Source organism: Tamandua tetradactyla, chromosome X (genome assembly GCF_023851605.1).
Source record: "Tamandua tetradactyla isolate mTamTet1 chromosome X, mTamTet1.pri, whole genome shotgun sequence".
Taxonomy (NCBI): domain Eukaryota; kingdom Metazoa; phylum Chordata; class Mammalia; order Pilosa; family Myrmecophagidae; genus Tamandua; species Tamandua tetradactyla.
In genome coordinates this window covers 110,088,740-110,160,828 of record NC_135353.1, presented here as the reverse complement: position 1 = coordinate 110,160,828, position 72,089 = coordinate 110,088,740, and the positions used below count along the sequence as shown (strand labels likewise).

The following is a 72,089-nucleotide window of genomic DNA, read 5'->3' as shown; positions in this document are numbered from 1 at the left end:
TGTCACAATGTGACTGTGTGATTGTGAAAACCTTGTGTCTGATGCTCCTTTTATCTACCTTGTCAGCAGACCAGTAGAACATATGGAATAAAAATAAATAATAGGGAGAACAAATGTTAAAATAAATTTAGTTTGAAATGCTAGTGATCAATGAATTCGAGGGGTAAGAGGTATGGTATGCATAATTTTTTTTCTGTTTTTGTTTTACTTTTCTGCTGTCTTTTTATTTCTTTTTCAGAATTGATGTTAATGTTCTAAGAGATGATCATGATGATGAATATGCAACTATGTGATGATATTGTGAATTAATGATTATATATGTAGAATGGAATGAACATATGTTAAGAATGTTTGTGTTTCTTTTTTGTAATTTTTTAAAAAAATTTATTAAAATTTTTAAAAATTGTTAATGAATGCAACTGAAAGTTTAAAGCCCCAAACTGTACAGTTTGATGAAAGTCAAACTCAGCAAAGTCACCAAAAGGGAAGTGGAACAAAAGAGTTTAGGCAAAGGTTTTATCTCAGGGAAAAACAAAACCAGCCAGGTAGCATTTCAAGAGAAAGAGAAAAATGGTTGCTCTGAGGTGGTGGGTGGAGTGGGTGGAGTGGGAATATGGTTTTGCTTTACAAGGTCTGAGGGCCTTATTTGTAGAATTGGCAAAAAATTTCAGGCATTGATATTACCCCATGAGATGGTTACAATATTGGTTTGGGGGATGGAAAGGGGTGGCACTGTCCATTCTAACTTCTTTCACCATTATAACTGGGGTACTCACAGAACTTAGGTGCTACATTATGCCACGTGTCTAAGGGTTACTTCAGAGACTCATTAAAAACCCCTTAAAGAGGAAGATCCCTGAATGTGAAAAGGCTTTTATCAGGTTTGAAGAATGACTAAAATGCGAAAACTAAAGAAGTTAAAAAAAAAAGAGGGGGGAATTTGTTAGAAAATTAAGTTTAGCTTTCACATAAGATGGGGCAGGAAAGGGCTTCAGAATAACTCAAATTGGTTTTGCAGGCAGGGAAGGAGAGCACCTCTGATGTAAGCCTAGAATTGGCACCAAACAGGTGGAAACAAGTTTAAATAAGTAACACCCTGTGTCATTGAAATATAAAGCATAATCAAAAGTGGGAACCTTCCGCCAGGAATTTGAATTAGTTAGACTATCTGGATAGGTTGTAACCTCTGGAGTATCCAGTCAGTGGAGAAAAGGGATAGTCTGTGATTTAGTCACAGGTATTACTATTCTGGCATTCTATTGTTTGGCGCACCAGTCACCATTTTGTGTTCAGTTAGGCTCCCGTTCTTGCAAGATCATGAATAAATTCTTTTCTTCTTCACAATCAGGTGAGCATTCATTCATTTTCAAGTACGGCATGTTTTTTTTTTAACAGTATCACGTCATCTGCAAATAAAGAAAATTTTAACTTCTTCCTTTCCAATTTGGATGTCTTTTATTTATTTTTCCAGGAAGATTGCTCTAGCTAAAACTTCTAGTACAATGTTGCTTAACTGGTGACAGAGGGCATCCTTGTCTTGTTCCTGATCTTAAGGGGAAAGATTTCAGTCTCTCACGATTGAGCACAATGCTGGTTATGGATTTTTCATATATGCCTTTTATCATATTGAGGAAGATATCTTTGATTCCTATTTTTTGTAGTGTTTTTATCAGAAAAGGATGTCGAATTTTGTCAAATACTTTTTCAGTGTCAATAGAGGTGATCATATGATCTTTCTCTTTTGATTTGTAAATGTGCTCTATTACATTAATTGATTTTCTTGTGTTGAACCATCATTGTATTCCACGCATAAATCCCACTTTGTTGTGGTGTATAAGTCTTTTAATGTGTTGTTGGATTCTATTTGCTAGGCTTTTGTTGAGAATTTTTGGATCTATTTTCATTAGAGAGATTGGCCTGTAGTTTTCCTTTCTTATAAGATGCTATAACATCTCTACCTGGTTTTGGTATTAAAGTGATATTAGCTTCACAAAATGAGTTAGGTAGTGTTCCTTTTTCCTCAATTTTTTAGAAAAGTTTGAGGAAGATTGGTGTTAGTTATTTTTGGAATGTTTGATAAAATTTGCCTCTGAAGCCATCTGGTCTTGGGCTTTTCTTTGTAGGAAGCTTTTTGATGACTGATTGATTCCCTTTACTTGTGATTGTTTTGTTGAGATTTTCTATTTCTTTTTGAGTCAGTGTAGCTTGTTCATGCTTTTCCAAGAATTTTTCCATGTCGTCTAAGTTGTCTAGTTTGTTGGCATATATTTGTTCATAGTATCTTCTTATGATATATTTTTTTATTTATTCAGGGTCTGTGGTCATGACCCCTCTCATTTATGATTTTTTTTTGCATACTCTCTTTTTTATCTTTGTCAGGCTTGCTAGTGGTCCATTGATTTTATTGATTTTCTCAAAGAGACAGCTTTTGACTATTGATTCTTTCTATTGTTCTTATGTTCTCTAATTCATTTACTTTGCTTTAATTCTTATTATTTATCTTCTCCTATTTGCTTTGAGGTTAGTTTACTGTTCTTTCTCAAGTTCCTCCAGGTGAGCAGTTAAGTCTTTGATTTTTACTTTTTTTTTAGGTGCATGATCCAGGAATTGAAACCAGGTCTCCTGCGTGGAAGGCAAGCATTCTACCACTGAACCATGCACACCCTTTTTTCTTTTTTAATATAGGCATTTAGAGCAATAAATTTTCCTCTCAGCACAACCTTTGCTATGTCCCATAAGTTCTAATATGTTGTATACATTTTTTTCATTCATCTCCAGATAGATACCGATTTTTCTAGCAATTTATTCTTTGACCCAGTGGATTTTTAAGAGTGTGTTGTTTAATCTCCATATATTTGTGAAAATTGTCATTCTTTGGTGGTTATTGATTTCTATGGTTTAGAAATATTTTCTTGAAGATTTTTGCTTCCACATTCATAAAAGTTATTGGTCTGTAATTTTCTTTTCTTGTTGTATCTTTCTCAGCCTTTGGTATGGAGTGATGTTGGCATCAGCAAATGAATTAGAGAGTTTTCCCTCCTCCTCAATTTTTTGAAGGGTTCGAGCAGGATTGTTATTAATTCTTTTTGGTATATTTGATAATATTCCCCCTGTGAAGCCATCTGGTCCTGGTATTTTTTGCTGGGAGATTTCCAATTGATGATTCCATATCATTAGCAGTTATTGATTTCTTGAAACTTCTATTTCTCTCTGTCAGTGTAGGAAATTTGTGTATTTCTAGGAATTTGTCTGTCATCTAATTATCCAATTGTTCATAGCACCCAGTTATGATACTTCTGATTTTAGTGATGTCAGTAGTAATTTTCTTCTTTTGATTTCCAATTTTAGTTATTTATGTCTACTTTTTATTTCTTCATCAGTCTATCCAAAGGTTTGACAGTTTTTAATATCATCAAAGAACCAACATTTGGTTTTGTTGATTCCCTGATGTTCTTTAAGTCCTCTAATTCATTTATCTCTGTTCTCATCTTTGCTATTTTCTTCCTTCTGCTGGCTTTGGATTTAGTTAGCTATTTTGTTCTGGTTCTTCCAGTTTGATGTTAAGTCTTGGATTTGAAATCTTTCTTCTTTTTATGGTAAGGATTTATTACTATAAATTTTCCTCTGAAGACTGCTTTTCTGCATCCCAAGGTTACTTGTATTGCATTTTAATTTTCACTCACCTCAAGACAATTCCCTTCTGATTCCTCTTTAACCCATTGATTATTTAAAAGTACATTGTTTATTTCTGCACCACATAGGGTGGCCCTGGTTGCAGAGACTGAGGAACTGAGAGGCAGAGGACTGGAAATTAACACAGGAACACAGAGACCACAGGAGTGCATGGGTGGTGAGATGAGCACTAGGAAGTAAGCTAAACCACATTCCTTGAATGTGATACCTTCATCAGTGCAGCCCCGTGACCAATTACATCCCACACACCCCACACACCTGAACCCCATCACCCACCCCTACTTCCCATACTACAAGTGCCTTCACCTCACTTATCCACAGCATGCACACCCATCCCACACCCCCATCCTACACCCCCACCTCAAGTGCAGTCCAACCAACCTTTCCTGCACCCCTCCTGAGCGCTACTTCCCCATCCCTGCACCCTGAAAGCTGTCACCAGTGCATAAAGGCTGTGGGCACATACATCAATACCCAGGCTACATCTGCCCCTCACCCATTGTGTCACACAGCTTCACCCCACCACCCCGAGTTCTGTGCATCAGTTTATGGAACTTCTTGACCCACACATGTGGGCATGGCACTCAATCATGCTTCCCAGCTCTGAGAAAGCACTGACCTGCACAGTCAGGTCACATCCACCCCCACCCATGAACACATAATGCTGACCCACTGTCATAGCTCTGCACAGGCTCACAAAGGGCCCCATGTCTTAGATCAGTGCACACCAAGGTTTATGCCCCCCAAACCTGTGCACTTGCACAGCTACATCTTCCCTGGCTGCTGGGTGTCCATGTTCACAAGCACCAGCATAAAACCCCAAACTGCACCTATATCTGTACTGCAATTCATCACCATACTGTTGTGCCTCACCCCATACCCTGCATCCTGCTACACATCCACCCCACAAGCACAAGGCTTAAGACTACTGAAGGAAATCATCTCCTTAAGTAAATCAATAAAAATATTTACAAGGGATGAAAACAACAGAAGACCACTAAACATATCACAATTTAGACAGATATAACCCAGTCTAATGACCAAATTAAAACACCAAAGGAGACACAGACATTGGAACAACTAATCAAAGATGTTCATATCACTCTACAAAATAAAATACGTGGGATGGCTAATGACATAAGGAGATCAAGAAGACTGATCTGGAAGTGGCAAGATAAAAAAAATGTACTACATACAAGCGTAACCACATAGGACTTAGTTCAGACTACTTAACTGGCACCATGGAGGTGAAAAGGTAGTGGTATGATATATTTAAGATCCTGAAAGAGAAAGATTTCCAGCCAAGAATTCTATATCCAGCCAAATTGTCCTTCAAAACTGAGGGAGAGATTAAACTTTTCACAGACAAACAAGTCCTGAAAGAATTGGTCAACAAGAGGCCAGTCATACAAGAAATACTAAAGGGAATTCTGCCAATAGAAAAAAAAAGACAAGAGGGGGAGATTTGGAGGAGGACACAGAATTTAAAAGTACCAGTAAGTGCAACTTAAAAGATCAAAAGAGAAAGGGGGGAAAGAATATATATTTCTGACAAATAAAATGAAAAGATAAGATGGTGGATTCAAGAAATGCCTTTTCAATAATAAATTTGTTAATGGACTAAACTTACCAGTTAAAAGATACAGATTTGCAGAATGTATTAAGATATATAATTCAGTGATATGCTTCTTACAAAACTCATCTCAGACAGAAGGGTACAAATAGATTGAAAGTGAAAGCATGGAAGAAGATTTCCCTCATGAATTGTAACCAAAAGAAAGCAGGAGTAGCTATACTAATATTGGACAAAATAGATGACAAATGTAAAGACATCATAAGAGACAAAGAAGGATACCATATATTAACTAAAAGGACAATTCATCAAAAAGATATGGCAATCACAAAGGTATATGATCCCGATCAAGGATCTCCAAAGTACACGAGACAGACACTGGTAAAACTGAAGTGAGTGATAAATGCTTCAACAACAATAATGTGAGACTTCAATACATGACTCTCTTCTATAGATAAAACAAACAGACAGGAGATCAACAAGGAAATGGAGAAGTTAAAACAACTTGATAGATGAATTAGACCTAACAGACATATATAGGTCATTGCACCCCAAAACAGAAGGATATATATTCTCCTCTAGCCCTCATGGAAAATTCTTCAGGGTAGATCATATTCTGGGGCACAAAATAGGTCTTCATAAATTTAAAAACATTGAAATTATTCAAAGAATTTTCTCTGATCACAGTGGAATGAAGCTGGATCTCAATGAACTACAAGGAATGAGAACATTCAAAAATACATGGAGATTAAGTAACACACTCATAAACAGCCAGGATTTCAAAGGAGAAATTGCTAGAGAAATCAGTAGCTATCTCGAGATGAATGAAAATGAGAATACAACTTATCAGAACTTATGGGATGTGGCAAAGGCTGTGCTGAGAGGGAAATTTATTGCCCTAAATGCCTATATTAAAAAACAAGAAAGAGCAAAAACTGAGGACTTAACTTCTTACCTGGAGGAGCTTGCAAAAGAACAGCAAACTAACCCCAAAGCAAATAGAAGAAGAGAAACAACAAAGATTAAAGCAGAGCTGAGTGAGTGAGAGAACAAAAGAATATTAGAAAGAATCAATACAACAAAAGTTGGTTCTTTGAGAAAATCAATAAAATTGATGGGCCACTAACAATACTGACAAAGAAAAAAAAGAGAGAGGATGCAAATAAACAATATCAGCAATGAGAAGGGGTGTGTTAAAACAGACCATGAAGAAATAAAAGAAATCATAAGAGGATACTATGAAAAACTATATACCATCAAACTAGACAAGCTAGATGAGTTGCACAAATATCTAGAGACATATAACAAGCCACACAGACTCAAGAAGAAATAGAGGATTTCAACAAACCAATCACATGTAAATAGATTCAATCAGTCATTAAATCTTCCTTCAAAGAAAAGCTCAGGGCCAGATGATTTCACAGAGGAATTTTATCAAACATTCCAAAAAGCACTAACAGCAATCCTGTGCAAACTTTTCCAAAAAGCTGAGGTAAAAGGAACTCTACCTAACTCACTTTATGAAGCTAATATCAGTTTAATAGCCAAACTGGGTAAAATGCTATGAGAAAAACTACATATCAATCTCCCTAATGAAAATAGATATAAAAATTCTCAAAAAAATTTAGCAAATAGAATCCAGCAAGGCATTAAAAGAATTAAACAGCACATCCAAATAAGGTTTATACCAGGAATGCAAGGATGGTTCAATACATGAAAATCAATTAATGTAATACAGCACATTAACGAATTGAAAAGGAAAACTCGCATGATCATCTCTATTGATGCTGAAAAAGCATTTGACAAAATTCAACATCTTTTTCTGTTAAAAACACTCCAAAAGATAAGAATCAAAGATAACTACCTCAATATGATAAAGGGAATATAAGAAAAACTGATAGCCAGCACTGTGCTCAATAGAGAGAGAGACTGAAAGCATTCCCCCCCTAAGATCAAGAACAAGGCAAGGATGATCACTGTCACCACTATTATTCATCATTGTGCAAGAAGTTCTACCTAGAGCACTCAGGCAAGACAAAGAAATAAAAGGCATCCAAATTGGAAAGGAAGAAGTAAAACTTTTATCATTTGCAGATGACATGATAGCATACTTGGAAGATTCTGAGAAATGTACAGCAAACTTACTTGAGCTAATAAACAAATTTAGCAAAGTGGCAAGATATAAAATTAATGGGCAACAATCAGTAATGTTTGTATATACAAGCAATGACCTAACTGAGGAGTCAGTTAAGGAAAAAATTTCATTCAAAATAGCAGCTAAGGGCAGGTGATGGTGGCTCAGCAGGTAGAGTTCTTGCCTGACATATTGGAGACCAGGGTTCACTTCCTGGTGCCTGCCCATGTATAAAAAAATAACAACTAAAATAATCAAGTACTTAGGAATGAACTTAACTAGGGATGTAAAGAACCTACACACAGAAAACTACATAACATTGCTAAAGGAAATCAAAAAGATCTAAATAGGTGAAAAAAACATTTCTTGCTCATAGATAGGAAGGCTAAATATAGTAAAGATGTCAATTCTACCCAAACTGATCTGGAATTCAACACAGTACCAATCAAAATTCCAACAACCCGCTTTGAAGGTTGGAAAAACTAGTTACCAAATTCATCTGGAAGGGAAAGAGACCCTGGATAGCTAAAAGCATCCTTAAAAAGGATGAATTGGGAGCATTAACACTTCCTGACTTTAAAACCTATTATAAAGCCACAGTGGTCAGGATAGCATGGTACTGGCATAAAGATAGAGGCATTGACCAATGGAATTGAATCGAGAGTGGAGAAATGGACCACCAAATCTATGGTCAATTGATTTTTGACAAGGCCCCCAAATCCTCTGAACTGGGACAGAATAATCTTCTCAATAATTGTAATGGGAGAACTGGATATCAATAGCCAAAGGAATAAAAGTGGACCCCTATCTTACACCCCATACAAAAATTAACTCAAAGTGGATCAGACACTTAAATATATGAACTAGCACCATAAAGCTTCTAGAAGAAAATGTAGAGAAAATCTTCAAGACCTAGTAATAAGAGGTAGCTTCCTAAACTTTACGTCCAAAGCACAAGCAACAAAAGAAAAAATAGATAAATGGGAACTCCTCAAAATCAAATACTTTTGTCCCTCAAAAGACTTTGTTAAAAAGCTGAAGAGGCAGCCAACTCAATGGGAGAAACTTTGGAAGTCATACATCAAACAAAGGTTTGATATCCTGTATACACAAATAATTTATACAACTCTATAACAAAAGAACAAACACCCTATTGCAAAATAGGGTAAAATATGAATAGGTATTTTTCTGAAGAGCAAATACAGATGGCTCAAAAGCACATGAAGAGATGTTCATTCTCATTGGCTATAAGGGAAATGCAGATCAAAACAACAATGAGATAATACCTCACACCTATAAGAATGGCTGCTACTAAAAAACAGGAAACTATAAACATTGGAGAGGATGTGGAGAAATTGGAACACTTAAGCACTCCTGGTGGGAATGTATATTGGTGCAACCGCTATGGAAAACAGTTTGGTGGTGACTTAGGAAAGTAAATATTGAATTCCCCTATGATCCAGCAATAACACTGTCCAGAACAGCTGAAAGCAATGAAAGAAACAGACATTTGCATACCAATGTTTCTGCAGCATTAGTCACAATTGCCAAAAGATGGAAACAAACCAAATGCCCATCAACAGATGAGTGGATTAACAAAATGCGTTATATACATATGATGGAATATTATGCAGTTGTAAGGTGAAATGACTTCCTGAAGCACATGGCAATATGGATGAGCCTTGAGGACATAATGCTGAGTGAAATAAGTCAGACACAAAAGGATAGATACTGTTTGATTCCACTTTTATGACCATGGTAAAGGTAAAATCAGAGGCTTATAATACAGAATATAGGGGACTTATAGGAGACATTGAAGCTAGAGATGTGTGAACGGTTAGCTAATGAGGTTGAATTCTGATGTAAGGGAGTAGATAGAAGTGAACGCAGCTCTCTATTGGTTCTGTAAGTAATATTACCATATTGAAGATGAACAAGATTGAAAAGGGTTGTATAGACCTACGAGTCCCACTGATTAACAATAGGAATATAAATTAGTTATTGCAAGAACTACTTCAAAGGTATAATTTGTGTACAAAGAGTGTTTAAGTCCAGGGTACGGGGGAAAACTGCTATTGCATGCTATGGGCTATGTTTAAAAGGAAAATATCAGCACTGGCAAAGCATCAGCAGAGGTATATATTGGGGGGGCAGTACAAGAGTTAAGAGGTTTAGATTTCCTATTTGGTGAGGGTATGTTTATTGGTTTTCTTTCTCTTGAGAACAATGAAATTATTTAAAATTGAGAGTGTTGATGGACTGTTGACTTTGGTAACTATACATGATCCCTGATGAATGCAGGTGGCTGAAGGATGCACTGATTGAGAAGTAGATTGGCAAATGATGGTGTATACTTAAGAACTAATGGTGTGCTGGTACAAAAAGGGACAAAGTCATGAGGCAAGCGATGATGTGAATGAACATGTGGGGCATTTAGTGAGGCAAAATAAGCCAGAAACAAAGAATAACAATGATATGGTCTCCTTTAGGAAATGCTTACAAGGAAACAGGGCCTAGATTGTGAGCTTTTATAACAGACAAGCTTAGTCCAAAGTTGTAATTATTATTTCTGGATTGCGAGAGGCTGCTATATATATTTATAACCTGATATTTAGAGATAAGAACGAAGAGTAATTCAGAACACAGGGTTAAGGAAGACAATGTCCCTATTTTAGAACCACACATACTCTTTGAGACCCAAGGAAGAAAGATTTATTTGGCTTGGAACCAAAATTTTCTGTAGCACATAGTCCAATTCAAGTTCTCTGTATAGCTCATTTGAACAATTGAAACACAGGGAACCCAGAATAAGAAATAGGTCCTTTAATTCTGTGTAGTCTAATGTAATGCCTGGATACATCTTAGTGTATATTAGGCAAATAATCAAAAAGTATTGGCAAAGTCCTTTGAGAGATGGGAGAAAAAATATGAAACTATTAAACTTCACCATCAGAAAATCCTTTGATACTGTGTTGAACTTTAGGTACACCCAAATAAATTAGGCCATGCCCTTGATCTTGAGGCTTACTCTTGTGAAGCTTATAGGTAGTGGAGAAGCTTAGTCTATCTATAGGTTTGCCTAAGCGTTACATCTGGAGGACCTTTTTTGTTGCTCAGATGTGGCCTCACTCTAAGCCCAGCTTTGCAGGTGAGGTCATTGCCCTCCACTCTACATGGGACATGACATCCAGGGGTGACAGTTTACCTGGAAACATGGAGATGGTTACCATGGACAAATCAGGCCCTGGAATTGTGGGATCAATAATTCCATCATGACCAAAAGGGGGAAAAGAAGTGTAACTAATAAAATATCAGTGGCAGAGAGAGTTCAAATGGAGGCAAGAAGCTACTCCGGAGGTTGCTCTTATACAAGCTACAGTCAAACATTGCTACCTATCGTTACCTGTCAAGCCCCAGCTGGTCCTAAATAACACCTAGGGCAATATATAAGATTTCCAAGTGTTCCATGCACTAGAGTAACTTCCCAGAAACTTACAACTTCTAGATGGGTCCCTGGATCAGAGAAGTCCTGAAACCTAGGGGGCCTAGCATCTTCAGAACATCAGATAGTTCCATCTCCGTAACGCATGTTAATGACAGACTCTTCCAACATGAAAAAGTTAGAATTGCCATAGGCCAAAAACTCCTAAGGGGAGGGATAGAAAGATAAAATGTGATGGTGGAGTTATACAGAGAAGATAGGATTTAACAAATGAATATGATTGCTGAATCATTAAATTGATATCTCTTTTAGTCTCCAGTATAGTATTTTAGAAAAGCTAGAAATAAACATCTAAAATGGTGGAATTGTAACCCATATCAAACTCTGAAATATGTTCTGCAACTAATTGTGGTGCTGTACTTTGAAATTCATTGCTTTTTGTGTGTGTTATTTTTCACACAAAAAAGAAAGAACAAGTCGATTGTGGTGATAAAAATATATTTAAGCCTTCTAGCCTCCTATATTCTGGAACAGCTAGAAGTAAAAATCTGAGGATCATGGTATTTCCATATGATCTGGGATCTGTCCTGTAAGTACTTGTTGAAGACTTCTTTGAAAACTATTGCTTTTTTATTTGCTTTGTATAGATGTTATACTATACAATAAAAAAGTTTTTTAAAAAACACAACTAAATGTGGGCAGAGAAGCTAAGCCAACCTATAGTTGTACCTAAGAGTTACTTCCAGAGGACCTCTTTGTTGCTCAGATGTGCCTTTCTCTCTCTAAGCCCAGTTCTGTAAGTAAAATCATTACCTTCCCCAATATGTGGGACATGACATCCAGGGGTGAATGTCTCCCTGGCAACATGCGATTTGACTCTGAGGGATAAGTCTTTCCCTGGATCATGGGAATGACAATGCCTTCCTGACAAAAAAAGGGGGAAGGAATTGTAACAAAATGAGGTATCAGTGGCTGAGAGAGTTCAAATAAATTTGAGAGTTTACTCCGGAGGCTATTCTTGTGCAAGCTTCAGGTAGATATTGCTTCCTATCATAGTTTATCAAACTTCAATCAAAACCATTCTTGCCAACCCTAAAGAACACCTAGGGCTCCATCTGAGATCCTAAAAAGGTTGCATGTGCTATGATTACTTTCCAGAATCCTATAACTTCCGATGGGTTCCTAGGCTAGATAATTCCTGAAACCCAGAAGGGCCAGCCTCTCCATAACATCAACTAGTTCCTTCTCCCATCCCATATTTTCAATAGCCCTTTCCAACATAAAAAGTTAGAATGGACATAGCCCAAAAACCTCTAAAGATTGAGGAAAAGATCAAAGGAGAAGGAGCAGTTATAACTGAGAAGATAGGATTTAACAAGTGAATATGACTGCTAAATCATTATTTTGATATTTCTTTTAGTCTGCACTGTTTTGGAACAGCTAGAAGGAAAAAACTAAAATTGTGCAACTGTAACCCATACCAAATGCTGAAATCTGTTCTTCAACTAATTTTTATGGTGTGTTTTGAAATTTATAGCTTTTTAATTATATGTTATTTTTCACAGTAAACAAACATAAAACTACATTGTTTAATTCCCACATACAAGTGAAGTTTCCATTTATCCTTCTGTTATTGATTTCAAACTCCATTCAGTGGTTGTCAGAGAAGATTAAGTGTATTTCAATATTTCAAAATATTTCAAATATTTTAAAATTTATTGACAATTGTTTTGTGTCCTAAGACATGGTCTACTCTGGAGAATTGTCCATGTGCATTTGAGATGAATGTGAATTTTGTTGTTGTTTGATGAAAAGTACTCTATATTTGTGTGTTATCTATTTGGTTTAGACTAATGTTCAAGCCTTGTTTTTCCTTATTGATCTGTCTAGATATCCCTTCCATTATTGAAAGTGGAATATTAAAATCTCCTACTATTAATGTAGATACATAGGTTTCTCCCTTTATCTGTCAGCATTTGCTTCATATATTTTGGGCTCTTCTCTTAAATGCATATGTGCTTATAATTATTACATCTTCTTGTTGAATTATCCCATTTATCAATACATTATCATCAAACTTGTCCCTCATAACTGCTTTTGACTTAAAGTCTATTATATCTGATATTAGTGTAGCTACCTCTGCTCTCTTTTGGGTACTAAATTGCATATTTTTTCCATCCTTACATTTTCACCTACTTGTAGCGTTCAATTTTAGGTCAGTTTCTTGCAGAAAGCATACAGTTAGGTCATGCTTTAATTTTTTTTAGCCATTATGCTAGTCTCTGCCTTTTGACTAGTGAGTTTAATCCATTTCCATTTAAAGTCACTATTGATAGTGCAGGACTTTCTTTTTCCATTTTTCATTTAGCCATTGCATGTCTTATGCCATTTTTGCCCCTCAATTCTTCCCTTAATGCTTAAGTTTATATTTAATTGATTTTTTTGTGTGTTGTACCAAGTTGAGTACCTTCTTTTTTGCACCTGGATATATTTCCTTTTTCCTTGTAGTTACCATGGTTCTAAAATTTAACATGCTAAATAGAAACATCATATTTATTTTGTCACCAACTTAACTTCAGTACCACACACATGTACTTTACTTATACTCTTCTGTTCCATACCTTTTCTGTACTTGTTACTACTTATATCTTTGTATATTGCATGTCCAAAACCATAGATTCACCATTACTTTTTATGCATTTGCATTTTAGCACCTGTAGGAAGTAAGAAGTAGAGTTACATAAGAAATAATAAACTACAAAAATACTGGCATTTATAGTGATCCAAATTATTATCTTTAGCACACAAATTAATTTCTTCATGCTTCTTTAAACCACTGTTTAGTGTTCTTTCCTTTCAGTCTGAAGAACTCCACTTAGTACTGCTTATAAGACAGGTCTAGTGGTCATGAAGTCTCTCACATTTTGATTATCTGGGAATGTCTTTGTCTTGCCCTCATTTTTGAAAAAAAATCTCACCAAATATAAAATCCTTGATTGGCAGTTAGAAAAGACCTTTAAGCATTTTAAGTATTTCAATGCACTGTCTTCTTGCCTCCTTGGTTTCTGATAAGAAATCAACACTTAATCTAATTGGGGCTCCCTGGTATGAAACACATTGCTTTTTCCCTTGCATCTTTCAGAATGTTCCCATTCTCCTTTGTATTCAATAGTGATTGATATACAAGGGGTGAGTTTTTCTTCATATTTATCCTGTTTGGTGTTCTCTTGGCTTCTTCAATGTACGTATTCATGTCCTCTGCTAATTTGGGAATTCTCTGTCATTATTTATTTGTGTATTCCTTCTGCCCCTTTCTCTCTTTCTTCTCCGGTGACTCCTATAACACATATTTTGGTATGTTTGATGGTGTCCCATGGAGTAGTTTCACTTTTAATATTTCTTTTTAGTTTCTGCTTCTCAGCAACAGTCATTTCAATTGTCTTGAATTTGAGTTCATTGATTCTTTCTTCTGCCTTCTTCAATCTGTTGTTGAAACATTCTTGGGAATTTTTCATTTCAGCTATTGTAGTCTTCAATTTCAGAAGTTCAATTTGGTTCTCTCTAAACATTCCTATCCTTTTATTGAAATTCTCTATTGCTCATCCATTTTTTCTTGGTATCTTTTTGTTCTTTCTCTTTATTTTCCTTCATATCCTTGGGGATTTTTATAATAATTTTTAAAGACTATGTTTGGTGTGTCTACATTCTGGTCTTCTTCACTGGTATTTTCTGGATTTTTATTCTCTTCTTTGGGTGGGCCATCATTTCCTGTTTCTTCATTTGTCTGGTACTCTTTTTTACACACTGTATATTTTAATAATTTTAAATTTTAACTCTTCCATTTATTCCCTGAGATGTCTGTTTCTTGGTTTTGTAACCAGTTTGGGATGAGACAGAGATTTTCTTGAGCCCTCCTATCAGAAAAGTCAGTCCAAGGTAAATGTAGTGTGTGGTGATTTCCCTGTATTTCTGGACCTCTGTCTTGCCCTGGAATTTTGCTTATTGTTTTGGCATTACCCTGTTTACAGGAGTTTGGTTGTTCCCTCTGTTTCTAAGAAGACAGACTTCTTCCTGCAGGTGTTTGAAGCTGGCAAGCCTTTGCCACAGATTGTCTGCCTCATCTTTCACTCCCTCATTATTTCAATATGATCTTGTCTAGAAGCCAAATTCTTGGAGGGGCAAGTCACACTTTCCCAGGCAAAACAGGGCCAGGCAATCATGAATTGGCACACACTGGCTCCAAAGTGCCCTGGTGAAGGGATCTGGATGGGCACCAAGATCTTCTTCCATATCTCACCAAAGGTGAGCTATTGTTTATTGCTCAGCAAATACAGCCTTTCAACTAACTGTACCTGACAGTCCTGAGTAAGCATAGCATTTGTATGTTTCCTCAACTGTAGCTTTTGTGCAAGGTAGTTTGAAATAATGTCAGAGCTGGGTTCTCGGTGATCTGAAGTCACTAATCAAATTCCATGATCAGCCATTGACTGTGCCCACCCCTGGTCTTGGGAAAGATATATTTTATATCATTTTTTTGTTGCCAGCAAGCTAGCCAGGGGCTAGATCCCATGGCTATCTGCCATGAGAGTAGGGGATGGAAGCTAGAACACCACACAAGAGAATAATTTACAGTATCTTACTATAATTTATCAGCTTCTTTCTCCTACTTTTATCTGTGTGCTGTATAGTGTCAGCCTGGCCTCCAGAGTTTCAAAATAGTTGTTTCATAATTTCCTGTCTGTTTCAGGATCATTCTGGTGGAAGCTCTGAATCCTGGAGCTCCTACTCCTTCATCACCTCAATCACCTGATAAACTCTCTGAGGTAAAGTGTATTTTATCTGGCAAATAGCTATTCCATTCTCTCCTTTGGTAACAACTTGCATGGTATATTTTTTCTATCATTTCACTTTCAATTTACTTATGTCTTAGAAATTAAGGTAAGTCTTTTTCAAGTAGCATATAGTTGGGGCATGTTTGGTGTGTGTGTGTGTGTTTTTTAGGTATTTTTAAAAAATATTTTTATTGCTAAAACAACATACAGACATATAAACATTCTGTATATGGTGTGCAATTATTGGCTCACAATATCATCACATAGTTGTGTATTCATCACCATGATCATTTTTTGGAGCATTTGCATCACTCCAGAAAAAGAAATAAAAAAGAAAAAAGAAAACACTCATACATACTTTCTTGGTCAGGTTTATGTGTCAACTTGGCTAAGTGGTCATGCCTGTTTGGTTGGGCAAGTGCTGGCCTACCTGTTGCAATGAGGACATTTCATAAAATTAAATCATGATCATGTCAACTGCATCCACAGCTGATTCATTTGTAATCAGCCAAAGGGGAGTGTCTTCTGCAATGAATGATGTTTACTCTAATCACTGGAAGCCTTTTAAGGAGGATTCAGAAGTGACAGGCTGTCTTCCTTTCTGTTTCAGCTGGAGAGCTTCTCCTGTGGAGTTCGTTGAGATCCTCCATCGGAATCGTCAGCTTCACAGCCAGGCCTGCAGATTTTGGATTCTGCATTCTCACGGTCATGTGAGGCACTTTTATAAATTTTATATTTGTGTGTGTTCCCTGTTGATTCTGTTTCTCTAGAGAACCCTAACTAATACATCTTGGTACCAGGAGTGGTTCTTAAGAAACAGAATCTTAAAAATGGGTTTTTATGAAAGGTTTTCTACTCTGACTGGACTCAAAGGAACTAAGGACTCTGATTCCCATAATCAGAATGACACTCCTAATCCATGGAGTGAGTTGACAAAAGAGATAGTCTAAATATCACCACTTGATTCTCCTAAAGCTTCGCTTGTATGAAGCCAGGCTCTGGGGGATAATGTTTTTGACACCTTTACAGAGTTTTGTGGAAACAAGAGGCATAGAGATGTTGGCTGGATGTTGTTAGATACATTACCTACATTAAAGAGTGAAAGTGATGGGCTTAAGCCTTCAAACGAGAATCTAAACTGCCATCTGAAAGATGTAGACGTTTCTATGAGTATCCTGAAGGAAAATCTTATTTCCTGTAGCTGTAGACTTGAGATCTCTAAAATTCAGACTCAGAATCTTATTGTTAGAGTAGCAACTTTGCAACATAAACTGAAATCTCAATGTTGCATGGTGTCTGCCATTAAAGTGAAGGCATTGATTGGAAAGGAGTGGGACCCTGAAGAATGGGATGGTGACATATGGATTGATAATGATGTCGGTGTGAGCTTGAAACCCTAGGTCATGCTGAGTTTTCCACAGATAATCCTGTAATAATTTGCTCTGAAGACATAGCTGCCCCATCTCCAGCCTGCCTTGAGGAGTTGTCCACCCAACCTCCTACTAAAGGGATTAGCCCTATCGCGATTAATCCTGTTTCACCAGATGAAACTGCAAATGAAGGTCCTGAAGCAAATGGCTTGTAAGCTATTTCTAATTCTTTTCATGACCCACCCCCAACACCCTTCATTTCTTCCAGACCGATAACTAGACTAAAGTCTGAACAGGCCCCTAAAGGTGAGGTAGAAATTATCACACATGAGGAGGCGCAGTATACTCCAAAAGAACTGCATGAGCTTTCCAATTTATATAGACAGAAATCAGAGGAATATGTGTGGCAATGGATTTTAAGTGTATGGGATAATGGTGGGAGGAATATAAGGCTGAATCAGGCTGAATTTATTGATATGGGCCCACTAAGCAGAGATTCTGCATTCAACGTTATAGCTCGAGGGGTTAGAAAAGGTATTAACAGTTTGTTTGAATGGTTGGCTGAAACATGGATAAAAGGTGGCCAACATTATGTGAGGTTGAAATGCCAGAACTGCCCTGGTATACTGTAAATGAGGGGATCCAGACCCTTACAGAGATTGGAATATTAGAGTGGATTTATCATGCAAAGCCAGCTCTTACACCCCAGGAATGTTCGGAGGATGCACCTTTTACCAGAACAGAGAGAAATAAATTTGTGAGACTAGCACCATCATTCCTGAAGAGCTCTGTAGTTGCACTTCTCTGTAGTGCAGATATTGCTGTAGGAACTGCTGTCACTGAGCTGGAACCATTAAACACAATGGGGATGATGGGATCGTGAGTTGACAGAAGCCAGGTGGCAACACTTACTCACCAAAGACAGGGTAGACGTGGCTATTATAATAGACAGCAAACTCAAAGCAACATCAAAATTAAATGACTCGAAAGACGCTCTGAAAGCAGCCGAAGGTCCGGACATCAAGGAGAGCCTCCAAGACCAGATCCGGCAGTGGTTCATCGAGTGCAGAACAGCTACTGGGGGAGTGGAGATAATACAGAGCAGCTCCCGGAGCCACGAGGGAGAGCAAAGGGACGGCGTACCCCATCCTGGAACGGCTGACTATCTGGGAGAACCAGCTCCGGTGAGATCACCAAGGGGCACGGGCTTTCCTGGGTGGGATGGCAAGCGACCGGAGTCCCTCCCTTCCACCTTCCCAGGTCAGCTGGTAGAATTGGACAGGTGGTCCCCTTAGGCCGCGGCGGCTGGTGCCCCCACCATACGAGGCCCCCTGGAACAACTGAGATAGTTGGGTCGGAAATTCCCAGACTGCGGAGAACAGTGACCGGGGGATCCCTTCCAAACACGTGACTCCCCTGTCAGCTGGGAATAGTGCACTCTCCCGGGCGGCGACAGCTGGCGCCCTCCCGCCACGCTTGGTGCCCCAGGCCGACTAGCTAATTCGGCCGGACGCTCTCCCGTGCTGCGGCGGCCAGCGACCCTCCCCGCATTCGGAACCCCAGGCCGGCTGGCATTCTTCCAAGACGCTTTGGCTGCTGAACCTCCCCTACGGCAAGAATTTTCCAGAGTTAAAGGACCCACAGCAACTTTCACTGGTGGAACCCGTGGACAAACGTGTGCCACGAGCGCCACCTACTGGGCAGGATAAGAAAAACAGAACCCAGAGATTGCACAGAAAAATCTTTCAACCTGTGGGGTCGAACACCCAGGGAAATCTGACTAAATGCCCAGACGCCAGCAGAAGATAACGGATCACGCTCAGAAAATTGAACATATGGCCCAGTCAAACGAAGAAACCAATAGTTCAAATGAGATACAGGAGATGAAACAACTAATGCTGAATATACGAACAGAAATGGAAAACCTCTTCAAAAACGAAATCGATAAATTGAGGGAGGACATGAAGAAGACATGGGCTGAACATAAAGAAGAAATAGAAAAACTGAAAAAAAAATCACAGAACTTATGGAAGTGAAAGATAAAGTAGAAAAGATGGAAAAAACAATGGATACCTACAACGACAGATTTAAAGAAACAGAAGATAGAATTAGTGATTTGGAGGATGAAACATCTGAATTCCAAAAAGAAACAGAAACTATCCGGAAAAGAATGGAAAAATTTGAACAAGGTATCAGGGAACTCAGGGACAATGTGAACTGTACAAATATACGTGTAGTGGGTATCCCAGAAGGAGAAGAGAAGGGAAAAGGAGGAGAAAAACTAATGGAAGAAATTATCACTGAAAATTTCCCAACTCTTATGAAAGACCTAAAATTACAGATCCAAGAAGTGCAGTGCACCCCAAAGAGATTAGACACAAATAGGCGTTCCCCAAGACACTTACTAGTTAGAATGTCAGAGGTCAAAGAGAAAGAGAGGATCTTGAAAGCAGCGAGAGAAAAACAATCCGTCACATACAAGGGAAACCCAATAAGACTATGTGTAGATTTCTCAGCAGAAACCATGGAAGCTAGAAGACAGTGGAATGATATATTTAAGTTACTAAAAGATAAAAACTGCCAGCCAAGACTCCTATATCCAGCAAAATTGTCCTTCAAAAATGAGGGAGAAATTAAAACATTCTCAGACAAAAAGTCACTAAGAGAATTTGTGACCAAGAGACCAGCTCTGCAAGAAATACTAAAGGAAGCACTAGAGTCAGAACCGAAAAGACAGAAGAGAGAGACATGGAGAAAAGTGTAGAAAGAAGGAAAGTCAGATATGATATATATAATACAAAAGGCAAAATGGTAGAGGAAAATATTATCCAAACAGTAATAACTCTAAATGTCAATGGACTGAATTCCCCAATTAAAAGACATAGACTGGCAGAATGGATTAAAAAAACAGGATCCTTCTATATGCTGTCTACAGGAAACACATCTTAGACCCAAAGATAAATATAGGTTGAAAGTGAAAGGTTGGGAAAAGATATTTCATGCAAATAACAACCAGAAAAGAGCAGGAGTGGCTATACTAATATCCAACAAGTTAGACTTCAAATGTAAAACAGTTAAAAGAGACAAAGAAGGACACTATATACTATTAAAAGGAACAATTAAGCAAGAAGACATAACAATCATAAATATTTACGCACCGAACCAGAATGCCCCAAAATACGTGAGGAATACACTGCAAACACTGAAAAGGGAAATAGACACATATACCATAATAGTTGGAGACTTCAATTCACCACTCTCATCAATGGACAGAACATCTAGACAGAGGATCAATAAAGAAATAGAGAATCTGAATATTACTATAAATGAGCTTGACTTAACAGACATTTATAGGACATTACATCCCACAACAGCAGGATATACCTTTTTTTCAAGTGCTCATGGATCATTCTCAAAGATAGACCATATGCTGGGTCACAAAGCAAGTCTTAACAAATTTAAAAAGATTGAAATCATACACAACACTTTCTCGGATCATAAAGGAATGAAGTTGGAAATCAATAATAGGCGGAGTGCCAGAAAATTCATAAATACATGGAGGCTCAACAACACACTCTTAAACAACAAGTGGGTCAAAGAAGAAATTGCAAGAGAAATTAGTAAATACCTAGAGGCAAATGAAAATGAAGACACAACATATCAAAACTTATGGGACGCAGCAAAGGCAGTGCTAAGAGGGAAATTTATTGCCCTAAATGCCTTTATCAGAAAAGAAGAAAAGGCAAAAATGCAGGAATTAACTGTCCACTTGGAAGAACTGGAGAAAGAACAGCAAACTAATCCCAAAGCAAGCAAAAGGAAAGAAATAACAAAGATTAGAGCAGAAATAAATGAAATTGAAAACATGAAAACAATAGAGAAAATCAATAAGACCAGAAGTTGGTTCTATGAGAAAATCAACAAGATTGATGGGCCCTTAGCAAGATTGACAAAAAGAAGAAGAGAGAGGATGCAAATAAATAAGATTAGAAATGAAAGAGGAGACATAACTACTGACCTCACAGAAATAAAGGAGGTAATAACAGGATACTATGAACAACTTTACGCTAATAAATACAACAATTTAGAAGAAATGGACAGGTTCCTGGAAAGACATGAACAACCAACTTTGACTCAAGAAGAAATAGATGACCTCAACAAACCAATCACAAGTAAAGAGATTGAATTAGTTATTCAAAAGCTCCCTAAAAAGAAAAGTCCAGGACCAGACGGCTTCACATGTGAATTCTATCAAACATTCCAGAAAGAATTAGTCCCTACTCTCCTCAAACTCTTCAACATAATCGAAGTGAAGGGAAAACTACCTAATTCATTCTATGAAGCCAACATCACCCTCATACCAAAATCAGGCAAAGATATTACAAAAAAAGAAAACTACAGACCAATCTCTCTAATGAATACAGGTGCAAAAATCCTCAATAAAATTCTAGCAAATCGTATCCAACAACACATTAAAAGAATTATACATCATGACCAAGTAGGATTCATCCCAGGTATGCAAGGATGGTTCAACATAAGAAAATCAATTAATGTAATACACCATATCAACAAATCAAAGCAGAAAAATCACATGATCATCTTAATTGATGCAGAGAAGGCATTTGACAAGATTCAACATCCTTTCCTGTTGAAAACACTTCAAAGGATAGGAATACAAGGGAACTTCCTTAAAATGATAGAGGGAATATATGAAAAACCCACAGCTAATATCATCCTCAATGGGGAAAAATTGAAAACTTTCCCCCTAAGATCAGGAACAAGACAAGGATGTCCACTATCACCACTATTATTCAACATTGTGTTGGAGGTTCTAGCCAGAGCAATTAGACAAGAAAAAGAAATACAAGGCATCAAAATAGGAAAGGAAGAAGTAAAACTATCACTGTTTGCAGACGATATGATACTATACGTAGAAAATCCAGAAAAATCCACAACAAAATTACTAGCGCTAATAAATGAGTACAGCAAAGTAGCAGGCTACAAGATCAACATTCAAAAATCTGTAGCTTTTCTATACACTAGTAATGAACAAGCTGAGGGGGAAATCAAGAAACGAATCCCATTTACAATCGCAACTAAAAGAATAAAATACCTAGGAATAAATTTAACCAAAGAGACAAAAAACCTATATAAAGAAAACTACAAAAAACTGTTAAAAGAAATCACAGAAAACCTAAATAGATGGAAGGGCATACCGTGTTCATGGATTGGAAGACTAAATATAGTCAAGATGTCAATCCTACCTAAATTGATTTACAGATTCAATGCAATACCAATCAAAATCCCAACAACTTATTTTTCAGAAATAGAAAAACCAATAAGCAAATTTATCTGGAAGGGCAGGATGCTCCGAATTGCTAAAAACATCTTGAGGGAAAAAAACGAAGCTGGAGGTCTCGCGCTGCCTGACTTTAAGGCATATTATGAAGCCACAGTGGTCAAAACAGCATGGTATTGGCATAAAGATAGATATATCGACCAATGGAATCGAATAGAGTGCTCAGATATAGACCCTCTCATCTATGGACATTTGATCTTTGATAAGGCAGTCAAGCCAACTCACCTGGGACAGAACAGTCTCTTCAATAAATGGTGCCTAGAGAACTGGATATCCATATGCAAAAGAATGAAAGAAGACCCATCTCTCACACCCTATACAAAAGTTAACTCAAAATGGATCAAAGATCTAAACATTAGGTCTAAGACCATAAAACAGTTAGAGGAAAATGTTGGGAGATATCTTATGGATCTTACAACTGGAGGCGGTTTTATGGACCTTAAACCTAAAGCAAGAACACTGAAGAAGGAAATAAATAAATGGGAGCTCCTCAAAATTAAACACTTTTGTGCATCAAAGAACTTCATCAAGAAAGTAGAAAGACAGCCTACACAATGGGAGACGATATTTGGAAACGACATATCAGATAAAGGTCTAGTATCCAGAATTTATAAAGAGATTGTTCAACTCAACAACAAAAAGACAGCCAACCCAATTACAAAATGGGAAAAAGACTTAAACAGACACCTACCAGAAGAAGAAATACAGATGGCCAAGAGGCACATGAAGAGATGCTCAATGTCCCTGGCCATTAGAGAAATGCAAATCAAAACCACAATGAGATATCATCTCACACCCACCAGAATGGCCATTATCAACAAAACAGAAAATGACAAGTGCTGGAGAGGATGCGGAGAAAGAGGCACACTTATCCACTGTTGGTGGGAATGTCAAAGGGTGCAACCACTGTGGAAGGCAGTTTGGCGGTTCCTCAAAAAGCTGAATATAGAATTGCCATACGACCCAGCAATACCATTGCTAGGTATCTACTCAAAGGACTTAAGGGCAAAGACACAAACGGACATTTGTACACCAATGTTTATAGCAGCGTTATTTACAATTGCAAAGAGATGGAAACAGCCAAAATCTCCATCAACAGAAGAGTGGCTAAACAAACTGTGGTATATACATACGATGGAATATTATGCAGCTTTAAGACAAGATAAACTTATGAACCATGTAATAACATGGATGGACCTAGAGAATATTATGCTGAGTGAATCCTTCCAAAAACTAAAGGACAAATACTGTATGGTCCCACTGATGTGAACGGACATTCGAGAATAAACTTGAAATATGTCATTGGTAACAGAGTTCAGCAGGAGTTAGAAACAGGGTAAGACAATGGGTAATTGAAGCTGAAGGGATACAGACTGTGCAACAGGACTAGATACAAAAACTCAAAAATGGACAGCACAATAATACCTAATTGTAAAATAATCATGTTAAAATACTGAATGAAGCTGCATCTGAGCTATAGGGTTTTTTTTGTTTTTGTTTGCTTGTTGGTTTGTTTGTTGTTGTTGTTTTTTACTATTATTACTACTTTTATTTCTTTTCTTTATATTAACATTTTATATCTTTTTCTGTTGTGTTGCTAGTTCCTCTAAACCGATGCAAATGTACTAAGAAACAATGATCATGCATCTATGTGATGATGTTAAGAATTACTGAGTGCATATGTAGAATGGTATGATTTCTAAATGTTGTGTTAATTTCTTTTTTTTTTCTTTCCGTTAATAATAAAAAAAAAATTAAATGACTCACAGAGATTTGTGGCATTGGGTAGTAAATCATGGGGTATCTAGAAGGGCAGTCTACTAAATTATCGTTCGAGCTATATAAACAAAAGAGTTCTAGGTCAAGTGAACAGAAGTCTAACCTGAATTACAAAACACAGAGTCACAGCCCCTTAATCAATTTGCAAACTTGAAAAGTTTACAGACCCAGAGTCCCTTGAATGAATAGGAGGCCAGGTCCCTTTGATGGAGAACCCTGTTACACTGCCTCAAATTTATACTGTTAATCTTCCTCCAAGCCTTCCCCAAGGTGACCGATGGCCTTTTACCAGGGTAACTGTGCATTGGGTAAAAAGAAATGATCAGATATTTCAGGGATTATTAAACACTGGTTCAGAGGTGACATTAATTCCAGGGGACCCAAAACATCACTCTGGTCCTTCATTCAGAGTGGAGACTTATGGAGGCCAGGTGATCAATGGAGTTTTAGCTCAGGTCCATCTCACAGTGGGTCCAGTGGATCCCTGGACCCATTCTGTAGTTATTTCCCCAGTTCCAGAATGTATAATTGCTATAGACATACTGAGCACCTGGCAGAATCCCCACATTGGCTCTCTAACTCCTGCAGTGAGGGCTCTCTAACTCCTGCAGTGGAAGCCACTAGAACTGTCCCTACTGAGCAAAATAGTAATTCAGAAGCAATACCGGATTCCAGGAAGGATTGCAGAGATTACTGCCAGTCTACAGGACTTGAAGGATGCAGGGGTGGTGATTCTCACCACATCTCCATTCAATTCTCCTATTTGGCCTGTGCAGAAAACAGATTGGTCTTGGAGGATGACAGTGGATTATCATAAGCTCAACCAGGTGGTAACTCCAATTGCATCTGCTGTTCCAGATGTGGTATCATTGCTTTAACAAATTAATACATCTCCTGGTATCTGGTATGCAGATATTGATAAAGCAAATGCTTTTTTCTCAATACTTTTAGCAAGGACCACCAGAAACAGTTTGCTTTCAGCTGGCAAGGTCAGAATTATACTTTCACTGTGCAACCTCAAGGGTATATCAGCTCTCCGGCCCTATGTCATAATCTTGTCTGAAGGAAACTTGGTCATTTCTCCCTCCCACAAAACATCACACTGGTCCATTATAATGATGATATCATGTTGATTGGACCTCGTGAGCAAGAAGTAGCAACTACTCTAGACTTACTGGTAAGGCATTTGCATGTCAGAGGATGGGAGATGAATCCTACAGAAATACAGGGGCCTTCCACCTCAGTGAAATTTCTAGGTGTCCAGTGGTGTGGGGCATGTCAAGATATTCCTTCTAAGTGAAAGATAAGTTGCTGCATCTCAGCCTTTGTTTGACTGAAAATGAGGCACAATACCCAGTTGGTCTCTTTGGATTTTGATGACAACATATTCCTCCTTGTGGTGTGCTACTCTGGCCCATTTATTGAGTGACCAGAAAAACTGCTAATTTTGAATGGGGACCTGAACAAGAGGAATCTCTGTGAACAGGTCCAGGTTGCTGTACAAGCTGCTCTGCCACTGGGCCATATCATCCAGCAGATCCAATGGTGTTGGAAGTGTCAGTGACAAATGGAGATGCTGTCTGGAGCCTTTGGCAGGCCTCTATAGGAGAATCACAACACAGATCCTTAGGATTTTGGAGCAAAGCCTTACCATCTGCTGCAGATAACTATGCTGCTTTTGAGAAACAGCTTTTGACCTGTTACTAGACCTTAGTAGAGACTAACCATGGGTCAGTAAGTTACCATGAGACCTGAGTTGCCTATCATGAGCTGGGTGTTGCCTGGCCCACCAGTTCATAAATTAGGGCATGCACAGCAGCACTCTATTGTAAAATGGAAATGGTATATACAAGATAGGGCCTGATGAGGTCTTCAAGACACAAGTAAGTCACATGAAGAAGTGATCCAAATTCCCATGGTCTCCACTCCACCACATTACCTTCTCTTTCCCAGACCAGAGCTATGGCCTCTTGTGGAGTGCCTTATAGAGAATTGACTGAGGAAGAGAAAACTTGGTCCTGGTTTACTGATGGTTCAGCATGATATTCAGGTACCACCCAAAAGTGGACAGCTGCAGCATTACAACCCCTTTCTGGGGTGTCCTTGAAGACAGTGGTGAGGGGAAATCCTCCCAGTGGGAAGAACTTCGAGCAGTGCACCTGGTTGTTCATTTTACTTGGAAAGAAAACTGGCCAGAGGTGCATTTCTATACTGACTCATGGGCTGTTGCTAAGCCCCCACTCTGACTGGTGGACAAGAATGACGTTTTGAGTCACCTGGAATTAATGCCACTCCTGAAGCAGTGTCTAATAATCCCTGAAATATCTGATCATTTCCTTTTCCCTAATGCAAAGTTACCCTGGTAAAAGGTCGTCGGTCTCCTTGGGGAAGGCTTGGAGGAAGATTGACAGTATAAATTTGTGGCAGTGTAACAGAGTTCTCCCCCAAAGGGACCTGGCCTCCCTTTCATTCAAGGGGCTTTGGATCTGCAAACTGTCTCAAGTCTGGAAATTGATTAAGGGGCTGTGACTCTGTGTTTTTGTAATTCAGGTTAGACTTCTGTCCACTTGACCTAGATCTCTTTTGTTTATACAGCTCAAAAAAGAATTTAGTAGACTGCCCTTGTATTGTATTTCTAGGTACCCCATGATTTACTAGTCAATACCACAAATTTCTGCGAGTCATACAATTTTGACACCTGCTTTGAGTTTGCTGTCTGTTATAATCACCATGTCTACCCTATCTTTGGTGATTAAGTGCTGCCACCTGGCTTCTGCCAACTGAGGATCCTGTCATCCCCATTGTATTTAAGGATTCCAGCTCAATGACAGCAGTTCCTACAGTTATATCTGACCTACAGAGAAGTGCAACTACAGAGCTCTTCAGGGATGATGGTGCTAGTCTGACAAATTTATTTCTCAATGTTCTGGTAAAAGGTACATCCTCTGGACATTCCTGGGCTGTAAGAGCAGACTTTGCATGATAAATCCACTCTAACATTCCCATCTCTCTAAGCATCTGGATCCCCTCATCTGCATTATACCAGGGCAGTTCTTTCATGTCAATGTCAGGTAATGTCAGCCACCTTTTGATCCATGTTTCAATCAAACTTCCAAACTATTAATACCTTTTGTAACCCCTCAAGCTATAATATTGAATGTAGAATCTCTGCTTAGTGGACCCATATCAATAAGTTCAGCCTGATCCAGCCTTATATTCCTCCCACCATTTTTCCACACCCTTAAAATCCATTGCCACACATATCCCCCTGATTTCTGTCTACATAAATTGGAAAACCCACACAGTTCTTTTGGAGTGTAATGTAACTCCTCATGTGTGATACTTTGTACCTCACCTTTAGGGGTCTGTTGGGACTTTAGTCTAGTTATAGGTCTGGAAGAAATGAAGGGTGTTGGGGGTGGGTCATGAAAAGAATTAGAAATAGCTTACAAGCCATTTGCTTCAGGACCTTCATTTGCAGTTTCATCTGGTGAAACAGGATCAATCACTTTAGGGCTAATCCCTTCAGGAGGAGGTGGGGTGGACTACTTCTCAAAGCAGGTTGGAGGTGGGGCAGCTATGTCCTCAGGGCAGACTATTACAGGGTTATCTAGAGAAGACTCAGTGTGACCTAGGGTACAAACTCACTGCCAACATCATTATCAATCCATATGCCACCATCCCATTTTTCAGGGTCCCACTCCTTTCCAGTCAATGCCCTCACTTTAACAGCAGATACCATGCAACATTGAGATTTCAGTTTACATTGTAAAGTTGCTACTCTAACAATAAGATTCTGAGTCTGGTTTTCAGAGATCTCAAGTCTACAGCTACAGGAAATAATATTTTCCTTCAGGATACTCCTAGAAGCTTCTACATCTGTCAGACGGCACTTAAGATTCGTGTTTGAAGCCTTAAGCCCATCCCTTTCACTCCTTAATGTAGCCAGTGTATCTAACAACAACCAGCCAACATCTCTATACCTCTTAATTCCACAAAATTCTGCAAAGGTGTTAAAGACATTATTCCCCAGAGCCTGGCTTCATACAAGTGAAGCATTAGAAGAATCAAAATTCTCCTAATCCTAATTTCTCCTAATCCTAATGCGGGTGGTGGTATTTTGACTATCTCTTTTGCCAACTCACTCCATGGATTGAGAGTGCCATTCTAATTATGGGAATCAGAGTCCTTAATGCCTTCGAGTCCAGTCTGATTAGAAAACCATTCATAAAAACCCATGTTTAAGATTCTGTTTGTTAAAAACCACTCCTGGTACCAAGATGTATTAATTAGGGTTCTCTAAAGAAACAAAATCAACAGTAAACACTCACAAATATAAAATTTACAGAAGTGTCTCATGTGACTATAGGAACACAGAGTCCAATATCCACAGGGCAGGCTGTGAAGCCGATGATTCTGATGGAGGATCTGGATGAACTCTGCAGGAAGGGCTTGCCAGCCAAAGCAGGAAGACAGCCTGTCTCCTCTGAATTCTCCTTAAAAGGCTTCCAGTGATTAAATTAAGCATGACTCATGGCAGAAGACACTCCCCTCAGCTGATTACAAATGGAATCAGCTGTGGATGCAGCTGATGTGATCATAATCTAATTCTATGAAATGTCCTCATTGCAACAGACAGGCCAGCACTTGCTCAACCAGACAAACAGGTACCACCATTTGACCAAGTTGACACATGAACCTGACCATGACATTCATCTCTCCCCCAAGGGAACTTTGCAAATACTTTTTTATTCACTGTTCAAATCAGTCTGGGATTTATCAGGGCATCACTCTGGACAAACCAACAAAATCTCATGCTCTATTCAAGGTACCATATAATTATGGTGTCCAATTAAACTGTCCACATAGGTTACATTAAGAAATGCACTAGTTAAATTATGAATTTTGTACCAAATAAACATATTTTGCTTTAGTCTTACACATAAGTTAATGTTTTAAAATATGAATTACCATCTATTTTCAACACCCTGCAATACTGACATTCTTTTGTTCTTCCTCCATGCAAAAACATTTTTTAATTTTTGCATTTAGTCATTATCATTGTACACTCTAGGCATTTCTAGATTATGCCATCTCAGTCTTTATCATCTAACTTTGCTTCTGATTTCACTTGTGCCCCCAGGCCTCCTCCCTCTATCATTCTCACATTCAACTTCATTCAGTGTACTAACATTATTGTATTACAGTTAATTAGTAATGTGCTTTCCATTTCTGAAGTTTTTTTACTCCCTTATTTATTTATTTTTATTTTTTTATTAATTAAAAAAATTAACTAACAAAACATTTAGAAATCATTCCATTCTACATATACAATCAGTAATTCTTAATATCATCACATAGTTGCATATTCATCATTTCTTAGTACATTTGCATCGATTTAGAAAAAGAAATAAAAAGACAACAGAAAAAGAAACAAAACAATAATAGAGAGAAAACAAAACAAAAAAACTATACCTCACATGCAGCTTCATTCAATGTTTTAACATAATTACATTACAATTAGGTAGTATTGTGCTGTCCATTTCTGAATTTTTTGCACAATCTGTATCCCCTCTGCTCCAATTACCCAATATCTACCCTACATCTATCTCTTGATGGTCTTTCTTCTTGGCTGAAATTTTCCAATTTCATTTGCTAATGATAGTTCATATCAGTGAGACCATATAGTATTTGCCCTTTTGTTTCTGGATAATCTCACTCAGCATAATGTCTTCAAGGTCCATCCATGTTCTTACATGCTTCATAACTTTATTCTGTCTTCAGCTGCATAATATTCTATTCATAATATTATATTATATTATATTATATTATATTATATTATATTATATTATATTATATTATATTATATTATATTATATTCATAATATACTTTCACTGTCCTACCTCAGGGGTATATCAACTCTCCAGCCTTATGTCATAGTCTTGTCCACAAGGAATTGATCGTTTCTCTCTCCCACAAGACCTCACACTGGTCCATTATATTGATGATATCATGTTGATTCGACCTAGTGAGCAAGAAGTAGTAACTACTTTAGACTTACTGGTAAGGCATTTGCATGTCAGAAGATGGAAGATAATTCCAACAAAAATCCAGGGCCCTTCCACCTCAGTGAAATTTCTAGGTGTCCAGTGGTGTGGGGCATGTCGAGTTATCCCTTCTAAAGTGAAGAATAAGTTGCTGCATCTGGCCCCTCCTATGACCAAAAAAGAGGTACAATGCCTAGTTGGTCTCTTTGGATTTTGGTGACAACATATTCCTTATTTGGGTGTGCTACTCCGACACATTTATTGAGTGACCCGAAAAGCTGCTGATTTTGAGTGGGGACCTGAACAAGAGGAGGATGTGTGATAGGTCCAGGCTGCTGTAAAATCTGCTCTGCCACTTGAGCCATATGATCCAGCAGATCCAATGGTGCTGGAAGTGTCAGTGGCAAATGGAGATGTTGTCTTGAGCTTTTGGCAGGCCCCTATAGGAAAATCACAATACAGACCATTATTATTTTGGAGCAAAGCCTTACCATCTGCTATAGATAACTACTGTCCTTTTGAGAACAGCTTTTGGCCTGCTACTGGGCCTTAGTAGAGACTGAACCTTAGCCATGGGCCACCAAGTTACCATGAAACCTGAGTTGCCTGTCATGAGCTGGGAGTTGTCTGACCCACCAAGCCATACAGTTAGGTGTGTGCAGCAGCACTCTATTGTAAAATGGAAATGATATATACAAGATAAGGCCAGAGCAGGTCCTGAAGGCACAAGTAAGTTACATGAAGAACTGGCCCAAATGCCCATGGTCTCCACTCCTGTCACATTACCTTCTCTTTCCTAAACCAGAGCTATGGCCTCTTGGGGAATTCCTTATAGTGAATTGACTGAGGAAGAGAAAACTCGGGCCTGGTTTACAGATAGTTTGGCATGATATGCAGGTAACACCTGAAAGTGGACAGCTGTAGCACTGCAACCACTTTCTGGGGTGTCCTTGAAGGAATGAGGTGAGGGGAAATCCTCCCAGTGGGCAGAACTTCGAGCAATGCACCTGGTTGTTCATTTTGCTTGGGAGGAAAACTGACCAGAGGTGTGTTTGTATAGCTGCTCATGGGCTGTTGCTAATGGTTTGGTTGGATGGTCAGGGACTTTGAAAGACCATATTGGAAAGCTGGTGACAAAGAGGCCTGGGGAAGAAGTATGTGGATAGACATTTCTGAGTGGGTTAAAAACATGATGATATTTGCATCCCATGTAAATGCACACCAGAGGGTGACTTCAGCAGAGGAAGTTTTTAATAATCAAGTGGATAAAATGATCTGTTCTGTGGATACCAGTCAGTCTCTTTCCCCAGCAACTCCTGTCATTGCCCAATGGGCTCATGAGCAAAGTGGTCATGGTGGGAGAGATGAGATTATGCATGGGCTCAGCAACATGGACTTCCACTCACCAAGGCTGACTTGGCAACAGCCACTGCTGAGTGTCCAATCTGCCAGCAGCAGAGACCCACACTCAGCCCACGGTATGGCACCATTCCCTGAGGTGACCAGCCAGCTACATGGTGGCAGGATGATTACATTGGACCATTCCCTTCATGGAAGGGGCAGTGATTTGTTCTAACTGGAATAGACACATACTCTGAATATGGGTTTGCTTTCCCTGCATGCAATGCTTATTCCGAAACTACCATCCTTGGGCTTACAGAATGCCTTATCCATCATCATGGTATTCCACATAGCATTGCTTCTGATCAAGGAACACACTTCACAGCAAATGAAGTTGCAGGAATGAGCACATGCTCAAGGAATTTTTTGGTCTTACCATATTTCCCATCATCCAGAAACAGCTAGATTGATAGAATGGTGGAATGGTCTTTTGAAAACTCAATTATAGTGTCAATTAGGTGGCAATACCTTGAAAGGCAGGGGTAATGTTCTCCAGGAAGCTGTATATGCTCTGAATCAGTGTCCACTGTATGGTGCTGTTTCTCCCATAGCCAGGATCCATGGGTCCAGGAACCAAAGGGTGGAAATGGGAGTGGCACCATTCACTGTTACCCCTAGTGATTCACTAGGAAAATTTTTGCTTCCTGTCCCTGCGACCCTGAGCTGTGCTGGTCTACAGGGGTTAGTTCCAAAAGGGAGAGTGCTTCCACCAAGAGAAACAGCAATGATTCCATTGAACTGGAATCTAAGACTGCCACCTGCTCACTTTGGGCTACTCATGTCCCTGGGTCAGCCAAGAAGGGGATTGCATTATTATTTGAGATTATTGAACCTGACTATCAGGGGGAAATAGGACTGCAACTACACAATGGAGGTAAAGAAGAGTTTTCTTGGAATATAGGAGATCCACTAGGGTGTCTTTTAGTACCACCATGCCCTGTGATTAAAATAAATGGAAAACTGCAACAGCCCAATCCAGGCAGGACTACCAATGGGTCTGAAACGTCAGCAATAAAGGTTTGGGTCACCCCACTAGGCAAAGAACCTGAGTGTAAAGGGAACATGGAATCGGTAGTGGAAGAAGGTAGTGATAAATATGAACTACGACCATGTGATCAGTTACAGAAATGAGGAGTGTAACACTCTTTTCTTCCTTTTATACTATTTCAGCTGTAAGATATCAAGTTTAAGAATGACTATTACCCAAGAACTTGCACCCTATTCTGGAGAAAGTTAATATGTTTCCAGTTATATGCAGAACAGTTGAGTATTGTTAGGTGAAAGAAAAAAATGTATGTTTTGATGTTTTTAATTTAGATATTAGGTATGATTTAAGGTGATATATATAGCTACCAAGTTGTCTAGGTAGAACCTGTCATGGTCAGGTTCATGTGTCAACTTGATCAGGTGGTGATACCTGTTTGTCTGTTTGGGCAAGAGCTGGCCTGTCTGTTGCAATGAGGACATTTCATAGAATTAGATCATGATCACATCAGCTGCATCCACTGCTGACTCCATTTGTAATCAGTCAAAGGGGAGTGTCTTCTGCAATGAGTGATGCTCAATCTAATCACTGGAAGCCTTATGAGGAGGATTCAGAAGAAACAGGCTCTCTTCCAGCTTTGGCCAGTGAGCCTCTCCTTTGGAGTTCATCCAGACCCTCAGTCAGATTCTTTGGCTTCTCAGCGTGCCCTGTGCATTTTGGACTCTGTGTTCCCACAGTCACATGAGACACTTTTATAAATTTTATATTTGTGAGTGTTACCTGTTGATTCTGTTTCTCTAGAAAACCCTAACTAATACAATGAGAAAGTGGGAAAATTCAATTTCCCCATGTGGAGAATTCCTGATATTCTCATAAGCAATGGGAACAACCAAAGCAATAGGCTGGGCCCCCAGTCTTGATATTTGTTCTTATGAAACAAGATAGGCTGTTTCATAACAGCCCACAAAGGATAGGCTAAGTGTACTTGAAATTAGGCCTAAGTATCACCCAAAGAGAACTTCTTTTGTTGCTCAGATGTGGCCTCTGTCTCTCAGCCAACATGACACACTCACTGCTTTCCCCCTCTCTATGTGGGACATGACTTCCCAGGGTGTAAACCTTCCCAGCAACATGGGACAGAAATACTAGAATAAGCTAGAACTCAGCATCAAGGGATTGAGAAAACCTTCTAGAACAAAAGTATGAATAGAAAAATGAGATAAAATAAAGTGTCAAAGGCTGAGAGATTTCAAACAGAGTTGAGAGGTTATCTTGGAGGTTATTCTTATGCATTATATAGATATCACCTTTTCAGCTAAGGTATATTGGAGAAGCTGGAGGGAAGTGCCTGAAAATGTAGAGTTGTGTTCCAGTAGCCATGTTTCTTGAAGATGATTGTATAATGATATAGCTTTTGCAACGTGACTGTGTGATTGTGAAAACCTTGTGCCTGATGCTCCTTTTATCTATGGTACAGACGGATGAGTAAAACATATGGATTAAAAATAAGTAAATAATAAGTGGAACAAATGTTAAAATAAATTTAGTAGATTGAAGTGCTAGTGATCAATGAAAGGAAGTGGTTTAAGGGGTATAGAAAAAAGGGGAAAAAAGGAAATATTGGGTAGATGGAAATACTAGCAGTCTATGAGAGGGAGGGGTAAGGGGCATAGTATGTATGAGTTTTTTCTTTTTTCTTTGTATTTCTTTTTCTGAATTAATGCAAATGTTCTAAGAAATGATCATGGTGATGAATATACAAATATGTGATGATATTGTGAGTTATTGATTATATACCAATAATGGAATGATCATATGGCAAGAATGTTTGTGTTTGTATGTTGCTAAGTTTAAAAAAATAACAAAAATTAAAACAAAATAATAACATGTTAGTGGGTATGAAGTGATATCTCATGGTTTTTGTTTGCATTTTCCTGATGACTAATGTTGTTGAGCATCACTGCATATGCTTATTGGCCATTTGTATATATTCCCTGGAAAGAAATATCTATTTGTGTTCTTTGACTATTTTTTAGTTGAGTTGCTTGTCTTTTACTGTTGATTTGTTGCAGTTCTTTATATTCTGGATATTAAACCCTTTATATATATATGTATATAAAATTTAATATATATATTTAATTTGCTGCTATTTTCTATCATTCTCTAGGTTTTCTTTTCCCTACTCTCATAATCCCCTTGGAACACAAAGATTTTCTTTATTTTGATGAAGTCGAGTGTATCTCTTTTTTCTTTTATTGCTGGCCCTTTTGGTATTTAATCTAACAAATCATTGCCAAATCCAACACCATGAAGGTTTTCTTCTAAAAGTTTTATGATTTTAGCTCTTATATTTCAGTCATTGATCTATTTTGTGTTAATTTTTAAGCGATCTAACTTCATTCCTTTCCATGTGGATATCCAGTTTCCCATCACCATTTGTTGAAAAGCTTGCCCTTTTAATGTACTTGGCACTCCTGTCAAAATTTATCTGGCTGTATATGTGTGTGTTCATTCCTGGACTCTCATTTCTATTCCATTGCTTTATGTGTCTATCCTTAATGTTCTGTAGTTTTCATTATAGAAGTTTTTCACCTTCTTGGTTAAATTTATATCTACATATTTCATTCTTTTAAATGCAATTTAAATGGAATTGCTTTCTTAATTTACATTTCAGACTGTTCCTTACTAGTGTATAGAAACACAGTTGAATTTGTTTGTTAATATTTTACTCACTTTTACTGAATTTGCTTATTAGTTGTAATATTTTCTTGTGGATTTGCTTGAATTTTTGACATAAAGGATAATGGCATCTGTGAACAGAGACAATTTTACTTCTTCCTTTTCAGTTTGGATGCCTTTTATTTCTTTTGCTTTCTTAATTGCCTTGGCTAGAACTTACAGTAAAATGTTGAATGGCCATAGTAAAGGGGGACATCCTTCCCTGATACTGAAAAAGCTTTCAAACTTTTACCATTGAGTATAATATCAGTAGGATTTTTTCAAATGCATTGTGTCCATCAATTGAGATGATTATGTGGTATTTTCCTTCAATCAACATGCTGTATTTCATTCTGGGTTTTTCCTAATTGCCCTTTATCATGTTAAGGGAATTTCCTTCTGTTCTTATTTTTGAGTATTTTTATCAAGAAAGATTGTTGGGACCAGAGGCCAAACTCGGGATCTGACAAGATGGCCGGGCTTCCCCGCAGGATTATCAAGGAAACCCAGTGTTTGCTGGCAGAACCAGTTCCCGGTATTAAAGCAGAACCAGATGAGAGCAACGCCCGTTATTTTCACGTGGTCATTGCTGGCCCCCAAGATTCCCCCTTTGAGGGAGGGACTTTTAAACTTGAACTATTCCTTCCAGAAGAATACCCAATGGCAGCCCCTAAAGTACGTTTCATGACCAAAATTTATCACCCTAATGTAGACAAGTTGGGAAAAATATGTTTAGATATTTTGAAAGATAAGTGGTCCCCAGCACTGCAGATCCGCACAGTTCTGCTATCGATCCAGGCTTTGTTAAGTTCTCCCAATCCAGATGATCCATTAGCAAATGATGTAGCGGAGCAATGGAAGACCAACGAAGCCCAAGCCATAGAAACAGCTAGAGCATGGACTAAGCTATATGCCATGAATAATATTTAAATCGATCTGATCATCAAGTGTGCATCACTTCTCCTGTTCTGTCAAGACTTCTTCCTTTTTTGTTTGCATTTAATGGACACAGTCTTAGAAACATTACAGAATAAAAGCCCAGACATCTTCAGTCCTTTGGTGATTAAATGCACATTAGCAAATCTATGTCTTGTCCTGATTCACTGTTGTAAAGCATGAGCAGAGGCTAGAAGTATCATCTGGATTGTTGCGAAACGTTTAAAAGCAGTGGCCCCTCTCCTGCTTTTATTCTTCCCCCCATCATGGTTTAATTATAAAGCACTGTGAATGAAGGTAGTTGTCAGGGTTAGCTGCAGGGGTGTGGGTGTTTTTATTTATTTTTATTTTTGAGGAGGGAGATAGTTTTATTATTTTATAAGTTCCTTCCCCCCCCACGCCTTTTGTGGTGATCTAATTAAATGTGTTGGTTAAAAGCGGCTAACCAGTTGTTCTTTAGAATATACCCTTTAGCCAAGTCTAACTTTATTTAGACGCTGTAGATGGACAAGCTTGATTGTTTGAACCAAAATGGGAACATTAAACAAACATCACAGTCCTCACTAATAACATTGTGACTTTGCTGTCAAGTATAGAATCCTCCCTTCAAAAACGAAGCTTGTGACCATTTTGTATGGCTTGTCTGGAAACTTCTGAAAATCTTATGTTTTAGTAAAATATTTTTTGTTATTCTACTTTGCCTTTGTACAGTTTATTTTACTGTGCTTATTTTCATTTTCCCAATGTGACAATCATATTTAAAAATTAAAATTCTGATGGAAAAAAAAAGAAAGATTGTTGGATTTTTTCAAATGCCTAGTCTGAATCAATTGAGATGATTATGTGATATTTTCCTTCATTCTATTAATGTGCTATATTACATTGATTGTTTTATGCTGAGCTGCACTTGCATTCCTGGGATAAATACCATTTTTCATAGTGTATAATTTTTTTAAATATGCTATTGGATTCTATTAGTATTTTGCTGAGGATTTTCACATCTATATTCATAATGACATTGCTCTATAATTTTCTTGTGATGTCTTTATTTGGTTTTGGCATCAGGGTAAAGCTGGCCTCATTGAATGAATTAGAAAGTGTTCCCTCCTTTTAAAATTTCTGTAAAAGTTTGAGAAGTATTGGTGTTAATTCTTTGACTATTTGGTACAATTAACCAGAGATGCTATCTGGGTCTGTACTTTTCTTTATTGGGTGGTTTTTGTTTATGAATTCAACCTCTTTTGCTTTTATAAGCTTATTGAGATCTTCCATTTCTTTTTAACCAGTTAAGGTAAATTGCATGTTTCTAGGAATTTGCCCATATCATCTAGATTACCTGATTCATTGGCTTACAATTGTTCATAGGATTTTGAGGTAATCCTTTCAATTTCTGCAAGATCAATAGTAATGTCCCAATTTTCATTTCTGATTTAGTTATTGATGTCTTCTTTTTTCTTTGTCAGTCTAGCTAAAGCTTTATCAATTTTATTGATCTTTGCAAAGAAAAAGTTTTTCATTTCATTGATTCAATTGTTTTTCTATTGTCTAATCAGTTCATTTCCACTCCAATGTTTATTTTCTTCTGATAACTTTAGTTGTAGTTTGCTCTTCTTTTTCTTAGTTCTTCAAGATGTGAAATTAGATTATTGATTTGATGACAAACTTTGGCACAGCCTAGAATTAATTCAAGGTTGAGATCTGAAAGGTCCTTAGAGATGGGCCACTTTCACCTGCTTCAATTTTTAGATGAATCCTGAGGCCCGGGTTAGGGAAAGTGTAGGCCCAATGTTACACAAAGTAGGATTTAGACCTATGTCTCCCTAGCAGAAAAACTACAGCCACTAAACCAACAGGTATATTGAGCAAAGGGATAAAATGGCTATGAGAAGTTCCAGAATACACTTGTGATCCACTACACCAATAGATCTATGGAACAAGGGAAAGAAAACAGCTAAATGGCATTCCAGATTATACCTACTATAGAGACAACTCACCAGTAGAAATGCCAATGAAAGCAATGCCAAAATGCAGCCTAGCCCCATGGTGTAAAGATTAAAAAAGAAAACATGCTCTGTGCTTGTAAATGGGGGCAAACAGGAGGGGAAACTGAGAGATTTGTAGACAAAGACCCAGTGCTGGACATGAACACAATTTTTTACATGGTTGGGAAAGAATAGAACACATATTTTTGGAGGACTTAGCTTTTGCTAGGAGGTTTCACATCATTTCATTTGATCCTTGCAGCAACATTTTGACCTCTTCATACTTTAATTTCTTCATTTATAAAATGTGGGATTGGGAAAATTGTACTAGAATCATGAGACACAAACTTAAATAAATGCCTTCAGGGCTCAAGCAGCAATAAACACCTACAAAGCACTTAATATGTACAAGGCTCTGTTTTGAACAATTTATGAATTTTAACACATTTAATGTTTGTGACAGCTCTATGAAATAGGTATCATGCTATTATTAACTCCATTTTTACTGACATGGGAACTAAAGCATAAAGAAGTAAAATAATTAACTCAAAGTCACACAATTGACAAGTAGAAGAGCTGGAACTTGAGCCTAGGCAGTCTGGCTCCATAGGCCACATACTTCATCATCATTCCATTCTACCTCATGGGCAGTTGAGAAAATGTGTGAAAAAGCCTGGTATAATACACTAGGGAATTGTGAAGACTGTGACAAAAACTGGAGTATGCATGCCTCACTTAAAGGATTTCAGTTTCAAACTTTAAAAAGAAGATACTGTGCTGGCCTAACAAAATACACCCATGGTCCTAATTTCACCCTGGAGGCTGCCAGTGTAGGAAGCTAGCAGTATACATTGTCCAGCCCTGACATTTTGTGATTCTGCAAAAATATAAATCATATACAACTAATTCTGTCATGGCTCCTCATTTTTGGAGATGGAGTAATGTCAGACAGATGGTGTTTTCAGAGATTTGGCATTTTAACCACTCCTTCTTCCCAGCCCCTCCTCAAAGCTTGTGAGACCTCCATTGCTCATTGGAAAGGCAGAAAACAAGAGTGCAATGTCTCAATTAATGGGAAGGGAGCCAGAAAACATTTGCTCATACCTAGAAAGATTTTTAACTCCTTTTTCTGTTGCAGTTTTCTGGAACAAAAAGAAAGGAGGAAAATGACTTTGTATTTTTTCAAAGAGTCTGTGATTGCTGACCTGATATCACAAATCCATTAGTGCCTCTGCTGGGTTTTGAGGGTGTGAAGACAAAGGAGAGCTGCCCCTTGGACGGCCATGTATTTTTTCATGGGAGAGGTGAAAGGAAAACAGAATTAAAAATCAGTTTGACTGGGAAACCAAAGCTGGCTTTAATAATCTCAGTTATAAAACCTCAAAAGCAGTGTCAGGCTGGAACTCCAGGCCTGGAGGAGGAGGTAAAGTGGTGAATCCTTCACCAGGAAAATTAAAGTCATGGGGACTCACCTAGAATTTCACATGCCTTCATGGACTTAAGATACACAGACCTGGCGTTAGGGGGGAGAAATACAGCAAGTAAATGACCCTATAACTACATAGTGAGGTAAACCAACTGTGTAGGCAGGATTCTAAGAAGACCTCCAAGACTTTCCATCTCCCTAGAGTGCACACTCCACTAATCCTCAGGAGTATGAATATGATGAATCTTATTACTATGATTAAATCACACTGCAAAGCACAGTTGACTTTAAGAAAGGGAAAGATGATCACAAAAAGAGTTTGATGTGCCATTACTGGTCATGTGTTAAGGAAGGTGGGTAGCTTCTGGAAGTTGAAAGTAATGTGACTGGCAGCTAGCAAGGAAATGAGGACATTAGCACTACAACCTCAAGAAAATGAATTCTGCCAACAACAAAATGAGAATTCCAGAGCCTCCAGATGTGAATTCAAAATAGCCAACACTTTTCTTCAACCCAATCAAGTGGACATTAAGCTGCTAAAAGTGTGGTAATTTGTTATGCAACAATGAAAAGTAATAGAGACTTTGATAGCTGGATACAGATACAGCACCTGGGGTGCTGCTAAAACAAATACCTTAAATCTGGGAGAGGCTTTGGCATCAGGCAGTGGGGCAAGGCTGAAATAATTTTGAGCCTTGATAGAAACAGCTTAGTTTGCCTTTAACAGACAGTTATTAGAAATATGGACGTTAAAGATATTGCTGGTGAGAGCCCAAAAGGAAGTGAGAACCATTAAAGAGAAATCTTAAATAGCTTTATGAAAAACTTAAATCATGGTGAACAGAATTTTAGTAGAGATATGGACTTTAAGAATGCTGCCTGTGAGGGTTTAGAAGAAAGTGGAGAATATGTTATTGGAAAGAGGATCCTTGTTAATGGCAACAGAAAGATTAACAAAATTGTGTCCTTCACCTATGTGGAAGGCAGAATTTATAAATTATATACCTGGATATATATATATATAGCTGAGGAGATTTTCAAGTAAAGTGTTGAAGGTGTCACCTTTATTCTTACTACTTATAGTAAAATGTGAGAGAAGAGAGATTAATTGAGGGAAAGACATAAAGGAACCAGGATGGAATGACTTGGGAAACTGTTAGCCTATCCAAATGGCAAAAGATGTTAAAATTAAGAGTCTGCTGCTGAAAGCAAGGCATAGAGAAGAAACTAAAGGTGTTCCTCCAGATCCCAAGCAAAACAAAGTACCACTAGGAAGTTTAAGGGTGTTGTCTCATAGCTATCTCAGGAGAAGACAGATGTAGAGGGGATTATCTTGGAAAGATCTGTGGATGTTGCCTTTGTCTCATGATGTGGAATCATTAGCTCTTCACCCCTCTTAAATAGAGGGCTTGCACAGTTCTTGATAAAATTATATCAGCAGAAGCATTCCAGTTTGACTAGATAGATAGAAAGAGTAAAAGATGAAAGGAAATTATCCAGACCCCAAAAATTATACTGGCAGGAAGAAGGCTAATAAATTTCTCAGTTTCAAACAAGTTCTACCTTTTATGAAAAAGGAGGGATAACTCAGTGTGAAACCCCCCCCACCAAACTTGTTTCACTTATCAAGTCCTTCTCCTTGATCCCCCTACCAACTCTTCCTTTGATCCTGCAAAGACCTCCTTAACTCCTTTCACCATCTTCCCTACACAGCCCCACTTAAGCTAAGCCAAAACTGCTGCCATGTTCCCTTTTCCCTTTCTAACCTTTTTCAAGTTGAACAGCATCTAAGTTCACATTCTACTTATCCCATCTAATTTATTAAAGAATTTCAGTACCTTACAGTGTCCCATAACCTCTCCTAGTGAAATCTAAGTGTTTAATGCCTGTTTATTAGTTTATGTATTCAGTCTAGTTATTAATTGGTGTGTTACTTAAATATATTAAATAGTAAATGTCCATTTCAGTTTGTTATTTAGTATATTTCTGCATCTGTATTAGTCAAATGTTCCTAATTGGTTCCCTCTCAAAAGTATTTCTGTGTTTCTCCTTCTTGTATAACTAAGTTTCTAGTTGTGTTTGTCTAGTTGTTCCTTGTATACTCTCATACCTTCAGATGGTAATAAAAAAATTTAAAAACATCTTTAAAAGTTCTATTCAAACTGCTTATAAATAATGTTCTTATATAAATATGTAAATTGATATTTCTAAATAAAATAAAAGAGGAAACCCTCTGAGAGATAATATTCATAGATCTTAGTTTTATATTTACTATAAACAAACTTGGACTTAGAAAAAACTGACTCTGGAATTTCCCTAAGGCAGCAGAAAACTGCTAAAAGGTTGTCTCTGAAAGAAAAAAATACAAAGATCTTTCCCAATGGTCCTGGTCACAGATTTTAAGGTATATTGAAATGTAATCATTTGTGCAGTCTGAATATAAAGTATATAAATTAATGGCTGTGTTCCTAAGCCAAGCATAAATTTCATCCTTCTTCCATTATTTTATTATATCTCTGTCTTTTCTCCCCTTCATGATACTGTTATTGGAAGGAAGTATACAAGTTCAAAAGCTTTGTGAATGTAATATTAAATTTACTTCTAATTAGGTGCAGTCTGGAAAAATAAAAATTATAGGTGATAGAAAGTTTAATGGATTGGATTTAGTTATACTCATTGTTGTCTATGAGCTCTGAATAAAGGTAAAGAACTGTAAAAAGAAATTTATAAAAGTGAATTCTGTCTGTCATAGTCAGTGCTGACCAAAATACAATGTCTGTTTGTCATATATTAAAAAGAAACCTTTTGTGTCAAGCCAGACATTCACACAAAACAATTTTTTCTCCATGTTAAATAATGTAAATTTTCATCTGTTCTTTAAAGTTTTTTTGAAAATTTTTTCTTAATCATCCAAGTACTTTGTCTAGAAAACAAAGAGTTTACACAGAATAATATGCTTGTTAATATCATTAGACTTCTCATCTTTTATTTCAGAAAACAAGTCTTCTCACTGTTCATGAAAAAAACTGTTACAAGTAATTTGTTCTTTTATTTTCTATAAGTAAAGTGCTGAAATAGTTTAACCTACTGCATAGGGAGTGTTTGGGAAATATCACAGTGGTTAAAAGATTTTCAATCCTGTTGCTAGTTAAATTTGTATAGGTAAAATAATATTATTCATATATTTAGAAGTTGTATAAAATTCCTAAAAATCTGACAATGTGATCCTGATTCTTATCTGTACAATGTTCAGCAATGGTATGGCATTGTTAATCATGGTTTTAATTGTTCTTAAAAAGCTACAGATCATAAAAAACAACCAAATTATCAGTAACACTGCTTTGCTGTAATACTTCAGCCATAAGTCAAAACTACATCCATAACAAGAAAAAATTTTAAAAGAAAGGCAGGGCAAATATATATATAATCTGTTAATTAACATAACTGATAAATGTGTTAGTGTGAAACAGAACAAAAGCTCTGCTATGGTTTGTTAATATAAAACAACTGTTTGCTTTTATTTCTAAAAATAGCTTCATTTAAAAATGCTTATAAAAATTAAAGCTCAGGTTATATACTTTAACTGTTGTCTTTAAATTCTAAAATGCTTTACTCTTTGTATAACCTAGTAGTTCCCTGGAACTTTAAGTGTCTATGTGACACCTGAAGCTCAGAATTATTTCTTCAGCTCTGAAAGTCAGCATGGGTTCATACAGTAACTCTTAAAAGTTGCAACTAAAAAAGATCAAACTCTGATTAAAGATAAGATGAAACTGATCTGGTTAAAACCAAGGTAAATCAATATAAAGGGTAAAGAACAATATTGGTCTGTGTTTTAAAGCTTTAACTTTTGTGAGATAAAAAGAAAAAAGTTTATTTTGTCCAAAATATGTTTACTATAACACACTAATTTAATCTGTCTAGTCAATTAATTTAAACAACCTAATTCAGCTTTGTTTAAAATAGAACCTGGAATAAGGAATAAAATCTTAATATTCTGTACAAATTAATGTTATGTAATGATGCATTTCAGAGTATTTTGAGCAGAAAATGAAAAAAGTATTTACAAAGACTAGGAAATATAGAACTATTAAACCTCCCCACCTGAGGAATTCCTGACATTTTCTTAAGCAAAAGAGGCTCCCAATTTAATAAGCTAACACCTCAAATATGAGGCTTGCCCTGATGAAACATTTCTATAATAGCAAACTGAACTTACTTATGATAAGTGCATAAGAGTCATCTACAGAAAATCTCTGCTGTTTCTCAAATACAGTCTCTTTCTAAGCCAAACTCTAAACTTTCTGCCAACATGAGACATGCTCTCCAGGGGTGTAAGCCTGTTCTTGGCATCACAGGACATAACTGGCCCTGAAATCATGAGACATAAGTTCTAAGGATAAGCCTGGTCATAATTGTGGATTAACTGACCAAAAGGGGGAAAAGAAATTGAGTTTTAATAACTAAAAGATTTCAAATCAAGTTGAAAGGTCATTCTGGATGTTACTCTTATGCAAGTTTCAGCCAGTTATTACAAACTACCACAATATGGCAAGCCCCAACTAATAGTGTTCTAGAAACACTGAAAAATATCCTGTGCTCTATAAAATTCTGTCAGGTTTGTTTTTCAGAGACTTAGTATCTCCAGATGGTTCTAATGCCAGAGAAGCCCTGAAGTCCAGTGTTTGAGTTTGCTAGCTGCTGGAATGTGATATTATTCCAGAAACAGAATGGCTTTTAAAAGGGTAAGCTTATTAAGTTGCAAATCCATAGTTCAATGGCCATGAAAATATCCCAACTATAGAAGGCTATAGAAATGAGAGTGGTCTGTAGTTTTGAAACCCAGTAAGGGAATTGAGACCACAGTTTTCCAACAGTAAGGAAGTGAGTTCTTCCCAGAATGAGCTTGGGAGCAGATTCTCCTCCAGAGTCTCCAGACAAGAACTCAGCATGAACAACACTTGATTCCAGCTTTGGGGTACCTTGAACAAAGAACTCAGCCAAGCGATGCTTCTTACCTATAGAACTATGAGCAAATAAATGGATGATTTAAAAGTCTCTTAAGTTTGTTGTAAATTGTAATGCAGCAATAGAAAATGAACACACCAACAAATGAACAAGACCCTGCTTCTTCTAGTGTTGAGGTTAATATGATCAAATATTGTAGATCTCTTGGAGGACATAAGAGCCTTTTATGCTATCTCCAAAGAAATAAAATGTGAAAGAAAAGCCCTGGGGAATTGCCTCCAGGTCTCTGAGTGATTGGCCTTTCCCATGAAACCTCAGACTCTGTGTTTTCCTATCTTGCCCAGCATGTAGCACTTGTCTTCCTGTGGCTTCCCACCAGTGTAAAGTGATGTGGTACCTTTAATTTCAGCAGACTGTCCTTGCCAGGGGTGTGGTTGAGACAGAGTTGAGATTTTAAGTTTTCTTTAATTGCTTCAGTTTTCCAGTCCCCAAGGGCCTAAATTCCTTGAAGGAGGAATTCCACTTGAACTGGGTCTCACTTTTTTCTTTGGGAAAATGAGGACAAAATTGATCTCACCCTGACCTCATGCTACACAGAGTAGGTGAGAGATATTTGCATTTATTTGAGTGTCTACTATGTTCCAGGAAAAGAATGCTTAAGGCCCAGGGGCCAAGAAAGCGCCTTTCTGTGACGTCCTAGCATTTGCTGGCAGGGGGCTGGTTCTTGCTTGAGACTATACACAGAAACCTCAGTTTTGATTATCCTTAGACATCCCAATTCTTCAGGTTGGCATTCCAGCTTCTTTATAAAATGACCCCAAATTATTTTTCCTATTTCCTTCCCACTCCTCCCAAGCAGGCATTTCCTCTTCAACAAAGCTAGACACTTCCAGTTCTATGCTCATTTCTGCCATCACACATTCAGTCATGCTGTTCTCCCCTTCTGGAATGCCCTGATAGCTTCCCTCAGTTTATTCAAACCTGGCATATTTTCCAGGCCCAGCTCAGTCCTTATGTACTTTAGGAGGTTTCTTTCACCTCTTTTGGCATTCACAGAATTCCTTCAGTAGTAGAAGGAGGTACACTTACTTTGATGCTTACAGGACAAGAAAGCATCAGAAGGGTGAAACTAAAAGGACTGCAACCACTGCTCAAGGCGGTTGACACAGTGGGGTCCAACAGGCACAGAAGTAGCTTCATTAAGAAGCCATGACTGCAAAGGAAAATGTACCATCACAAAGAAGAGATATTAGTGGTCATCACCTTAACCTAGTGATCAAGCTTAATATCACTAATAGGGCCCTTTTGTGTTTGTGTCTCTTTATGTGGAGTACAATATTTAAAAAGTAGTACCACCTACAATCTTACCAAAACTGTGTGATCTGAAACTATTCATTCTTCTAGATCTGAATTCCAGTTTTACAGGAAATACAGGGGATAAAGGAGCAAATTAAATGACATCATGAGGAAACTATCAAAGAAGCCCAGAACATGGAACATTCTATGAGATAACTGGCCTGTTCTCTTCAAAATATCAGTATTATGGGGGTGGGGTGGAAAAGAGTGATGGAACTTTTCTAAATAAAAGAAATATAATGAAATGCAACATGTGAACCTGGGATTATGGTTCATAACTTCCAGTTTATAAAAGATGCTTTCTGGACATACTGTGTAAATATATTATATTATTATATTATATTATATTATATTATATTATATTATATTATATTATATTATATTATATTATATTATATTATATTATATTATATTATATCATATCATATCATATCATATCATATCATATCATATATTATATTATATTATTATTGTGTTTAATACTATGGCTGTGCAGGAAAATGTCCTCACCTTTTAAAGCTGTAAAGTATTTAAGGGTAAGTGTCAGAATATCTGCTACTTACTTTCAAACAGTTCAGTCAAAACTAAATTATATACACAAAGTAAAGTTTCTTAGAAAATCTTTGTGGTCTAGATGGAAAACTTCAACTGTACAATACTACAATTTGGTGGATTTCTCTGGTCAAACATATCTAAAGGGAGTTTAAACAATAGACCAATGAATGGAAACCAACAAGATGAAATTCAAAAGGGATGTGCGAGATCTGAGCTTAGGTTTAAAAAGAAATAAATTGTACAAAAATATGAAAACAGAAACTATGGTTAATGGCAGCTCAAGTGGAAATGAAAGAAAAACACTAGGTTATTTAGCTGACTAGGGAGAAAGATGAACTTAGTGACTGATCACATGTGGGATGAAAGAGGAGAGGAAAAGAGACAATATATTTCTTCCATAAGACATAAATAGGGAGGGCACAAGGAAAATATATTTGGCCATGGTGGATTTACCTTTGTAAATCTGAGCTTAAGAAAGAAGCCAAGCCGGAATTAGGAATCAGAAGTCATCAGCTAAGAAATGATGATTGAATCCCTGGGATTGGGTGAGATAAAGGAGAGGCAGAACAGTAAAAATGGTTATGGAGTATAAGCTTGGCAGCCACACTGTCTAGGTCTCAATTCTGACTCTGCCACTAATTAGCTATGCAAACTTGGTCAAGTCACTTAACTTCTCTGTACCTCAGTTACCTCTTCTATAAAATGGGAATTGTAACTACCTACCTCAGAGGATTGCTGTGAAGATGAAATGAGATGGTACTCATAAAAATGATACAAAGGGGTCAAGATGGCGGCTTAGCAATGTGCGTGTTTTACTTCATCCTCCAGAATAACTACTAAATAACCAGAAACAGTACAGAACAGCTCCTGGAGCCACGATAGTGACCGCACACACAGCATACCCCAGTCTGGACCAGCTGGACCAACTGTGAGTCTCCAGAACAGTGAGTTCCCCAAGCTGTGGCAGCTGGCGCCAGGGGCCCTCCCCCACAGGCAGCTTCCCAGAGGGAAAGGAAAAAGACTCTAACAGCAGCAGGGACTGAGTCCAACCAAACACCAATTGTGGCATTAATAAACAAATTCTGACTACTAAAAATAGGCCCCCAGCTCAGGCAAAACTGGTCAAGGCAGAGGTCGTTTATTGGGCTAACAGAAAAAGAGAAAAGGGGATGAAACAGGTTTTTGTGGTTGTTTCTATGGAGGCTTGGCTGCCTCTGGATTCAGTGGTGGGATTACTTGGGCTGCAACTGCCCAGGAATAGGCAGAAACAGACTGCTTTCAGGGCTATCTCCCATGTGTGCCTTCCCCAGGGGAGGGGTGAAGCCCAACTTAGGTGGAATCCTTCTCTCAAGGAATTCAGACCCCAGGTCTTGGCAATTTGAAGCCATTAAAACCAGCCTACAACCTCTGCTCTGTCTCCACCATGCCCCCAGCAGGGAGAGCCTTCCAAAGTTAAAGGAGCCACAACATCTTTTGCTGGTAAGACTCACAGACAGACAAGCACCACATACTGGGCAGGATAAGAAAAACAGAGCCCAGAGACTGCACAGGAAAGTCTTTCAACCTGCTGGGTCTCACCCTCAGGGAAAACTGACACAGGTGACTCCTTCCCCCGATAGGGGCCAGTTTAGTCTTGGAAAACCCAGCTGGAGTCTGTAATACCTATGTAGACCTTCCTAAAGGTGGGGAGGGAAAAGGCACCTTACAAGCAGGACAAGAAACAAGAAAACAAGAACTGAAAAATTACCGTCTGTTAAACAAAACTTAAGCTAGAGGCCCAGAAAAAGCTGAACTGAAGGTCAAAGAACAGATAGACAACAAACTCATCTAGCAAGAAAACCCTAGCTAAGATAAGTGAAAGCAATCTCAAGAATAAACTAATTCAGGTAATTAAATGTCCAAACGCCAGCAAAAAATAACAAATCACACCAGGAAAATTGAAAATATGACCCAGTCAAAGGAACAAACCAACAATTCAAATGAGATACAGGAGTTGAAACAATTAATTCAGAATGCATGAGCAGACATGGAAATCTCATCAAAAATCAAGTCAATGAATTGAGGGAGGATATGAAGAAGGCAAGGATGAACAAAAAGGAGAAATGGAAAGTCTGAAAAAACAAATCACAGAACTTATGGGAATGAAAGGTACAGTAGAAGAGATGAAAAAAACAATGGAAACCTACAATGGTAGATTTCAAGAGACAGAGGTTAGGATTAGTGAACTGGAGGACGGAACATCTGAAATCCTGCAAGAAACAGAAATCATAGGGAAAATATGGAAAAATATGAGCAGGGACTCAGAGAATTGAATGATAATATGAAGTGCACAGATATACATGTTGTGGGTGTCCCGGAAGGAGAAGAGAAGGAAAAAGGAGAAGAAAAACTAATGGAAGAAATTATCGCTGAAAATTTCCTAACTCTTATGAAAGATCTAAAATTACAGATCCAAGAACGGCAGCATACCCCAAAGAGAATAGATCCAAATAGACATTATCCAAGACACTTACTTGTCAGGATGTCAGAGGTCAAAGAGAAAGAGAGGATCATGAAAGCAGCAAGAGAAAAACAATCCATCACATACAAGGGAAACCTAATAAGACTATGTGTAGATTTCTCAGCAGAAACTATGGAGATGAGAAGACAGTGGGATGATATATTTAAATTACTAAAAGAGAAAAACTGCCAACCAAGAATTCTATACCCAGCAAAACTGTCCTCCAAAAATGAGGGAGAAATTAAAACATTTTCAGACAAAAAGTCACTGAGAGAATTTGTGACCAAGAGACCAGCTCTGCAAGAAATACTAAAGGGAGCACTAGAGGTAGATATGAAAAGACAAAAGAGATAGGTGTAGAGAAGAGTGTAGAAAGAAGGAAAATTAGATATGACATATAAAATGCAAAAGGCAAAATGGTAGAAGAAAGTACTACCCATACCGTAATTACAGTAATGTTAATGACTTGAACTTCCCAATCAAAAGACATAGACTGGCAGAATGGATTAAAAAACAGGATCCTACTATATGCTGTCCACAGGAAACACATCTTAGATGCAAAGACAAACATAAGTTGAAAGTGAAAGTTTAGGAAAAGATATTTCATGCAAATAACAACCAGAAAAGAGCAAGAGTAGCTATACTAATATCCAACAAATTAGACTTCAAATGCAAAACAGTTAAAAAAGACAAAGAAGGATACTATGTACTAATAAAAGGAACAATCCAACATGAAGACATAACAATCATGAATATTTATGCACCGAACCAAAATGTCCCAAAATGCACGAGGCAAACACTGCAAACACTGAAAAGGGAAATAGACACAACTACCATAATAGTTGGAGACTTCAATCCTCCACTTCAATTCTGTCAATGGACAGAATATCTAGACAGAGGATCAATAAAGAAACAGAGAATTTGAATATTACAATAAATGAGCTAGACTTAACAGACATTTATACGACATTACACCCCACAACAGCAGGATACACCTTTTTCTCAAGTGCTCATGGATCATTCTCAAAGATAGACCATATGCTGAGTCACAAAGCAAGTCTCAAGAAATGTAAAAAGATTGAAATTATACAAAACACTTTCTCAGATCATAAAGGAATGAAGTTGGAAATCAATAATAGGCAGAGAAAATTCACAAATATGTGGAGGCTCAACAGCACACCCTTAAACAACGAGTGGGTCAAGGAAGGAATTACAAGAGAAATCAGTAAATATCTCAAGGCAAATGAAAATGAAAACACAACATATCAAAGCTTATGGGATGCAGCAAAGGCAGTGCTAAGAGGGAAATTTATTGCCCTAAATGTCAATCTCAAAAAAGAAGAAAGGGCAAAAATTCAGGAATTAACTGTCCACTTGGAAGAACTAGAGAAAGTACAGCAAACTAATTCCAAAGCAAGCAAAAGGAAAGAAATAAGAAAGATTAGAACAGAAATAAATGAAATTGAGAACATGAAAAAAATTTAGAAAATCTATAAAACCAGAAGCTGGTTCTATGAGAAATCAATAAGATTGATGGGCCATTAGCAATATTGGCAAAAAGAAGAAGAGAGAGGACACAAATAAATAAGATCAGAAATGGAAGAGGAAATACAACCACTGAGCCCACAGAAATAAAGGAGGTAATAACAGGATACTATGAACAACTTTATGCTAGTAAATACAACAATGTAGATAAAATGGACAACTTCCTAGAAAGGCATGAACAACCAACTTTGACTCAAGAAGAAATAGATGACCTCAACAAACCAATCACAAGTAAAGAAATTGAATCAATCATTAAAAAGTTTCCCAAAAAGAAAAGTCCATTACCAGATGACTTCACATGTGAATTCTACCAAACATTCCAGAAAGAATTAGTACCAATCCTGCTCAAATTCTTCAAAAAATTGAAGTGGAGGGAAAGCTACCTAATTCATTCTATGAAGCCAACATCACCCTCATACCAAAAGCAGGCAAAGATATTACAAAAAAAAGAAAACTACAGACAAATCTCTCTAATGAATATAGATGTAAAAATCCTCAACAAAATTTTAGCAAATCGAATCCAGCAACACATTAAAAGAATTATACATCATGACCAAGTAAGATTCATCCCAGGTGTGCAAGGATGGTTCAACAAAAGAAAATCAATTAATGTAATACACCATATCAACAAATCAAAGCAGAAAAATCACATGATCATCTCAATTGATTCAGAGAAGGCATTTGACAAGATTCAACATCCTTTTCTGTTGAAAACACTTCAAAGAATAGGAATACAAGGGAACTTCCTTAAAATGATAAAGGGAATATATGAAAACTCAGAGCTAGTATCATTCTCAATGGGGAAAAACTGAAAGCTTTCCCCCTAAGGTCATGAACAAAACAAGGATGTCTGCTATCACCACTGTTATTCAACATTGTGTTGGAGGTTCTAGCCAGAGCAATTAGACAAGAAAAAGAAATACAATCATCAAAATTGGAAAGGAAGAAGTAAAACTATCACGGTTTGCAGATGATATGATACTATATGTCAAAAACCCTGAAAAATCCACAGCAAAACTATTAGAGCTAATAAATGAGTACAGCAAAGTGACAGGTTACAAGATCAACATTCAAAAACCTGTAGTGTTTCTATACACTAGTAATGAACAAGCTGAGGGGGAAATCAAGAAACGAATTCCATTTATGATTGCAACTAAAAGAATAAAATTCTTAGGAATAAATTTAACTGAAGAGACAAAAGACCTATACAAAGAAAACTACAAGAAACTGTTAAAAGAAATCACAGAAGACCTAAATAGATGGAAGGGCATACCATGATCATGGATTGGAAGACTAAATATAGTTAAGATGTCAATTCTACCTAAATTGATTTACAGATTCAATGCAATACCAATCAAAATCCCAACAACTTACTTTTCAGAAATAGAAAAACCAATAAACAAATTTATCTGTAAGGGCAGTGTGCCCCAAATTGCTAAAAGTATCTTGAGGGAAAAAAACAAAGCTAGAGGTCTCACGCTGCCTGACTTTAAAGGCATATTATGAAGCCACAGTGGTCAAAACAGCATGGTACTGGCATAAAGATAGATATATTGACCAATGGAATCGAATAGAGAGTTCAGATATAGACCCTCTCATCTATGGACATTTGATCTTTGATAAGGCAGTCAAGCCAACTCACCTGGGACAGAACAGTCTCTTCAATAAATGGTGCCTAGAGAACTGGATATCCATATGCAAAAGAATGAAAGAGGACCCGTATCTCACACCCTATACAAAAGTTAACTCAAAATGGATCAAAGATCTAAACATTAGGTCTAAGACCATAAAACAGTTAGAGGAAAATTTAGGGAAATATCTTATAAATATTATAATTAGAGGTGGTTTTAAAGACCTTGCACCCAAAGCAAGAGCACTGAAGAAAGAAAGAAAGAAATGGGAGCTCCTCAAAATTAAACACTTTTGCACACCAAAGAACTTCCTCAGGAAAGTAAAAAACAGCTTACACAATGGGAGACAATATTTGAAAATGACATATCAGATAAAGGTCTAGTATCCAGAATTTATAAAGAGATTGTTCAACTCAACAACAAAAAGACAGCCAATCCACTTACAAAATGGGAAAAAGACTTGAACAGACACTTCTCAGAAGAGGAAATACAAATGGCCAAAAGGCACGTGAAGAGATGCTCAACGTCCCTGGCCATTAGAAAAATGCAAATCAAAACCACAGTGAGATATCATCTCACACCCACCAGAATGGCCATTATCAACAAAACAGAAAGTGACAAGTGCTGGAGAGGATGTGGAGAAAGAGGCACACTTACCAACTGTTGGTGGGAATGTCAAATGGTGCAACCACTGTGGAAGGCAGTTTGGCGGTTCCTCAAAAAGCTGAATATAGAATTGCCATATGACCCAGCAATACCATTGCTAGGTATCTACTCAGAGGACTTAAGGGCAAAGACACAAACGGACATTTTCACACCAATGTTTATATCAGCATTATTTACAATTGCAAAGAGATGGAAATAGCCAAAATGTCCATCAACAGACGAGTGGCTAAACAAACTGTGGCATATACATACAATGGAACATTATACAGCTTTAAGACAAAACAAATTTATGAAGTATGTAACAACATGGATGGATCTTGAGAACATTATGCTGAGTGAGACTAGTCAAAAACTAAAGGACAAATACTGTATGGTCTCACTGATATAAACTGACATTAGTGAATAAACTTGGAATATTTCATTGGTAACAGAGACCATCAAGAGATAGAAATAGGGTAAAATATTGGGTAATTGGAGCTGAAGGAATACAGATTGTGCAACAGGACTGAATACAAAAACTCCGAAATGGACAGCACAATGCTACCTAACTGTAATGTAATTATGTTAAAACACTGAATGAAGCTGCATGTGAGAATGATAGAGGGAAGAGGGCTGGGGACATAAATGAAATCAGAAAGAAAGATAGATGTTAAAGATTGAGATGGTATAATCTAGGAATGCCTAGAGTGTATAACAATAGTGAAATGTACAATGTACAAATTTTAAAAATGTTTTGGCATGAAGAAGAACAAAGGAATGTCATTATTGCAGGGTGCTGAAAATAGATGGTAATTAATATTTTAAAATGTCAACTTATGTGTGAGACTAAAGCAAAAATTGTTTATTTGGTACAAAATTTATATTTTGACTAGTGCATATCCTAATATAACTTATGTAGATAGTTTGATTGAATGCCATAAGTACTTGGAATTTCAGGTAGGACGTGAGATTTTGTTGGTTTGACCAGAGTGGTGCCTCGATGAATCCCAGAGTGATTCAATCAGTGAGTGGAAAAGTATTTGCAAAGCCCCCTTTGGGGAATGGTGAGAACGGGAAGAAATTCAACTTCCCCAAGTTGAATTCTTGATATTCTCACAAGCAGTGTGTACAACCAAAGCTATAGGCTGAGCCCCCAATCTTGGGGTTTGTTCATATGAAACTTAACCCCAGAAAGGATAGGTCATGTCTATTTAAAATTTAGGCCTAAGGGTCACCCCCAAGAGAGCCTCTTTTGTTGCTCAGATGTGGCCTTTCTCTCCAGCCAACATGACGAACATTCTCACCACCTCCCCTCTCTGCGTGGGACATGACTCCCAGGGGTGTGGACCTTCCTGGCAACGTGGGACAGAGATCCTGGAATGAGCAGAGACTTAACATCAAGGGATTGAGAGAACCTTCTTGACCAAAAGGGGGAAGAGTGAAATGAGACCAAAGTGTCAACGGCTGAGAGATTCCAAACAGAGTGGAGAGGTTATCCTGGAGGTTATTCTCATGTATTAGGTAGATATCACCTTGTTGTTCAAGATGTAGTGGAAAGGCTGGAGGGAACTGCCTGAAAATGTAGAGCTGTGTTCCGGTAGCCATGTTTCTTGATGATGATTGAACAATGATATAACTTTCACAATGTGACTCTGTGATTGTGAAAACTTTGTGTCTGATACTCCTTTTATCTACCATATCAACAGACGAGTAGAACATACGGAATAAACATAAATAATAGGGGGAACAAATATTAAAATAAATTTAATTTGAAATGCTAGTGATAAATGAAAGCAAAGGGGTAAGGGGTATGGTATTTATAATCTTTTTTTTTCTGTTATCATTTTATTTCTTTTTCTGTTGTCTTTTTATTTTTTTCTAAATTGATGCAAATGTTCTAAGAAATAATGAATATGCAACTATGTTATGATATTAAGAATTACTGATTATGCATGTAAAATGGAATATGTTAATGTTTTTGTTTGTTGTTAATTTTTTAAATTAATAATAAAAAAATCTATACCATAGCATGCAATTGTAGTTTTCCCCTTCTGCCCCTCTATTAATGACTTTTTGTACAAGTCATTATATCCTCAATGTTCATCCATGTTATCATAGGCTTCAGGACCTCATTACATCTTATGCTGCACAATATTTCATCACTTGCATATACCACATTTTGTTTATCCACTAGTCTGTTGATGGGTCCTTGGGTTATTTCCATCTTTTGGCAATTGGGAATAATGCTGCAATGAATATTGATGTGCAAAGTCTGTTTGTGTCACTACTTTCAGCTCTTGGGTTATATAGCACGTAGTGATATTGCCAGGTCATAGGACATCTCAATATTCTAAGTATTCTAAGGAAGCACCAAACTCACTTCGATAGCTGCTATACCATTATACATTCTCACTGGCAGTGCATAGGTGTTCAAATTTCTCCACATCCACTACAAGATTTGTAGTTTCTTGGTTGTTTAATAGCAGCCATTCTTATATGTGTGAGGTGGTATCTCATTGTAGTCTTGATCTGCACTTCCCTTTTAGCTAATGAAAATAAGCATCTCTTCACGTGTTTTTTAGCCATCTGCATTTGCTCTTTGTAAATATGTCTATTCATACCTTTAGCCCATTTTACAATTTGGTTGTTTGTGTTTTATTGTTGGGTTGTATGATTTCTTTATGTACACAGGATATCAAGACTTTTCCATACATGATTTCTAAATATTTTTTCCCATTTAATTGGCTGCCTGGTCACCTTTTTGCCAAGTCCTTTGAGGCACAGTAGTGTTTGATTTTGAGGAATATTCATTTATCTATTTTTCCTTTCATTGCTTGTGCTTTGGGTGCAAAGTTTAGGAAGCTACCTCCTATTACTAAGTCTTGAAGATATTTCCCTATATTTTCTTCTAGGAGTTTTATGTTATTCCTTTTATATTTATGTCTTTGAACCAATTTGAATCGATTTTTTGTATAGGGTGTCAAGTACGATTCCTCTTTCATTCTCTTGGCTATGGCTATCCATTTCTCCCAGGCCCATTTATAGAAAAGACTGTTCCGTCCCAGTTCAGTGCATTTGGGAACGTTATTTAAGATTGATTGACAATAGATTTGATGATATATCTCTGCACTCTTGATTTGATTCCATTGGTCAATACTTCTAGCTTTGTTCCCCCAGTACCACGTATTTTGATCATTGTGGCTTTATAATAAGCTTTAAAATCATGGAGTATTCATCGTGCCACTTCACTCTTCTTTTTTTTTAGGATATCTTTAATTATTTGATATCTCTTTCCCTTCCAAATAAATTTCATATCTAGTTTTTCCAAGACCTCAAAGTAGGTTGTGGAATTTTGATTGATATTGTGGTGAACTTGTAGATGAATTTGGATAGAATTAACATCTTAATTACATTTAACCTTATCCATGTGCAGGAATGTCTTTCCACCTATTTAGACCATCTTTGATTACTTTAACAATGTTTTGTAGTTTTCTGTGTACACATTCTTTACATCGTTGGTTAAATGTATTCTTAGCTACTTGGCTCTTTAGTTACTATTTTGTATGGAATTTTTCCTTAATTGTCTCCTCTATTAGGTCATTGCTTGTATATAGAAACATTACAGATTTTTTCACATTAATCTTAGTGTACTGCCACGTTGATGAATTTGTTTATTAGCTCATGAAGCTTTGTCGTAGATTTCTCAGGATTTTCCAAGTGTAGTATCATGTCATCTGCAAATAATGAAAGTTTTACTTCTTATTTTCCAAATTGGATACCATTTATTTCTTTTTCCTTCCTGAATTGTTCTAGCTAGAGCTTCTACTGTAATATTGAATTACAGTAGTGACAGAAGGCATCTTGTCTCATTCCTGATCTTAGAAGAAGGTATTCAGTCTGTCACCATTGAGTATGATGCTGGCTATGGGTTTTTCATATATTCCCCTTATCACATTAAGAGTTTTCTTCAATTCCTACCTTTTGATGTGTTTTATCAGAAAAGGATGCTGAATTTTGTCAAATGCTTTTTAAGCATTGTGGCAGTTTGAAAGGATTTATGTACCCTAGAAAAACCATGCTTTAATACTAATACAATCTTGTGGGAGTGACCCTCTCTCTTAATCCCTATTCAATAATGTAAGTTGGAAACTTGATTACGTTATCTCCACAGAGATGTGACTCTGCCCATTCCAGGTGGATCTTGATTAGTTTATTGGAATCCTTTAAAGAGGAAGCATTTTGAAGTAAGCTTGAGAACGAGGAAAGAGCTTCAGAACCACGGCAGAGCCATGAGGCTGAGCGTCCACCAGTCAGAGATCTTTAGAGATGAAGAAGGAAAATGACCCCAGGAGAGGTTGATGAAACAAAAATCCTGGAGACACAGCCAGCAGATGTCGCCATGTTCACCATGTGCCTTTCCAGTTGAGAGAGAAACCCTGCTCTTCATCAGCCTTTCTTGAGTGAATGTAACCTCTTATTGGTGCCTTAATTTGGACATTTCTATAGATTTGCTTTAATTTGTACAATTTGATGACCTTATAACTGTAAACTTGCAACTTAATAAATTCCTCCTTTTAAAACCATTTCATATCTGGCATATCACATTCTGACAGCTAGCAAACTAGGATAAACATCTACTGAGATGATCATATGATTTTTTCCTTCTAATTTATTAATATACTGCATTACATTGATCAATGTTCTTGTGTTGAACCACCCTTGCATTCCTACTATAAACTCCACTTGGTCATGGTGTATAAATCTTTTAATGTGTGATTGCACTTGATTTGCTTGTATGTTGTTGATAATGTTTGCCTTTATATTCATTAGGGAGATTGGTCTGCAGTTTTCTTTTCTTGTAGCATCTTTGCCTGGTTTTGATATTCGAGTGATATTAACATCATAAAATGAGTTAGGTAGTGTTCTTTTCTCCTCAATTTTTTTGAACTGTTTGAGCAGGATTTGGTGTTAGCTCTTTTTGGAATGTTTGATAAAAGTCCTCTATGAAGCTATCTGTCCCCGGGCTTTTCTTTGTAGGAAGATTTTTGATGACTGATGGAATTTATTTACTTGTGATTGGTTTGTTTAGATTTCTATATCTTCTTGAGTCAATGTAGGTTGCTCATGTATTTCTAGGAATTTGTCCATTTCATCTAAGTTATCTAGTTTTTTGATGTATAGTTGTTCATAGTCTATTCTTATGTTTCTTTTGTTTATATTTTCAGGGTCCGTGGTAAGGACCTCCTTCTCATTTCTGATTTTGTTTATTTGCATCCTTTCTTTCTATCTTTGTCAGCCTAGCTAGGGGTCTATCAATTTTATTGATTTTCTCAAAGAACCAACTTTGTTTTTGTTGATTTTTCTACTGTTTTTTTTGTTTTCCAATTCATTTATTTCTCCTTTAATCTTTTTATTTCTCTTTTATTTGCTTTCTGGCGAGTTTGCTTTTCTTTTTCTAGTTCTTCCAGGTTAGCAATTAAGGCCTCAATTTTTGTTCTTTTTTCTTTTTTAATATAGACAGTTTAGAGCAGTAAGTTTCCTTCTCAACACTGCTTTTGCTGCATCCCATAAGTTCTGATATTTTGTATTCTCATTTTCATCCATCTCCAAATATTTACTGATTTCTCTAGCTAGTTCTTCTCTGACTCACTGGTTGTTTAAAGTGTACTATTTAATCTCGATATATTTATGAAAGTTCTGGATCTTTAGTGGTTATTGATTTCATGTTTCATTTGTTGAGATCAGATAAAATGTTTTGAATAATTTCAATCTTTTAAAATGTATAAAGACCTATTTTGTGCACCAGTGTATGATCTATCTTTGCGAATGTTCCATAAGCACTAGAGAGGAAGGCGTATCTTGATGTTCTTAGGTTTATGATCTATTTATATTTGTTAAGTCTAATTCATTAATCAAATTGTTTAAGTTCTCTCTCTATTTTCTCGTTGATCCTCTGTTTGGTTGTTCTATCTATGTTTATATAGGAGAGACTGGTGCTTTGAAATCTCCCACTGTTATTGTTGAAGTATCTGTTACTCCCTTCAGTTTTGCCAATGCTTGTCTCGTGTACGTTAAACTTCTTGATTGGGAGCATAAACATTTATGATTGTTATTTCCTCTTGGTGAATTGTCCCTTTAATTAATATGGAGTGTCCTTCCTAGTCTCTTGTGACATCTTTACATTTAACTTCCATTTTCTCTGATTTTAGTATAGTTACCTTTGCTGTCTTTTGGTTACAGCTTGCAAGGAACATCGTTTTCCATCTTTTCATTTTCAATCTATTAGTATCATTGAATCTAAGGTGAATGTCTTCTAACAGCATTTAGATAGATCATATTTTTAAATCCAGTCTGCCAATCTGTACCTTTTAATTGGTAGGTTTAGTCCATTAGTATTCAAAGTTATTACTGTAACATTTCTTGAATCTACCATCTTGTCCTCTGATTTTTATTTGTCAGATATATATGCTCTTTTCCCTCTCTCTCTTTTTATCTTTTAAGTTACCCTTACTGATACTATTCCATTCAGTGCTCTCCTCCAGACCTCTCTTTCCTGTCTTCTTTTTTTCAGCCGACAGAACTCCCTTTAATATTTCTTGTAGGACCAGACTCTTGTTTAAAAATTCTCTCAGACTTTGTCTGTCTGTGAAAATGTTAATCTCTCCCTCAATTTTGAAGGACAACTTGGCTTTATAAAGAATTCTTTTCTGGAAGTCTTTCTCTTTCAGGATCTTAAATTTGTTGTATCACTACCTTCTCACCTCCATGGTGCCTGCTGAGAAATCTGAACTCAGTCTTATGTGGTTTCCTTTGTATATGATGAGTTGCTTTCCTCTCGCCACTTTCAGGACTTTCTGCTTCTCTTCAACATTTGATAGACTGATTAGTATGTGTCTTCGGGTAGGCTTATTTGAATTTATTCTATTTGGGATTCATCAGGTTTCTTTGATGTGCATATTTATGACTTTTATAAGAGTTGGGAAGTTTTCCCCATTATGTTCTCAACTAATCTTCCTAGCTCTTTACTCTTCTCTTCTCCTTCTGGGACACTAATGATTACTATAGGTGTGTACTTCATGCTGTCCATCATCTTCCTGAGATCCAATTCGAAATTTTCCATCTTTTTTGCCATTAGCTTTTTTTGTGAATTCAAATTAAATTGTCCTCTCCTCTAGATTGCTTATTCTTTCTTCCACCTCTTCAAATCTGCTATTGGGTGCCTCTAGTATATTTTTAATTTGGTCTACACTATCTTTAATCTTCATGGTATCTGCTTTTTTTTCTACTTATTCTTTAAAATTCTTCTTTATTTTTTTCTGCTGCCTTCTTGATATCCTTTATGTCATTAGCCGGCCCATTGAATTTATTCAGAGATTTGTAAGAACATCTTTGATTAGTTACTCCAAAATTTGTTTCTCCTCCAATGTTTTAATTTAATCATTTTGGCTAGGGCATATATGTCTGCTTCTTAACATGCTTTGTGATTTTCTGTTGGCTTCTAGGTATTTGCTTTTTTTTTTAATAAGGTTATTTTGAAATTGATTTCCCTTGGTCACTTAAGGTTTTGTATTTGCTTATATTTGTGTTGAACATCTTTTGCACTTGATTTGTCAGTAATTCTCTGCCAAAGCAAGACCCCAACCTCATAGAAGCGATGCAACTCTACTTGAGGATGTGTTTGAAACTAGACTGATAGGCAGTTTGCCAGACTGCACTTTCCATTTCTTCCCAACAGACGGCATTCTTAGGCCTCCTCTTCCCTTTAGGTACACCTTTCTCTGACTACAGCAGCCAGGTGAGCTGGATGGAAACCTGCTGAAGTTCCTGTCAGGTCCGCTGGTCATTATGCATGTTAAAACCTGCCAACAATGGGGCTAGGTTGTAGGCAGTGTGCACTTCAGTAGAGATTCTGCTTGTGGGCCCAAAGGGACTGGTGGACTCCAGGTTCCTGCATGGAATGACATTGGGCTATGGGACTGGGCATGTTAGCTGCTCTTAACCACAGCTTGCCAGCTAAGCATGGTAGAGCAGGGGTGTGGGCATGGCATGGGGAACAGGGTACAGGTTATAGGACAGGGTGTGGGGACATGGGGCATGGTTCAGGGTGCAGGGTGTGGTACAGGATGGGCTGCAGGGCATGGTGGTAAGTGGTATAATGTGAAGTGTGGCATGAGGTGAGGTCATGTGTGGTTTAGAGCCAGGAACATGGGATGCAGAAAGAGGCACAGGTCTCAGGACCAGTTGCAGGAGTGCAGGAGCACAGGGCATGGCACAGGGTATGGAGCAGGGGGGTGCAGAGGTGCTGTGCATGACACAGAGTAGGGCATAGCCTGGGGTCATGGGGTATTGCATAAGTTTTGGTCTTGGGCATGGGCATTCATGATCATGGGAGCATGGACGTGTGGCAGGGAGGTGCAGAGTGCAGCATGAAGTGTAGCATGGGATGCGGTGCACAGTGAGAGCTACAGGGGTGAAGCATGGTGTGGAACTGATTGTGGGGCAGGGTGTGGGTGCATGGGGCCTGGCAAAACATGAGTTGTGTAGGGCATGGTATATGGGGCTTGGGGCTGGGTGTGGTGCAGTGTCATGGGGGTGGGGCACAACATAAGGTAGAGCATGGAGCTGCAGGTTGCAGTCAAGGAGTGTGGGGTGCATGGGTGGGTCTCAGGATGCTGGGGCATGGGGTCATGGGGCAGGATATGTGGCACAGAACAGGGAAAGGCATACAGGCATGGAGCATGTCTCATATTTGGGACATGTGGGATACTGGGCAGGGAGGCATGGAGAGTAAGGGTGTAGGGTGCAGTGGTACAAGGGTACAGGGCGTATTGACTTAGTATATGGGTATGTCTGGGCATGGGCCAGGAATGGGGCAGAGTGTGGGGCATGGAGTCACAGAAGCATGGGGCATGACATGGTTTGCTTCCTCATCCCCGCTTCTCTGTCCATGTAGTGAGGGCTCCAGTCCTCCATATTGAAAGTGGAGTGTTTGGCTCTGTACACTAGTTGGATGGACTTTATGAGCAGGTAAAGCAAGTTACTGACTTCCAGGTGTCCCAAATGAGGTCTGGGCTGCAGAGTTGAGGGAACTGATATTCCAAGCTAGCTTCAGGGCCAAGCACTTTCCTGGGAATGGCCTGAGGTTCTTGGTGGAGTCCTGACCAAGCCCACTTACCATGTTCTCTGTATCCCAATTCCTTAGCTTTTTTATCAGGGCCCCCCTATATAGTGTAGAAGACCCTCTCAGGTTACTTGCACCCTGTAACTGCTGTCCTGGCTGGTTTTCTGTCACTTCTCTAATTGCTTCTTGGAACTAGAGTCAACTCAGTCTATCCTATACCAACATCTTCCCCCATTTTGCATTAATTTTTGTATAAGGTATGAGATAGGTATCCTCTTTCATTCTTTTGGATATGGATATCCAGTTTAAAAAAACCAGCATTTTTTTAAAGAAGCTGCTCTGTCCCAGCTGAGTTAAGTTGACTGCCTTATCAAAAATCAGGGCAGGCCATAGTGGCTCAGCAGGCAAGAATGCTTGCCTGCCATGCCAGAAGACCCAGGTTTGATTCCCAGTGCCTGCCCATGTTAAAAAAAAATCAAGTATCCATAGATGAGAGGGTTTATTTCTGAACACTGAATTCAATTTCATTGGTCAATATATATATCTTTGTGATAATACCATGCTGTTTTGAACACTGTAGATTTGTAATATTCTTTAAAGTCAGGTAGTATGAGATCTCACATTTTATTTTTCATTCTTGAGGTATTTTTAGCTATTCAGGGCACCCTGCCCTTCCAAATAAATTTTGTTATTCGTTTTTCTATTTCTGCAAAAAGTTGTTGTGATTTCAACTGGTACTGCATTGAATCTATAAATCAGTCTGAGTAGAATTGACATCTTAACTATATTTCATCTTCAAATCCATTTATTTAGGTCTCCCTTGATTTATTTTAGCAATTTTTTAATGATTTTCTGTGTATAAGTCTTTTATGTCTTTGGTTAAACTTATTCTTAAATATTTTATTCTTTTGGCTGCTATTGTAAATGGACTTTTTCTTAATTTTTGATGCAGATTGCTCCTTATGAGTGTATAGAAACACCACAGATTTTTGGTCTTGATCTTGTATTCTGCCACTTTTAAGTACTCATTTATGAGCTCTAGTAGCTTTGTTGTAGATTTTTTTTGGGGATTTTCTACATATAGGATCATGTCATTTGCAAACAGTTCCCTTCATACTTGCTCTGGGTTTCTCTGTGTTCAGAGCTTGTATTCAACAGTCCAAGTTTTTTCATTAAATCTGTGATTGGATCTTGGTTGAGCTACTTTCTCTTGCTCCAAGTAGAGACTGCTTTATTTTCCCATGGGGAAGTTACTCCAAAATTGCCTGCCATGCCAGTGGGGAAGGGTGGTCAGCCTCCGCAGCTTGGAAGTCTTTACTTACAGTTCTGCACTGTGATCTTGGCCCTTCTGCACACTCCATGCTGTGTATAATGTGTTTCAGGGTGTCCTGAAAACAGCTGTTCCTGACAGTTCCTGGATATTTACTAGTTGCCCTAGAGGATGAAACAAATTCCACACCTCCCTACATAATCATCTTGCCCCGATACGTTCATTTTTTTTTACTAAAGAATATTTAATTGTATTGATAAAACACATTTTATTTATCTATTCATCCATTGTAAGACATTTGGGTTGTTTTCACTTTAGGGTTATGATGAATAATGCTGCCATGGACAGACATGTACAAGTTTGTGTGGATATATGTTTTCAGTTCACTCATGTATGTAGGAGTAGAATTTCTGGGTCCTATGATAAATCCTCTATATTTAACATTGTGCAGAACTTCCAAACTGTTTTCCCAAGTGGCTGTACCATTTTACAGCCCCACTGGCAATGTGTAAGTGTTCCAAGTGTGCCACATCCTCACCAGCAGTTGATATCATCAGATTGTTTTTGTTATATCATTCTAATAGATGTGCAATGATATATTATTGTATTTTTAATTTGCATTTACTTAGTGACTAATGTTGCCAAGCACCATTTTATGTGCTTATTTACACTTGTATCTCTTCTTCAGTGAAATGTCTGTCCATGAATTTTGCTTATTTTTAGTTGAATTGTTTGTTTTTAGAGTTCTTTATGTATTCTAGATTCTAGTGCTCTGTTGGATATGTTGTTTGTAAACATTTTCTCCCAGTCTGTAGCTTGTCTCTTCATTCTTTTCACAGGGACTATTGTAGAACAAAAGTTTTAATTTTGAAGATGTCCAGTTTATCTACTCTTCATTTTATGGATCATGTTTTTGCATCATGACTAAGAACTCTTTAAAAAGCCCCAGGTTCCAAAGATTTTTTATCTTACATTTTATTCTAACACTGTTAAGGTTTTATGTTTTACATTTAAGTCTATGATACAACTTGAGTTAATTTTTGTATAAGATGTGTTTTTTCTTTCTCTCTTTTTCTTTTTTTCACCTGTGAAGATTCAATTGCTCCCACACAATTTGTTGCATAGGCTAGTCTTCCTTCACTAAATTACTTTTAGAACTTTATCAAAAATAAATTGGTCATTGAGTGACATCATCAACATGGCCATATAAGACATGCCCCTCAGAAACAACTAAAAGAACAAATCATACTTGCTTGGAATTCCGGAGGACTGGAGAAACTGGAGAAGGACAAATGCTAAATCAAAGACAAAGAAAGAAAACATCAAGAACACTTGCCCAACTGGACCTATTCACCACACTTGTCCCATGCAGGTTAAGAGACACACAGAGGCTGTATGACCCGGGTACCTGAATCCACAGACCACAGAGCAACTCACAGTTGCAAGTTAGAACCAAGTGCACCTCCAGTTCCATGAGACCTAAGGCCACAGAGACCCAAGGTGGAAATCACATGGCTGGTAAGCACGTACATACTAAAGAACCCTCAGGAAACAAAAGTGACTGCAACAGAGCTTGTGGCAAGAGGGGCACACAGTCAACCTGGTCACTGATTACTGGAGCAACTAAGTGAAAAAATTGGGGCTTCCTGAATGTTCACTCCATCTGGCACTCTGGGGTGGATAACCTAGTGGGGAAATTACTGGAAACAGAAGAATCTAATGGTGAAAAAAGGAAAACCAAACAATTTTAAGAAAGAATAGGACCCAGGACTGAAAAATGTAATGAAATCAGGGTGAGGGGAAGCAGTGAGTCAAGAAAAGCAGTCAAAAATATTATAGGATCTGAAGAAAAAGTTCTGCAAAAAAAGAGAAAGAAAAAGATGAACAGATCAGAATTCCCAGAGAAGAAACAGAGGTAAGAAAGCTATCTCCTATAGGTGAAACAGTTGCACATAAAAGGGCAATCTCACAAGTTCTACTCCATATCCAGGGCAAAAAAGAAGAGGCACATAAGACCTGAAAAAATTAAAGTAATTAAACATGCACTACTTTAAAGTCCCAAGATATATTGGGCAAGGCATCAAAGAAGAGCCTTAACACACAGCCAATCTATAATAAAACCACAATTAAGCAAGAAGGACAAACTGACCTTCAGAATTAGGGCATCAAATTAAATAGATGCCGGGTGGGCCACAGTGGCTCAGCAGGCAAGAATGCTTTCCTGACATGCCAGAGGACCCAAGTTCGATTCCCGGTGCCTGCCCATGTTAAAAAGAAAAAAAAATTAATTAGATGCCAAACTTCAGCAAAAAATTACAAGCCACACTAAAAGGCAAGACATTGACTTCCGGAGAAGATGGCGGCTTAGTAAGACGCGGAGATCTTAGTTTCTCCTCCAGAACAGCTACTAGGGGAGTAGAAAAGATACAGAACAGCTCCCAAAGCCATGACAGAGATAAAAAAAGACAGCGTACCCCATCCTGGAACGGCTGGCTGGCTGAGAGAACCCACTCTGGTGAGATCGCCGAGGGGCGCGGGCTTCACCGGGCGGGGTGGCAAGCAGCCGGAGTCACTCCCTTCCCCCTCCCTGGGCCGGCTGGGAGAATTGGACAGGCAATCCCCTCAAACCACGGCAGCTGGCACCCACACCACGCATGGCCCCCCAGACCAACTGAGAGAATTGGATCGGAAATCCCCAGGCCACGGAGAACGGCGACGGGGGGGCCCCTTCCAAATCCGTGACTCCCCGGGAATGTGCACTCTCCCGGGTGGGTTGCTGCGGTGGGCGCCCTCCCACCAAGCTTGGTGCCCCGGGCTGACTAGGAAATTCGGACGGGCACTTTCCCGGACTGCGGCGGCCAGCGACCCTCCCCACGTTCGGACCCCGGGCCGGCTGGCACTCTTCCAAGTCGCTTCGGCTAGTGAACCTCCCGGACGGCGAGAGTTTTCCAAAGTTAAAGGACCCACAGCACGTTTTACTGGTGGGACCCACAGACAAACGTGTGCCACGAGCGCCACCTACTGGGCAGGATAAGAAAAACAGAACCCAGAGATTTCACAGAAAAATTTTAAAACCTTGTTGGGTCCGACACCCAGGGAAATCTGACTAAATGCCCAGACGCCAGCAGCAGAAGATAACTGTCCACACTCAGAAGATTGAGAATATGGCCCAGTCAAAGGAACAAACCAATAGTTTAAATGAGATACAAGACCTTAGACAACTAATGCTGAATATACGAACAGAAATGGAAAACCTCTTCAGAAATGAAATCAATAAATTGAGGGAGGACATGAAGAGGACATGGGCTGAACATAAGAAGAAATAGAAAAACTGAAAAAACAAATCACAGAACTTATGGAAGTGAAGGATAAAGTAGAAAAGATGGAAAAAACAATGGATACCTACAATGATAGATTTAAAGAGACAGAAGATAGAATTAGCGATTTGGAGGACGGAACATCTGAATTCCAAAAAGAAACAGAAACTATCGGGAAAAGAATGGAAAAATTTGAACAGGGTATCAGGGAACTCAAGGACAATATGAACTGCACAAATATACGTGTTGTGGGTGTCCCAGAAGGAGAAGAGAAGGGAAAAGGAGGAGAAAAACCAATGGAAGAAATTATCAATGAAAATTTCCCAACTCTTATGAAAGACCTAAAATTACAGATCCAAGAAGTGCAGTGCACCTCAAAGAGATTAGACCCAAATAGGCGTTCTCCAAGACACTTACTAGTTAGAATGTCAGAGGTCAAAGAGAAAGAGAGGATCTTGAAAGCAGCAAGAGAAAAACAATCCATCACATACAAGGTAAACCCAATAAGACTATGTGTAGATTTCTCAGCAGAAACCATGGAAGCTAGAAGACAGTGGGATGATATATTTAAATTACTAAAAGAGAAAAACTGCCAACCAAGACTCCTATATCCAGCAAAATTATCCTTCAAAAATGAGGGAGAAATTAAAACATTCTGAGACAAAAAGTCACTGAGAGAATTTGTGACCAAGAGACCAGCTCTGCAAGAAATACTAAAGGGAGCACTAGAGTCAGATACCAAAAGACAGAAGAGAGAGGTATGGAGAAGAGTGTAGAAAGAAAGAAAATCAGATATGATATATATAATACAAAAGGCAAAATGTTAGAGGAAAATATTATCCAAACAGTAATAACACTAAATGTCAATGGCCTGAATTCCCCAATCAAAAGACATAGATTGGCAGAATGGATTAAAAAACAGGATCCTTCTATATGCTGTCTACAGGAAACACATCTTAGACCCAAAGATAAACATAGGTTGAAAGTGAAAGGTTGGGAAAAGATATTTCATGCAAATAACAACCAGAAAAGAGCAGGAGTGGCTACACTAATATCCAACAAATTAGACTTCAAATGTAAAGCAGTTAAAAGAGACAAAGAAGGACACTATATACTAATAAAAGGAACAATTAAACAAGAAGACATAACAATCATAAATATTTATGCACCGAACCAGAATGCCCCAAAATACGTGAGGAATACACTGCAAACACTGAAAAAGGAACTAGACTCATATACCATAATAGTTGGAGACTTCAATTCACCACTCTCATCAATGGACAGAACATCTAGACAGAGGATCAATAAAAAAATAGAGAATCTGAATATTACTATAAATGAGCTAGACTTAACAGATATTTATAGGACATTACATTCCACAACAGCAGGATACACCTTTTTCTCAAGTGCTCATGGATCATTCTCAAAGATAGACCATATGCTGGGTCACAAAGCAAGTCTTAACAAATTTTAAAAGACTGAAATCATACACAACACGTTCGCGGATCATAAAGGAATGAAGTTGGAAATCAATAATAGGCGGAGTGCCCGAAAATTCACAAATATGTGGAGGCTCAACAACACACTCCTAAACAACGACTGGGTCAAAGAAGAAATTGCTAGAGAAATTAGCAAATACCTCGAGGCGAATGAAAATGAAAACACAACATATCAAAACTTGTGGGATGCAGCAAAGGCAGTGCTAAGAGGGAAATTTATTGCCCAAAATGCCTATAACAGAAAAGAAGAAAAGGCAAAAATTCAGGAATTAACTATCCATTTGGAAAAACTGGAGAAAGAACAGCAAACTAATCCCAAAGCAAGCAAAAGGAAAGAAATAACAATGATTAGAGCAGAAATAAATGAAATTGAAAACATGAAAACAATAGAGAAAATCAATAAGGCCAGAAGTTGGTTCTATGAGAAAAACAATAAGATTGATGGGCCCTTAGCAAGATTGACAAGAAGAAGAAGAGAGAGGATGCAAATAAATAAGATCAGAAATGGAAGAGGAGACATAACTACTGACCTCACAGAAATAAAGGAGGTAATAACAGGATGCTATGAACAACTTTATGCTAATAAATACAAAAATTTAGAGGAAATGGACGGGTTCCTGGAAAGACATGAACAACCAACTTTGACTCTAGAAGAAATAGATGACCTCAACAAACCAATCACAAGTAAAGAAATTGAATCAGTCTTTCAAAAGCTTCCTAAAAAGAAAAGTCCAGGACCAGATGGCTTCACATCTGAATTCTATCAAACATTTCAGAAAGAATTAGTACCAACTCTCCTCAAACTCCTCAAAAAAATCAAAGCGGAGGGAAAACTACCTAATTCATTCTATGAAGCCAACATCACCCTCATACCAAAACCAGGCAAAGATATTACAAAAAAAGAAAACTACCGGCCAATCTCTCTAATGAATATAGATGCAAAAATCCTCAATAAAATTCTAGCAAATTGTATCCAACAACACATTAAAAGAATTATACATCATGACCAAGTAGAATTCATTCCAGGTATGCAAGGATGTTTCAACATAAGAAAATCGATTAATGTAATACACCATATCAACAAATCAAAGCAGAAAAATCACAGGATCATCTCAATTGATGCAGAGAAGGCATTTGACAAGATTCAACATCCTTTCCTGTTGAAAACACTTCAAAAGATAGGAATACAAGGGAACTTCCTTAAAATGATAGAGGGAATATATGAAAAACCCACAGCTAATATCATCCTCAATGGGGAAAAATTGAAAACTTTCCCCCTAAGATCAGGAACAAGACAAGGATGTCCACTATTACCACTATTATTCAACATTGTGTTGGAGGTTCTAGCCAGAGCAATTAGACAAGAAAAAGAAATACAAGGCATCAAAATTGGAAAGGAAGAAGTAAAACTATCACTGTTTGCAGACAATATGATATTATACGTCAAAAACCTGGAAAAATCCACAACAAAACTACTAGAGCTAATAAATGAGTACAGCAAAGTAGCAGGTTACAAGATCAACATTCAAAAATCTGTAGCATTTCTATACACTAGCAATGAACAAGCGGAGGGGGAAATCAAGAAACGAATCCCATTTACAATTGCAACTAAAAGAATAAAATACCTAGGAATAAATTTAACTAAAGAGACAAAAAACCTATATAAAGAAAACTACAAAAAACTGCTAAAAGAAATCACAGAAGACCTAAATAGATGGAAGGGCATACCATGTTCATGGATTGGAAGACTAAATATAGTTAAGATGTCAATCTTACCTAAATTGATTTACAGATTCAATGCAATACCAATCAAAATCCCAACAACTTATTTTTCAGAAATAGAAAAACCAATAAGCAAATTTATCTGGAAGGGCAGGGTGCCCCGAATTGTTAAAAACATCTTGGGGAAAAAAAAAACGAAGCTGGAGGTCTCGCGCTGCCTGACTTTAAGGCATATTATGAAGCCACAGTGGTCAAAACAGCATGGTATTGGCATAAAGGTAGATATATCGACCAATGGAATTGAATAGAGTGCTCAGATATAGACCCTCTCATCTATGGACATTTGATCTTTGATAAGGCAGTCAAGCCAACTCACCTGGGACAGAACAGTCTCTTCAACAAATGGTGCCTAGAGAACTGGATATCCATATGCAAAAGAATGAAAGAAGACCCGTATCTCACACCCTACACAAAAGTTAACTCAAAATGGATTGAAGATCTAAACATTAGGTCTAAGACAATAAAACAGTTAGAGGAAAATGTAGGGAGATATCTTATGAATCTTACAATTGGAGGCAGTTTTATGGACCTTAAACCTAAAGCAAGAGCACTGAAGAAGGAAATAAATAAATGGGAACTCCTCAAAATTAAACACTTTTGTGCATCAAAGAACTTCATCAAAAAAGTAGAAAGACAGCCTACACAATAGAAATCAATATTTGGAAACGACATATCAGATAAAGGTCTAGTATCCAGAATTTATAATGAGATTGTTCAACTCAACAACAAAAACACAGCCAATCCAATTACAAAATGGGAAAAAGACTTGAATAGACATCTCTCAGAGGAGGAAATACAAATGGCCAAAATGCACATGAAGAGATGCTCAATGTCCCTGGCCATTCGAGAAATGCAAATCAAAACCACAATGAGATATCATCTCACACCCACCAGAATGGCCATTATCAACAAAACAGAAAATGACAAGTGCTGGAGAGGATGCGGTGAAAGAGGCACACTTATCCACTGTTGGTGGGAATGTCAAATGGTGCAACCACTGTGGAAGGCAGTTTGGCGGTTCCTCAAAAAGCTGAATATAGAATTGCCATACGACCCAGCAATACCATTGCTGGGAATCTACTCAAAGGAATTAAGGGCAAAAACTCAAACAGACATTTTCACACCAATGTTTATAGCAGCGTTATTTACAATTGCAAAGAGATGGAAACAGCCAAAATGTCCATCAACAGACGAGTGGCTAAACAAACTGTGGTATATACATACGATGGAATATTATGCAGCTTTAAGGCAGGATAAACTTATGAAGCATGTATGGACATGGATGGACCTAGAGAACCTTATGCTGAGTGAGTCTAGCCAAAAACTAAAAGACAAATACTGTGTGTTCCCAATGATGTGAATCGACACTCGAGAATAAACTTGGAATATGTCATTGGTAACAGAGTTCAGCAGGAGTTAGAAGCAGGGTAAGATAATGGGTAATTGGAGCTGATGGGATACAGACTGTGCAATAGGACTAGATACAAAAACTCAAAAATGGACAGCACAATAATACCTAATTGTAAAGTAATCATGTTAAAACACTGAATGAAGCTGCATCCGAGCTATAGGTTTTTGTTTTGTTTTGTTTTGTTCTTACTATTATTACTTTTATTTTTTCTCTATATTAACATTCTATATCTTTTTCGGTTATATTGCTAGTTCTTCTAAACCGATGCAAATGTACTAAGAAACGATGATCATGCATCTATGTGATGATGTTAAGAATTACTGATTGCATATGTACAATGGTATGATTTCTAAAAAAAAAAATGGACAGCACAGTACTACCTAATTGTAATGTAATTATGTTAAAACACTAAATGAAACTGCATCTGAGCTATAGTTGTTTTTTTTCTTATATATTTTTTTATTTTTTATTTTTATTTTTATTTTTTCTCTATATTATCATTTTACTTCTTTTTCTGTTGTCTTGCTATTTCTTTTTCTAAATCGATGCATACGTACTAAGAAATGATGATCATACATCTATATGATGATATTAAGAATTACTGATTGCATATGTAGAATGGAATGATTTCTAAATGTTGTGTTAGTTAATTTTTTTTAATTAATAAAAAAAAGGCAAGACATTATGGCTCAGTTAAGGGAATGAATTAAAACTACAGAAGAGACATATTTTGGACAACTAATCAAAGTTGTTCAAACAAATATCCTAAGTCAATTCAAGGACCTGAAGGCAAGTAAGGAGAGAAATAAAA

General features: G+C 37.6%; 1 pseudogene; it reads left to right on the top strand.

Annotated features, from left to right (window-relative positions):
* The first annotated feature begins 35,794 nt into the window (after positions 1 to 35,794).
* Positions 35,795 to 36,420, top strand: LOC143670267 (ubiquitin-conjugating enzyme E2 N pseudogene; annotated as a pseudogene).
* The last annotated feature ends 35,669 nt before the right edge of the window (positions 36,421 to 72,089 follow it).